We start from the raw sequence: 60,948 nt of genomic DNA on the forward strand, positions 1-60,948 counted from the left end.
CTGTCCTCACGCCATTGTGCCTTTCATAGGACTGTATCAAATGTAACTATTTCCCAGTAAGGATTAGGACTGAATTTCAAGTCATCCCAATTATCAGATTTGTGCCCATAACTACAGTTACCAAAAGCCCTGTTTTCTTTTGTGAGTGTCACCTTCTTCTGATGTTAGAGCTGGATCTGAGGTAATGACTGAAAAAAATAGCTGACAGGCACCCTTCCCTTCCCTTCCCTGCCCTGCCCTGCCCTGCCCCTCCCCTTCCCTTCCCCTTTCCTTTCCATTTCATGTTCCACATTCCACATTCCACAAAGTACAGTGACAAATCTGGATTACACAGTGTACCTTTCTAAGTACCTATATCTTTGCTAGAAGTCTGTTACATTTGCTGAATAATTTGAGAAGTGAACCATCTCTGATTCGTAAAATCCCATACCACATCTTTCATTCAACTGTGATTAATGCATAAGACCCTATGTTTTCTAAAAGGAAGGTTTTAGGCTTAACTGATGTGTGTGGCTGTGTATGCAGCCCTTGCAGTATACTCCAACTTCACACTTTTCCTTTTGAAATAAGCTTTACTCTAAGTAGTCTGTGGGTGACACACGGGCTCTTCAACATAGGCTTCCCATCACTGCATTCAAAAGAGTGTGTCTGATAAACAGTATTACATATGACATATTACAGGCTAGCCACCCACAGAGAGGGACATAACCATGCACACTTATCTAGTGTTTTTTGTATACAGTCTCTGGCTTCCTTGTAGGTAGGTAGGGCACAATGTAGAGGGTTGCGTGGAGATACTTGTTGGTGATTTCCAGCAATTAGTCAGTTTTGGAGGTTCAAGGAAATAATAATACCATACCATTATAACTTACAACTGGCCTTAGCTGCAGAGAAATGGCAAAAAATGAGAGGGAAACTTCTGATCTAACCAGTAGCTTTGTGAGAACATAATTTTAGTGGTTTCCATTTCTGTTCATGATTTATACAGCAGTCTGTTCTATCGGTTAAACCATCACAGAAGAGACATGAAATGGAAAATTCTATGGTCTTGATCATGATTATTTAGCCAGAAGTTTTTCAGTAACTGTGATATACTGTGGAAAATCACAGCATTCAAGAGCGATGACACAGGCAGTTCCTTTGCATCCTTACATGAAAGAACACTGTACTGTAAACTATTACAAAACACATAAGAAACCAGCTGTCCTGACACCTACTTGACCCAAACTCTGTGTCTTTATTCATGACTGCCTGATTCCTTTTTGAGCCAGAAAGATTTTGCAGTGTTTTTTTGTAACATTCTGTACAATTTGGGGGGAAGGGGAGAGAAATATAACAGTAGTGTAATATAACATTAGACTCTGAAATCTGTTTGTCTACCAGCAATCATAGAGTTTCTGCATGTTTTGACCACTTGTTGAAAATAGTAGACCCTCCATATTTGATTTTTGAAGTCCTTAAAAGGAGGCAGATTTTTAGCTAGTTGCAGATCTGGCTTCACTCCAAAGAGAGGAAAGAATCCTGTGGCAAAAAAGGGTAGTGTGAATTGACATGTTTCACCACCCACTTGTGCAGGACAACCACAGAAATATCCTTCCCAGCGGATCTTCTGAGATCAAGATTTCTCCCTTGTGTCTCTGACTTTCTTTCTGCAATTTGGAGATTGTAGAGAAGGTCACTCCCCTTCCTATACCCCTTATGCCTCGCCCATGTGGAAAATCACTCCTTCTATTATCTCCACTGTCCTTCGGAAACATGACTCACAGCATCTCCTATGGCTTGCTCCAGTTTTTTGTTTGGAGAGAAGGAAGATGATGAAAGAAGGAGCAGGGACTTTTCACATACAGCCCAGTTATTTATGCTAAGCCCTATCCACAATGCGGTATCTGTTGGCACCTTTTGACATGTCAGCAGAACTATTGACAGTCTAAGTGAGAGAGAGAAAAAACAAGGGCAATAAAAACAGGAAATGTCATTCATAAAATTTCATTTTTACATGGATGCTGCTTTATAGGATATTTCAATCCCTTCAAAATCAATCTGAGAACTATTCAAAATAATAAAGGAATATGGCTCAATTTCTGGCTATAAGATAAGTGACATGAAAGAAAAGTTATGAAGCTAAGTGGAACAAATACAGACAGTATTGGTACTCTGGATATATTTGAACAGAAACAAAAGGGACTGATGTATATAGTTATCTCTCAAAGATTGATTTTAAGGCAATTGAAGCGATTCATCAAGAAATAAAAAATTTACCTGAAGTGGTTTTCCTTTTTCTTAGCAGACAAAATAGAGATAATTGAAACAGAAGTTCATTAAATAAAGTTTTCTTCCAGTATTTTTCACTATCGTTCCTTGAGACAGAAAGAACGGGTGAATAACTACAGCTCAAAATTCAAATGAGCCACAAATTATGGAATAAATTCTATGCAGGCCTAGTGTGCAATGATGCTATTGTGAATGCTGATTCCATTTATAATGGACATAGTTAAACATAATGAGATCAAAAGTTCACAGATCAGAAAATTAACAGACTTAATAAAGCTATATCATTTATTGGTCAATTAAAATAGGAAAAATCACAGTGCATTTGCTGAGTAGAAGATAAAAGAGACTAGCACTTTTGCTCATTGTTAACCTCACCTCTATGAATGACATCTAATTTCACAAAATGTGTAAGAAGGGAATGCATACCAAAACCATGTAACTATATAACCAAATCCAGAGGCTGTTCCAAAACTTACCAAGTAGAAATGCCTAATTGGTCTTTAAATTGCACCTGTTAAGCTCTGTCTTATTTCATGAATGCAGATACTGATCTCATACATGGTTGGATTCCTTTGTATGGCCCTGTAGCCTTGCTAGGAGAGTGGATACTTGATCCAGATGGCTCTCTGCCCCCTTAGCGCACCATGAAGATCATCCAGCGCTGTGTGCCAAGGGAGAGCAAAGGAAACAGCCCACACCCTGAGGCTGAATATAAGGCCTTTGGGTATTGTAAGCCCCTAGAAAAACTCAAAGCCATGCAAACAAAATAGGATGGGGTCCCTTCAGCAAACCTTGCCTGAGTGGTCTCAGGAGGGTTTGCCCTTCTCAAGACGACCAAGTGGTTCCACCACAGTGATTTGGAGCAAGACACTGGAAGCATCACGCTGCAGAGTGAGTCCCCATTCCTCCTTTTAAGTCCTTCTCCCCATTCGAGTCTCCTCCTCTCTTCTCCTTCCGCCTTGCCTACAGCCCTATGTTAAGTTTATAGCGTTCTTCACAAGACCCTGGCCCCAGCTGGACTACAACCACTGCCCCTTGAGACAGGAGCACTGCCGCTTTAGAGCAGTTTCTGAGCACCTGTGATTCATGGATGCACAGCTCACCGCTTCCCATCGCCATGGCCGTGCATGCGGCAGCCTGCCTGGCCAGGCATGCACGGCTGTGGCCCCGCTGCCGGGAAAGCCCAGGCACAGGGCAGCAGCGAGTCCTGATCTAGAGCACACCCTCCAGCTGCACTGGCAGGCAGGCTCTCTAGCTGGGTAGTGAGTCTCGTTTTGGGAGAGTCCCCGAGCCAAACCTCAAGAAAAAGTATAGCAAGCATAATAATGCAGTACAATCAAAAGCAACAGGGTTCAGTGTGCCAAGTTTGTTTGACAAAATGGAATGAAGAATGGAATATCAATAGACATACATTAATAAAAGACATTTTATGGATTTTCATCCATTAAATATATAAGCCTTAATTCACTATATGTATTTTTCCCAGTGGGAGTCAGAAGTAGATTCCTTGAACAGCTTTCTATATCTTAAATATAAACAATAATAACTGAAAAGAGTTTAAAGACAGTTTAAGAGTTATTCTAAGGAGAAGGATATGAAAAGAAATAATGAGGTAAATAGGCTCTAGTTAAAGTTAAAAAGTAGGTATTTTTTAATACTTATCTTTTCAGAACTATCAGGCAGCATAGATATCATGAGGTTACTGTGGGGAAAAGAAATGAACCAACAAATCTCTCCAGATTGCCGGAAGCAAACAATGCTTAGCACTATTGTCAGTACAGTTTCTCCCTCATGGCTTGAACAATGCTTGAAAATTATGATTAGATACAATCGAAACAGCCAGTGTACACAACAAAAGGCAGGAGAGAATGCATTCTAAGAAAAAGCCTATTAATGAATTTTATAACAGTGAGGCAACAGGAGCGTATTTAAGAGGAATATGACCCATCTTTTTCTCTAGTATGCACACAAACTTTTGAGATACATTAGCTTAGTGACAGCTGTAAGTGTATGGTACGTGGAATTATTTAACTCATGTGGGGAGAAAAAAAATCTGTAAATTACTTCCACTGAAGGGACTTCCCTGAATCTTGCGCCCAGAAATGGGCTGATTATAAACTTCAAACCCACTGTTTGACATTAGCCAAGGTGACTTTTGTTCCTGTTCATCCACATGCAAGCCAGTTTAGTAGCTACTGTTATTCCTTACCAATGTCATCCAAATCCCTGAAGCAAAGACAGAGCAGAAGACATGGCTTTTTTCACATGTGTTTTTCTTACTTCTCACCATTTTTCAGTCATGCCTACACACACAAAAAAAGCTTTTTACTATGTGGTTTCAAAATTAAATGCATGATACAGACATGTGGTTTGAAAGGATAAAAAAGGAACTAGAATGTCTTCTTTCTTTTACCATATTAACCAAGAAACTATTTAGGGAAATTATGACTAAGCTAGTTAAAATGCAGACCACACATATTTTTAGTGACTGAGAAATAAATAATTGTAGTTAATGGTTTCCAAGGTATGTTTTGCTAAAAACATACAATTTCCAGTCTATAATACACTTCTATTCCATATATAACACCTACTCTTCTGCTAGTGATATGGAAAAATAGTTCCTGTTGTCAGCAGTTCTATTTATTGTCAGTTAAAATCAGGACTTAAAATACAAAATATTTCCCTTCCTTCGTGTCTTTTTTTTTTTAAATTGCACATGCAAAAGTTTAAAACTGTATTTTCCTGAAACATGGAAAATCACTGTATTAGTGATTAGTAAGATTCAATACTTTTACTTTTGAATATTCAAGTTAACAGTGCATTGTGATAGTCTTTTCCATAAGGGATTTTTGAGAACATTATCTGCCAAGAGAGACTGTACCTGAATGGCTAAGTATAAGATTTCATTCTAAATAGCAACTGTGGAAATAAAACTATAGGCAAAGACAAAATACCATGGGAGGAAATCTTGATTTCTGATGGACATTCTCTGGTTACAGCTTTATGATTTCTGCTCCAAATACCAAATGGAGAGAAGTCAGTCAAAAAAGATTACATTATATTTGTCCTTGCCCCTAAAGTTAGGGTATGTTTTCAATATACTTGATTTATTTTAGATTAATATGAACAACAAACACTTTCAGAACAAGGTACTCTGTGTTTCAGTGTAGCAGGCAGCATCTGATCTGTCTCACAGAATGGCAGCTACCTCTGCAGACTGCCAAGCCCCATAAATTTAATGGTGCAGTCTACAGAAAACAGGATCCTAATGGTTATATATCTATAGACAGAGATTCATGGTGCTAGAAAGACCCATTCAATCATCTAGTTGGACTTCCTATATATTAAGGAGGCTCTTAAATTTCACACTGTAGCCCACAAAGCAGGAGTAAATACATAGCTAGTCATCTTATCTCCTATGGCAATTTGTAATGAGCTTCAGAAACCATACCGGCAAAGCCCACGGGGTACACAGGGATTGACTGCAACAGCTTCTAGGACAGAAGAAGGTCATCAACCAGAATAGATGCTTCTCTCTAAACCTGTTTCTTCAAGCTCACTTTCTTTCACGTCTCTGCTGCTTTCACATAAAATTTTGGGTGTCGTGGGCCTGCAACTGTGAAAACTTACTAAACTTTTCAATTCAGTAACTGTCTGCTTCTGTAGCCTAATAAGCTGTAGCACTTGAGGCCAGAAGTACTGGGGGGAAAACAGAGTCAGGCACTATACGAAGAGAGAGTAGAGATGGCAGGTCTGCATTTCTGATGGTGGTTTTTTTGAGAGTCTGATGGCCTTCATTAAGCCTAAGCTTACTGGTGTCTGTAAAGGCTGCAATTAGTGTGTGCCAATCATAATAAATAGTAAGGCGAGTAGTGTCAACACAGAAGACTTCAGGGAAAACACCTGACTTGAAGGTCAAGAGCTTTTGAGTGTAAATTCTGGTGTTATCACAGAAAATATGCCAGGTTTAGAGTGTAACCAAGAAACCTAGAGTCTTTTGAAGATGGCTTCAGGATGGACCACAGATGCATATTCAAAAAATTTGCAGTCATGGTTTTACGCGTATGCCTGAGGGTTTAAGCAGATCTTTCCCAAAGATCTCAACATGCAGCAATTCATTAGAAATGCAGAGACTTGAAAACACTGAGTTATCTTACCTTTTCTACTAATCTGTATTGCAGAAATGGGACTTAGCAGAATGAGGCATTTGCTGTAAAATGTTGTAGAAATACACTTTGAAATGCTATGCCTTGATGTGTGACATCCTGGAACAGACTAAGATTTGCTAAACTCAGCCTCCAGTGCTCAGTTTTTGATTGTCAGGCATAACTGGCCCACTCTGAATTATATGATCGTCCCTACCAGAGACAAGTATCTGTGTTCTTGAACTCAGAGATGAGCTATTAATTCATAGAGGTCCTTCTATTAAATACATATGCTATATACAGTTTTCTGTCACTACAGTGCCTTTTTCTTCCTATGTTGCATTCATTTCCCTCTTTCATCAAGCTTGCTTTCCAGATAGTTGGTTAAGTTAATGTATTTGCACTTGGCTGATGCATTAATCTCTGCAGTGTATGACATTTTGCATACTGCACACTTTGTCATAAATTATTACTTACTTCATAGTATGTATCACTCTGTATTTCTAACCACTCTAAATAAAGGTAAAGCAATGCATCAGTTACTGGTGACTCACAAAATAACATTGACAGAAGGAAGCCATTCACAAATAGAGAAATAATAAAGATTTCTTTTCAATCTAATGGGCATTAGGGAAAATATTTTAAAGTTCAGCAAGTAGTTTGAATTTTAATATACAAGTTTACTAACGAACACAACTCCTAGAGCTGGCCACGAAGTCTAAGAAGGATAAGAAAATGTCACTGCGCTACAAGATAAGGAGTCACTTAATCTTCTATCTCTTATTCCTTCCTTTGTTCAATTTTCTTTTATTAACACAAGAACAACAGGTTTCTTTAGGTCTTGAAGTATTCTTATTTATTTCTCTTTGCTGAAGTTCAGTTCTCTATTGAAAAACTAACTAGCTGGGGGTTCGCACAGTGTCTCTCATTCCTTGCAATCGGTTGCTGCTATATGAAACAAAATGAGGAGCTCTTAATATATGCAGTGAGGGAGGTTAGATAGACTTCCTCAGCTCTTTAAATAGGAAGCATAGCGCACCACTCCCTGGATACAAATTACCCCAGCGTCACTGATTGCCCCTCTGGAGTTGTGGGATCTCATGGTTTGTCCTCATCGAAAAGATAAATTTTCTAGAATCACACTGTGTTCCAATGGGAAAAATAAATAAATCAACAAAAGCCATTTTTCTATCAGTCTGGCTAATTTGACACCCTTTCATCATCAAGCAAATGGAAAATTACATTCATCTTGATAGTCTTTTATCCAGGCACACAGTGGTAAAAGGCAAGAGTTGCAAGCAAAGATGTAAAGCCTTCAGGACACCAACAAAAGCCTTTTCTTCTCATCATAGTTGCAATGAGATCTGAAATATTCCTAATGTTCAAATGACTGCTCTCCTGTCTGACTTCTGGTGTGTTATGCTTACACCGCTGTCTGAAGGTTGCTGTTGCTATTTCCCATTTTGTTGAATTCCCACAAAAATGTTGTTGAATGAATAAGCTCTTGCAGAAATCTGTAGTTGTGAGCCCAGAGGTGTTCAGGTGGTTTCAAAGCAAATTATAAATGTTTGTTAAGAGCGGTGCTCAATGCTTTAATTGTGGAATTTTCCTAGTAACAGTAAAAAAACCCTACTCAACACATCAGGTAGTAAAAGAATGTCATGTGAGACCACTTGCTCGGCAATTTCAGGTGCAAGTTTGGTGATTTTCACATCCACTGTATATTTTCAAGTTTGTTTTTTTTTAACACCAAGAATGCAAGGCAGGTGTATGTAGATGGATGTGATGTGGAATGATACCAGTAAGCTTAACACTTGAGCAGTGAAAGTTTAGTCCAAAAAAAGAAGTGTGAGTCAGTCCTTCCTGAGGGCAGAAGACTTGCTGCAAAGTTAGAGAATGCTGCTTACCTGCTCTGACTTCCTTGATGTCTGTTCTGCATTTAACTGATACATTGATCTGATACACTGCCTATGTGGGGGATAAATTTGGTATGTCCTTGCTTCTCACCAGTATTGATGCAGTGGTTTTTCTTATGCTTGCTTTCCCGAAGGAATGGCTGTCCTCAGGAAAGACCTATTTGCTCCTTTTCTTAGTTCCACTTTGGAATAAAATCGAAACTTTTTTTCTGTGGATTCTCCCACATAAATTTCTTTTTATCTCAGAAGTCAATTACATCAGTTAATCATAAAGACTCTGCCAACATTATGTGATGTATGTGTGGGGCAATATATAAATGTCAAATCTTGTTGCTGCAGGCTAGAAGGGAAATTCTGCTTATGGAAAATGTTTTAAGAACTGAAAAGGCCAGAGTATTTCTAGGCTGGAGTTTACCAGCAACTTAAGTGCCCTTATCCCTGAAAGTCAGGCAACATATAAGCTGAAATCAGAGTTGTGACATTTGCAATTATTTTCAAGCAAACACATGAGCCTTCATGGATAACATTTAAAGAAAACAAAAACTTAGACAACAGACTTTTCTTTCCCTCTGTCTTTCAAATGTTTGGAACAGCAAAAATCTTCTATTGCAAAGACACCAATGAGCCATTAATAAACTAAATGAACAGATACATGCTTTTGTCAAGTCATGGGGAAAAAAATACATTAATTCCTTGTTATTGTCCATGATGTTATTTGCTAAGGAAGCCTACATTTTAAAGGGCCAGGATAGAAGACTGGACTTGAAGCTGGGCTGAATTTCTGTTACATTGATAACATCAAAGTTCCCTTCCCAGTCTTCTTACTGGAAGTCTTGTGAGTTCCCAGGAGGGATTGTTATTGGCAAATCCCTCCTCACATGAATTTCCTTTCACTTTATATTACTGAATTTCATCTAATTCATGTTGCTTCTGTTCTCAAGGGAAACCATTGCCCCCTGAGTTGTGTTCTGGCCCTTTTCTATATTGAAAGCATTGCCCAGCATTTTTACCAGTAAATTTTATTAGCAGGCACATCCTTTTCGTATCACAGATATTAATGAAAGAAGAAACAGGATCATCATGCAGTGGACAAGGAGCATGGCAGGGAGATCAAAACCACTCTATTTATAGCCCACAAACCCAATCTTTGTTTTCAGTAGCAAAACCAATGTTGAACATGGGGGCAAAAGCATGATTGCTGATGGAACTGAGGATCTCAGAAGCAGAACAACGGTTTCTGAGGAAGAAGCAAACCACCAGTGATATCAATAAAGTGAACCAGACACACTTCATCCCAGAACTGCAAGAAACCCAATAGATTGAGTCACAAGCTGAGTAGTAAGGATTTTTAATAAATTTTCAATTTGGAAAATATTATATGACTGGGAACAGAAAGATAATACCTCTATGGAAGGCGTAAAAATTAATGCACGCTACTGCTGGTCCTCAATAAAGCACTAGAACAGATATTTGAAGTAAGGAAAAGGGGGGGAAATGAGGTCTGCATTTCCTTTAATAGGAACTAATTTTCAAGACAGTAGGTTAATATGACTGGACAAAACATCTGTCACAGAATAACATGGAAAATGTTGGAATATATTTTAAGCATCTTGCAGGAGCTCTCTTCTACTACTGCAGATGCCCAGACCACCCAAAGCAAGCAGCTTCCACTGAGATGTAATAAAGCATGAAAAGGAAGTGACCCAAAGACAATGCAACCTCAAATGGTGTTTGCTACAAAATAGATCGCCCAGTGATCGCAGGGTAGTAGAGAAGAATAAAGAGAAAGATAATCAGGATAGCAGAGCCATTATCTCCACTAGCCATTTTCTAGCCTGTGTCACTTCATATGAGGACAAACTGGTTTTAGTTGCGAGGCAGGCTGGGCAATTGCGTTTCCATGGTTCTATCTGAACTACTCGTGTTTTATTCCATCCACACTTGCAGAATTGAATGGGGAATTTTGCCCTCTGCCTCTAAAAGAGCTTATATTACATCTGAAACCCACCCAATAAATCCTTTCTATGTACTTCATGAAAACAGGTTTGTTAATTCAGGATTTGTATGTGATGTTCACACTTTTTCTGTGTGCCGTTCTCATGGAAGAGAAAATACATGATGTACTATGGATTTTGTTGTTTGTTACCATCAAACCTTGACCAAGTGAAATATTATCAGGGTAGGACAGTAAAGCTGTGAACTAGCGATGAGTGTTAAATATCACAATCTCTGTAGCTTTCTAGCCCTCAATCAGTACTCTACAGCGTCTGCCTTTACTATCTATGGCTACTGTATTTCTCTTCAGTATCTTTTCCTCGCTGAAATACATCTAGCTGCTCAGTGGAAATAAATCTGCACACCAAGGAGGCCTTGCTGGGCATCCTGGGGACTTAATGTCTCAACTACAAAAATGACACTCGTACCATCCTTTAAAAGAGATTGGCAGAATATGATGCAGAAGATCATCGTGCCATTAATGCGAAGGGCCAAAAGCATAATTTTTTATCCTGAGCAATAATAGAGCAACTGATAAATGTTTGGGGTTTTAGCACTTGTTTGAGACTGGGGAACAAATATTTTACTTATGTGTGAGGTAAGAAAACAAGCAAAAGCCAGCAGGAATTTTTTTTAAGATCTGTAAGTGTTTTGGGATGGATCTTCTTAATGTCCTTTCTAAATTACAAACGTTTAGCTGAGCTATTTCTCTGCACTTCACAGATGATAATTTTTACAAAAGGGATTTATCATTTTCTTACTAGTAGTGTTTGAGTTAGTTTGCTTCTTGTCAGTTCAAGCTCAGGTTTAAAATAAAACTAGAAAGATGCAGGTAAACCAAATCACTTAGGCGTACAGGGTGGTGCATTTCTTTGCCTTGTGACTGTAGGCAGCTGGGCCAAGGGCTCTTAATGAAACTCATCTGGATTGTTAATCTCCAGCAGTGTGGCCTGTAAAGCAAAGAGTGCAGAAAATCACACAAAGTAGTACAATCCTGATGCACTGTTGACAGAGATGTTGGGCAAGTGGGGACTTGGCAGAGGCTGAATAGGGAGAAATGAAAGGAAAAAAGCACTGGCCAAAGGGGTATGGGAGCTATCATTGCATTTCTGAGGCAGGGAAGATGGCAAGTTGGAAGGAGCTTCACCAGCCACACAGAGAAGCTGCTCTTAGGGTGTATGATAGGATTGAAAGATTAGTAAGCATGTCAGGCTGCCCCGGGGAGACAGTGGTACAGGAGGCAGCATTTCTGGCTTGTGTGCAAGGTTTGAAGTGGGATCTCTACAGTTCCAGCTGAACTGCTCAAGAACAACACATTTCAAGAAAATTCATTACCATGGCCACAACTTCTTATTCATTTCTCTTGTTAAAAATTACTGACAGTAGAAATAATGATCATAACATATAGGTTATGTTACATGCGTAAAAAAGAATTGTATGGCACTTATGTTTCCTCCCTCAACACATTTTTGAAGGCCTCAGTCATGGTTGTTGGATGCAGGGAGACGTAGGAACTACCAAGATATCAAACTCCTGATTAGCAGTTGTTGACAAATTTCCATTCCAATTTTTTCCACTACCACTTAAGCTATGCCTCCTGTGAATCAATAAAGAAGACATGGAATTGTAGAGCTCTTGATATTCATCCTCGAAATGTACACCTAAAAAGGACTTTAGGCATTGAAAAAAACCCACTTAATTTCCCTGCTATTGCTGTATCAATTATTTCAACACATTTTCAGTTGTTTTAGCTGGCTTTTATTTACAGCAACCTTACCAGCAACATGACCCAAATACTTGTTTAATTCCTAATATTCGGGTTTTGCTGGCCTGCGTGGGTACGTGTTGCTCACAAAAATCAACCTATACCAACCAGTTTGAAAGTACTGATCTCCCAAGCATGAATCTAAGCAGTCGGTTGAGTGTGGCTTACTTGAAATGCTTGGTCTCATGCTTTGGGATTTGGTTTTTTTTTTCATTTTATTTTACATGTGTATCTGGTAGAATGGGGAGAAAGGAACAAAGACAGCATTGCTCGTTAGCTGAAAAAAACCTGCATTTTCCTTCTCGCACTGTAAGAAGGGATCTGGAGCCCTTACAGCTTTGCTATTCCCCTAGGCCTCTCCCACTCAGGGAGTAAAGCAGCACTGTGGAGGGTAGTTTGGGGATACCTGTTGAGTGCATTGCTCCTGTCACCGAGATCTAGAGTTGAATCCAGACTCTTAGGGCTAAGGACGATCAGAATAACCCAGCAAGTGGCTGATAACATGTCTAGGCCTCAGAGGCTGAAAAACAGAAGGAAAAAAACCTCCTTAATTTTGTGTTGGTGAAATGTAAATCAGCTGAGATGTGACAGAAGCACAGAAAAGGGTTTGTCTGCTGAGGTGCCGAGCTCGACAAAGGCAGAGGAAAAAACAGGGAAGACCGTGGCTTGGGAACCAAGCTAGTGGAGCTGCAACAGCACACCAAAAGCAGGACAAATACGAAAGACAATAGCCCCAGAGACCTGAAATACTTGTCAGTCAGCATTGTCTTTGTAGTGTAAGTCCTCTCCTACTCAGTCTGCCTCTGAAGGGCCCCTCTGTCAGGCTGAACAGAGAAGAAAGCCACAGGTGCATGAACCCTTGGCTGCTCTGCTGCAGTGATCACCTGAACGGTTCAGCCAAACCACACTGGCTCCGAGGGGTTTTGTGCCATGGCTGCTGAACCCAGAAACTTTGGGTGCCCAAAACTTCTCCTGCTAAGTTCTTCTGCAACGCCACTATTTCTTCGTAGACATTTAGAGAAGCTTATATTTAGGCTAGAGATCTTTTTGAAAGTGACTAGCTTGTCTGAACAGTAAAGCTTTCTTTTGAGAGGGAGAAACCTTCACAGTTCCTGATTTCTCTGTGTGTGTGATGGGTAGAGGTTTTTATTACCCTAAGTGCTCCTCTAAGGCAGATGTATTTAGTTTTATGGAATGAAACTAATTAGTCATATCTTTTTCCAATACCAGCTACATTATTTCTGCAAAACTTAAACTGTATCAGTGCCTAGGATGCATGCAAATAATACAAGAGGGGTAAAAAGAAAGGGAAAAAACTATTTTTCCTATACCTTACTCTATTTTAATAGAAAACACAATCAGTGCTACCATGTACAAGTATAATATTCCCCGGGTAAAGCAGCACTCTACTGCATCTACCTATTTATTGCTCAGTAAATGAATATTGGCTGGGTAAGTGCCACACAAGAGTCGTTCAGCAGTGGTGCAACATTGCCATCATGTGTTCTCCACTGAGAATTGGATTTACAGTGTCAATAGAGTTAGCCTCCTTTTCATGTTATTTTAGAGAAATAAGAAAAAATTAAGGATAACTAAGTAATTTCTCCCCAAGAAAATATTTTTTATGGTGGACTTAGGTACTGGGAAACAGTTCCCGGAGCATTTTGGAACTCTTACATGATGCTCACCAAGGCCCGCATTGATCTTCTAGTCCCGTTTCCCAAACTGAATCACATATTTGCTCTCACTGCTTTAATCTGTCTTGTCCAAGAGAAAAAAAACTTTAGTTAGTGACCTTTCTTCTCTCCCTTTGTCAGCTGTCCTTTAAACCCTACCCATCAGTCATTAGTCTCTTAAGAGAGTCAGTCAGCTAGCAGCACACTGGGGAGTCTCTTATTCGTCTGTTGTTCTCGTGGGGCACAACTTGAGTTAGGAATTAATGATCCCAGGTCTAAGTAGAAAATTCAAGAACTGAAATAGATCGGTTGTTTTTTTTTTTCTAAAAATGCTGTCTTTCTTTAGTATCTTTGCCGAAACTGTCAAGCAGCATCTTTCCTAGAGTAACCCAATGGAAATCACATTCCAGTTACAGTGGGAATGATTAGCCATATATTGCTGTTATGCTTCAGTGACATTTTCAATCATCTTTGACACACTCTTCTGTCTTTCAGAGGGGTTATGTCTTGGCTAACTGTGATTCTGATCCCAGCACTAACAGAGTTCCCAAACCATCTCTCTTTGCCATTCAACAAGATGAGAATGTATTTTTTTTCTCTTGATGAAGAAGGCTAAACATTAAAAATAGAACCTTAATGCAATCAAAATACAGTAGTCAACGCATATTATATTTTTGCTATTTTTCACTTGGGAGAACTAAAAAACTGCATAAATGTATGGCATCTGTGATGACAGGAAAGACAAATTTAAGTAACAAAACAGGAAAAAGGGTTTTTATTTGTGTAATGCCTATTGATGGGAAGGTAGAGGGCTATTCATGCCACAGATGCAAAAAGCAAATTTGTGTTTGTACCAGTAGTGTGGAAAACAAACCCTATTCTCAGCAAACACAACAAATGTAATTTTGGCTGAGAGCTTGAGGCAAAAATTGGTTTAAGAAGCAGCTAGTGCAGCAGCTACTGTAGATGCTACGACAAATTTGCTATCAATAGTTCATAGCTGCACAAGAGTTTGAGGATCATCTGTCAGGACACGACAAACAGAGAATCACTTCCACTCATTTCAGTCCGGGATCAATAGAAAATAGATCTGAAGTCTGAATATTCCCAAAGTAGGGGCTGTCTTAGGTGGGTCTGGTTCAGCCCCTGGTGTGGGTACAGGCTCTGAAGTTTAGCTCAGATTTCTCCAAATTTTTGACCAGAGGAGACATTTCAGACTCTTCACCGAAAATAGCTTTTTGTTTACTCCATTTAGCCTCTCTTCTATATAAAAGGCCCTAATAGCTTCTATGTCACATGCTCTGCAATGAACGGATAATTGCGTCAACCCAGCAAGAGCATGACTCACAAAGTGAGCAATATTCATTTTCAACAGGGCAAAAATATCGGTGTAGGCCCACTTAATTGTTCCATGATACAATTTAGCACTGCTATAGCATGTATTAAATTAATTAAAAGGCTTTCCTTCCCGTCAAAGGTATAATCAAGGCAATTTTCTTCCAAACATAATCAAGAAACTATGCAAGGAAAGCTTAGCAATATGAGCTATTTTTTCATGTGGAAAGTTAATTGATTTTCTATCATTTTTCCCCTCTGGGATTCAAATGAAGCTTTACAAAAGTTGTTGTTCTTTTATGTGTAATTGGTCCACTTGAACTTTTAGAGGTTACCTGAAACTAGGCCAGCAAAGTACTTTTTTTCTCCCCTTCTTCTGAGAGATTGTATCAACCATCATTAAAAAAATAACCTAGAGGTCACAGAAAACTCCAGAGTGCTTAAAACAATTAACATTTAAAACAGAGAAACTTTACTGTGAGGCAGGAATCAGTTTCCTCCCCTACTGAATACATCAGCAAACATCTTTCTGAATGTTAATAAGATGGGGGTGGTTTGAAGAAACGCACGTTTTGGTTTCCTCAGTGCTTTGCACCAGAAATAAAATTCCATCTGGGAAAGAAAGGTTAGGGAAGGTGAACTGAAAAGCAAAATTGAACACTCAGTTAAACCAACAAGTGGTAATCAGTCCAGGGGTTGGTATTCTCCCCTAGCCGTTCCTTTGGGGAGGACAGGGTGAGGCAGGGTTACATGGAGACATGTTTTGGAACAGAAAATAAATAAAAATTACATTCTCCTCTGGGGAGCCTCTTGGTAAGCTGCAGCTCCCCGGAAGTGTCCCAGAGAATTGGCAGCATTATATAAGAGCCCAACTACAAGAGACAGCAGTAAGAGTCCATGTGTTTGCTATGTTGATTGATAGAGCTACAGTGGGATGGGAGTATCAAGAGGAATTTATAGTGACCAAAAGACAGACTACTTTGAAGTTGATAGTGACCTCAGTTTTGTTCTGAATTATTTCAACCAACAGCACTTCCCTGATTTGGGTAATACAAATGCTTCATAAAAACACAGGCTTAACTCAGTACACATGTATTCAAATTGACAAGTGGCCAACCAAAGGGTTTCAATGGCCTCTTCAGCTCTCAGTAAGGAGAAGGTTCCCTTTTCCTGTTGAAAAATGTAGCAATGCCATACCCTGTTCTCTGTATATTACATTATCTTGTATTGATTGCTGTATAGTGTGGCAGTTAAGACCAATAAAGGCAAGGAGAAAAAAACAGTAAAAGAAGCATGTCCTGCAAATATAAATTTGGCAGTGGTTTTGGATTCTGGAAAAAAATTAACTTCACATATTCCAAAGTAAGATCAAATGTAATGTAATTTACTTAGGCAAAGAGATCAAGGCTGAGCCATGAAGTCATGAGCCACAGACCTACATGCAGACACAGGTTTTCTCAAAGCCCTAACGTGGTTCTGATCCAACAGTCCACTTCAAAATTCTCACCTGTAAATTAAGCTGCTTTTTTTAAGAGCAGAAAAAAAGCCATCTCTCCTATCTTACTGTGCAATTGTAATGCAACTAGACTGTTCAGAAAAGCAGAATATTTAAATAATACATCATTTCTCATTTTTGCAAATGCTGGCAGTGATGCTTCAGATATGGGTTGTCAGCCTGTGTACAAATCAAGAGTTTGTAGAGATGCTCTGGAACTACAACAGTCAGGCTGAACCTACATCACTAAACCGAACCATACTTTTTTCCATTATCAGAATTGGAATCCCAAGACGATAACAATCTTAACAGGTAAAATTCTTTGGACTTCAACCATTTATTCTCACGTAACTTAGTCTTAGAGGGCAAATGTTAATCAAATCCAAGTCCTGGCTGATGCAGTATTTTGTTCCTACAACATATTCTCCAATATTTTTTTCAGATTTCTTTTAATTAGCCTTAGCGAGTCAGCTCCACCAACTTCCCTTGTGGTACTTACAGAGTCTAGTATATCTGAATTTCAGCAAGTTGTTTTTCCTAAATTTAACGTTACTTGATTTTATTTCATTCTTAATTTCTTCACTTCTGTTCAGAGCACTCCAAGTTATGTTTTTTCAGTATCATCTTTGAAGGATGACTTTGATCTGTTGGTTCTGGGGCAGCGAGTGAAAAGTATCAAAAGAACATGCATTTCAAAAATTAAATTTTGGGAAGTATAGGATTATGCGCAGTACCAGATAAACACTCATTTGAACATTTGTGATCAAAGCCTAATCCTGTCAATTAGTAAACACTCTCAGTTGCAAGCACCTTGTAAAACACACCCCGTTATGAATAATATTACCCTTGGAATAGTACCCAATTGAATTTGGATAGCTTGTTTGCCAGCACATTCATACATGTGGGTTTGGGGGTGGGGTGGGGAAGGGTGTTATTCAGCCAGCTCTTTTAACAACCTAGGTTGTTGTACAAATATTGCAAAAGAAACAAAAGAAAGACATCAACCAACACATTCAGAGCACAGACAATATTTGGCTGCTCAGTCAAGCTCTCTTCCCACTAGCTCCCTTCTTCCTGCTCTCAGCAGAAAGATATCCACTGGGCCATGATTTTTCGTAAGGTTTACTTTATTAATGTTCATGAACGGCAAATAAATCTGTGGAATTCAGGAAGTGTTTCACAACTTGAAACAAAGAGCCTTAAATGGATCACAATTTTGTTGCGGGAAATGCTATTCAGCTAGTGTGAGCTGTCCATATTTTTGATGGTCTGGATTTTGAAATATGTTAGGCAGCAGAATCCTTGGTGGGCAGAGGAGCCGAAGTGTAAGCAGCTGACTTAAACAAAGGCAATTTGGAATTAAATTTTCATTCAGTAAGCAGGCTGACCATTATTTTTATTTTCCTGATTGTTTGTTTTTGAAAGCTTTGCAAATGCTAAGCTTGTGCATGAAATGCTAATGGTGCTTTAATGTTTCCTGGCCCAGACACCAGCCTTCCATCTTTTTCACTTTAAAATTTCATCCAGCAGGAAAGTAGCTCATCAGATTAATGTAGTGTCTTGTCAGGTTTAGGAAAGCTAGTTGCAAATCTGACGTAGGAAAGACAAAAACAAAAATAAGGAAAAGAGGATGAAAAAATGCATTTCAACATTTCTCTCTCAAAGAACAAATGTGCAATCTGCAGCGAATCTAAATGGCAGAGTCAACACTTCCAAGTAATTGGTAGAATTTGTCCTCTAGCTAAGTTATTCTGAGGAGCATAAGCAACATAATAAATGACACTTGCCTCTAAGAATTATGCATATCATATTGCATATTACAAGGTTTTATACATATGGACAGAAAAGCAGATGGATTCAAGAAAACTTATTAAACTTAAGGCTTACTTGCTGCAAGTACACACCTGCACTCCAGAAACAGTGCCACCAGAGTCCTCAACCACAACAGTCATGAAAGAACAAACTCTGTTGTAACATATGACAGAATTAGGCTAAAGCTTTAATTTACGGTGTTAGCGCTGCCACAAAATACACTGAAGAATCCCACACAATCTTTAATCTCATTTTAATGGCTCAAGAGGTAACTGTGTTGTAAATCCACATGAATTACAAAATGATTACACTAATTTTTCAGTTGGGCATTCAAAGGTTCTCAAGAATTGTATCAAGTCAACAGAATATTTTAGTATGGTTCACTCTCTAATAAAATATCATTTTCCACTTAATTCTACTATCTTTAGAGTCCTTTTATAGAATACCATTATCTTCCTATAGAGTGCAGTTATTCCAATTGTTATGTTCCATAGGTTCTTTTTTATATAGGCAAGTCCCTGACTGCTTTGTTTTTTGTAGTCCAGACGAAAACTAAGTGGTTGCTTGAGAAATGTTTGGTTAGACATTTTTAAAGTAGAGTACTTCCCCAAAGTTTAGGAATATTCAGATCAAAGATGGCTTTGAATATATAGAGTTTCTACAACCTGAAATTCAGTGTGAAGTTAGATTTAGGGATTTTGTTCAGATCTATCTTTGCTTATTATTTTGAAATGTTTATGCGGATAGATGTACTGAACTAGACACCACAGAGCACATAAAATTATAGATTGTTAATCAGAGGAATTTTATTATCTGTCCTTTTTGGAAGTGCTGTAAATGAGACAAATATTCCTGCATTTTCATAAGGCATTAAAATTGATTTCCATTTTAACTGTGGGGCACTGCAATTGCAAATAAAGTAGCCTGTCTATAAAAATGACAGTACCTTTTAACACTTGCTTTTCTTCTTGCAAACTTGTCATAAACAAGCACTAAAACTATCTCCAGTCTAACTCCATGGCATTTCACAGCTCATAATACCTGCAACGTCAGCTTACAGTACCTTGCCAGCAAAACACAAGGTGTCACATCCAACAGCCAGCAATCACAAATTTACCAAACTCATCATCTTTTGAGATGTTCTACAACTTAATACCATTGCAGAGAAAACTGTCTGCCTTGTTTTCCCAAGGGACGGGCAGACATTTAGCACCTGGGAGAACTGCACGTGCCCAAGACTGGCAAAGGCAGCCGCCTTTCAGCGAGAGGGTGCATCCCTCCAAGAGGAGCCCAGGACACATGTGGCACCTCACACCCACCTGTGCTAACTGACACCGCGCCACAAGAAAGCACACCGCGGTGGGAATGCCCTTCGCTATCACAAGCGCTCAGCTCTGCGGTGCAGGGAGCTCACCTCCTGAGGCCAGAGAGAACCCTTATCACAGGTTTCCTCACTTTACTGGGTGGCTTGAACACGCCAAGGCTGAACTGCGGCCTGTGAAGGAGGGTAGTAAGCCACCTGTTCAGCACGGCCCCAGTAAGTGAGCAGGGTCTAATGAATCTCTGCCCCAACACTTGTCAGTCATCACTTTTCCATCGCACATCTACAGGAGTTATCACATTCATGATGGTTGTAACACAAATCTCTGCTGAACAGAGGTGAATAGCCGCACTCAGCTAAATTATTCAGCAGGTTGGAGTGTGCATGGAGCCCCGGTACAAGACTGCTGATTCAGCCTCTTTAGTCAGCATAACTTTATTGTCTTGCAGTCTCCTTGCAGGGCTGTAAGAATTCGTACCTAGGTAGGACCAAGCTACTGCTTAGATTCCTGAGTAAAACTGAAGGTAGAGGAAAACAGGATACAAATCAGCCTGCTATCCAAGCAGACACTTTGATACCAAGTGGCTGTTAAGCCACACCATGATGTACATGAAGTTGCTGAATAACTAGGAATTCGGTCCTCTTTTTATTTCTGCATTTAGTGTTGCATCACTAACTGGGAGAGTCCACCTTTATAAGAAAGCATATGTTTTTACAAAGGATGTCAGATCTTTTTAAAACAATTCCAAGACAAAGCAAAGTCCATTTCCAATCCTTGCCAAGATGAAGAGGAAAAAAAAAACTTCAAAGAAGGTGGGGATCTTTAGTAGTTATGTATGTAATCAAGTTTCATGATTTGAACAGGCCTTGAAAATGTATATGACATTTTTGTTAAAGCAAAAAGCAATGTTCTAAGCACACACCAGTACCGAAACTCCATAATGACCTGTGTAAAATTAGTAACTGAACAGTTAAAGATATGGTTTTTTACATTTCATTTGCATTGGCTCTGCATTTAAATATTTTCCCATAATGATAACAGGTCATATACATAGATTTATATTCAGTAAAGCTAAATCAAGAACTGATTTGGCTCTGTATTCTTTCAGCTAAGACTGTAAATACCAGGGTCCTGTCTGCTCTGTATGAATATAAATGGCCTCAGTGGAGTTCTGCCAGTTTATAGCATCAGAAAATCAAGGCCAGAGGATCAAAGGGTCTTTTCCATAAGAGCAGGGATTTGTTTCCATGCCATCTTCTTCAAAAGGTTCTGAATTATCTGGTGAGTACTCTCCATACTAAAATTATTTTCTTTCAGTGGCACTGGGTGTATACAAGTGTATATAATGATACCTTTGTGCATTAACAGAAATATATTTAGAACCATAACAATGTCTGAGTCAGACAGATTTGTCTGCATCTTTTTTCATTTCTTCAATTTTTATCTTATTCTTTCACAACCATTATCTCAGCAAATAATTACTCTTCCTTTTACACCCACAAGGAGTAACTCGGAGCACTAATAATATCCAAACTTGCACCACAGCCAGCCAAGGAAACGACCCTTCAGGTTCCTGCCCCAGTGGAAGGACTACTACACTTCCCATAAAACTCAAGGAGATCCTCCCCGTAACTCAGGATCCATCAAGACTGTGGAAAGAAACAGTTGAGTATCCTTCTGGTAACACCCCAAGTAAGCAACAAGTTTAATACAGATAAGCTCACTGACTGATATGGATGCATATCTCTATTGCACTTTAGACATCAATGAAGTCATGAATACAAAGGGATTAGAGAGATGCATCACACAGCCTTCAGTTCCAATGGGTTCGCCCAACATCAGACATTTTGCAGTTCAAAATCCTTGTCAGTGTGTAGGGAGAAAATCCTGTTCCCTACTACAGCAGCCCCTAAGTTGATTCCAAGTAGCACTAGAGGTTTCCTGTTCCATGCATGAGTTTTGCCTTTAATTCTTTTGGAAAACAGGAAAAATATTTAGAAAAGAACATAAATAGAAAAGGAGAATGTCCGTCACGAACCCCTGCTGAAAGTATTAAATATTTAAGAGAACACAAACTACAAGAGGAAAAGATATTTATTATTCAGACTCCAAACCACCTCGCAAACACTGAAACAATTCCAGGTAGCTAACTCCATGTACATGTATAAAAGTTAACATGCACATAAAGTATGATGTTCTTAAAAATGACAACCTGGTAACAGAGAAGAGGAAAATATGCCTCCTCTGTGAAGGATAATCAAATGAAAGGTACAAGCCAAAAACAACCACAGGGGCAGGCCAATAAAATGTCATATTCAGAAAATGTAGCCTATGTTGCCTAATCTCCACTGTGATATTCATCTCTGTTATCAAAGAGCAAAAACCTAACTCATGAGTCGTGTAAATGTAAGTGAATTATCCCCATTTCTCTGCGTAAGATGGATGTCACTAAAGAGTTCCCATTTTGTTGGGTATTCTGCAGCAAAGTGTTTCTTTATATCAAACGGAACCATGTAATGACTATACTGAATGACACTTATGGAGCATAATAGGTACTCTGAACATTTGGTAAGAGAATCATCTGCCTACGAGAGAAGGAACTGAATGGCTGGATGTATCCCTAATGTACAGGGAAAAAATGGTAATAAAATGAATAGAAAATGCACTTAGAGATTCCAGAGCTGATTTGGCCTGAAGATTTTTATGAACTCCTGGATAAGTTTTATCATTGACTGCTGCCAATAGGATTCCAACAGGACTGATCTATAGTTTGTGTGTCTCATCTTTCTAAAAAAACACACACAAAAAAGTGCCCAATTCATCATTCCACAAACCCACAAAAGTCCACCTTTATTTATGGTTGATTCTTTGTCTGCAGAATAGCAAACTGTACACAGAGGTCTCTTAGATTGAAAGTTCCTTACTTTATCTTTGCTATACATACATAGGTTAATGAGGTTGTCTCCCTTATTTTTCTGTTGATGCTTTTAAAGGCTGACCTTGCTATCTTTGTACAGCAGTTCTCAATTTCTTCCTCACAGATTTACTCGTGCAGCTCTTCCAGAACTTACTTCTTATTCCTCCCATTTATACACATTATCTGTGTCTTCCAGAAGAAGGTGAATTAATAAATAGATCTCTTCAGGAATTTTTAGCTGAATGTTTCACTGTAAAATTACAGTTGGATCTGAAGAACTTAATTCAAAATATCTTGGCTTCAAGAAAACACTTCATGGAATTCAAATGAATTCACATTTAAAAAAAAAAAAAGATGTTTCCCAAACAACAGCAGAATCTGCTATACAGCCAATTGCAACAAAAACTGTTTTAACTACAGCACAGGCATCCTTTTGAGTGTAGATGTTAAAAATAAATTTCCCATTACCTTCTACCAGCAAGGTCCTATACAGACCAGTTTTTCTGTACAACATACTTGTAGTTTTGTATCACTCTCCTTAAACATCTTGTCTGAGACCACTTTCTTTTCTGTTTTTTGTTAATATCACTCTTAAATTCTATTCCCTAATCGAGGTAGATACCATTCCTCAAAACAAATGCTATTCAGATTTCAGTGGTGCATGATTATTGCACAAAATTACTGATCCAGAAAATTTCCTTTGGAGCATCAAAGCACCTTTCTTTGCTTTTATAAATTGCTGAAAATGGAGCAGCCAACCAGCCACAGGCATTTCATCCAGAGCCTTTAAACAACTTGTGGTTTGGTCTCTAGTCTGTCTGCTCAGGCACTCTTCCCATATTCATCATGTTAATCACCCACTTCAGAAATATTGGAGTTAGGCCAAGGAAAAAATGTTGGTCAATAAACTTTAGCTAATGCAGTTATACCAGAAAAAGACCAATAATAATACAATTCAGTGTTGTGATGTTAAACCAAGCCTCAATAGCAAAGCTTCTACAGTAAGCTGAAAAAAAATGAGTTCTAAACACCTCATAGCAAGAGTACATACTACCTTGTGTCAGAGATGCACGCTCTTCTCTCCCACCCATACTACCTGACCTTTACTCAACTCCAGAGTTTGCTGTATTTCAGTGATGTTGAGTGTAAGCCGTAAGCTGGTATTTGGAATCATCTCCTGTAAAAAAAATGTAAAATCTGACAGCCTTTCAATGCCAATTCCTTTAATGGATGAGATCACTATTTTTTCCTCTGTGCGGAAGGCTTTTTGTAGCAGTTCATGTTTTAATTGTTAGGAGTTGCACCACATCAATTTTGATCAACTCAAACAGTTTATTGGAAAAAGGAATATTTATTTCTCTGCAGAACTGAAGTAACCCAAAAGACTGAGAAAAAAAACCAACATTCCCAGACTTATTCACTCATATAACTCTGTATATTTGAGTCTTACAATGATAGGGAAAGAGTTTATAGGCTTATTTATCAGCTACAAAAAGCTCTTATTTGCATTACTGAAAGAACTAGGTAAAAGGCAACTTTAGGACTAGCTTTGTGCTAGTCAGGAACTGAGTCAGTACCAAATATAAGCCAGAGTAGCCACAGCGCTATTCTGAATTCCACCAGCTTGTCTTGGTCCTATGAAGCAATTACTCCAGCATACCTAGCCTGAGCCAATACAGGATTCACTCCCCTCAAGGATTTTTCTACAAAAGGGAATTTATGGATGTCATTTGAGACATCCTTCCAACTGCCTTGTACCACCTGGGAAACAACAAAGTAGCTGAGCACTAGGGCCTAAAAATATTAAAGGTCACTGATCTATATAAAAATCCTGTTGGGTTTAGGGACAAATACAGACCTCCTTAGCCACCCTGAATGCCTACGCAAATCAGTGTACAGACATATAAAAAGTATGGAAATACTTCCTCTCTGGCTGAAGGGCTACTATACAAGCAACTGTGGGCAACCACTGTCTTCCTCTTCTGTGTTTTCATTAGGACTAGGAGGAGATACAGGGAAAGGCAACCTCAGGCTCCAAGGCACCTTGGTAGAACAAACAAAAAAATCTTGAGGATATTTACTGGCCACATAGATAAAAACACTAAATAAGGGTACAATGAAGAGCTACATTTACCCCCTAAAAATGTTATTTCAACAGCATTGCCCAGAATGCCTTTGACTCAGTCTTCAGCTCATGCTGACTTGACATCTGTCCCCGTTTTCTTCTCTTCAGACAATGTTAGAATGGCCTTCAGCTCAGCTTCAGAGAACTTAGGGGTCAGTGCCACATTGTCATAATCAAATTCTTCATCAAGTGAGAATGGTTGGACATCACCCTCTAGTAGCTGTAATGAGGAAAAACAGATACATAAATAATATTGCTGCAAGTGATGATAAGGAACCTCAAAATATGAACTTCTAATTAGTATTTAATTAAACATTTTTTTCTGACTCTAGCACTCTCAGCTGATTAAGCTCTTTTTTAAGTAAAAGAATAAATTCAATTATTCAATTTGACCTAATTTAAGCCATTTAATGTGCCCCATTTGTACTGTACTGTATCTGAATGAATATCATTAGCTAATTTTGCTCAAGGCAAGGAATCTAAAAACCTCCCTTGCATACATCCATTACATTCCTGCCACTTGTAGTGGCAGGGCTGTGGGGATATGGACAAGTTATGTACAGCTATGTTAAATTTCAAAGACAGATTGCATATCCTTAAAATTTGGGCTAGTATCACATAAAGCTTCAGTGTACATGCATCTGATACTAATGTAACATGCCTCCCAGAATACAGTTTCAGCAAAGGAAATGCCTGGAATGAGCAAAATGACACATAATCAATTTTCGGACTCTAATAATTTCTTTTCACCATCTTAGAGATATGCAATTGGCTGGTTTGCATTTCTTGCATGATGAACATAGAGTCTTACTGCATTTGCCTATATTTGCTTTGGTGACATAGTGTATAGCATTTCTGTATTGCTTCTTGTTGAAATATCTTAGAATAAATGCTCTGCCTATAAAATAAAATAATGAAAACAAATAACTATGGCAGGCTGCATGCTGATAAGGAACTGCAGGGGGCCATGACACAAAACGGTTATGGTAAGCAGTTACATAAAATTAATTCCAGAGCTACACAGGAGACACATCCTCACTGCCCAAACTGTACAGAAATGCTCCCTATCCTTTGATTAGTTAATATAAAACATCTAGAAATTTCAACCATGTCAAATAGCACAACTCCTCAAGGGCTCTGTGTTTCAAAGATTTAAGTACTTCAGTACCAAATCAGCAAAACATTTAAACACATGCTTATTTTTTCAACCTTCTGATGAATCCTCAATGAAGCCAATGACTACTGACATATTTGAACTTAAGAATACACTTATTTATTTGTTTTGCTGAAAGGGAGGAAGAACACTCAGCATCTTATGGTCACTGCTCAGTTTAGAAAGCACAGTATCCCACACAATTTCTGGTAACATTTTGTAAGAAGCTGTATTGACACAGTTAATGCCATCTAATAAGTCAGAGAAGTGGTAGCTGGGTTCCTCTCCAGTGGCTGGGCATCTGACAGACATGGCAGCGAGTATCTTGCAAGTATCTACATCCTTTATTAATAAACTGCAATATTGCCTGATTGAGCAGGTAGTATTTTTTCTGGTTTTGTATAATTTTATTAATCATCTGTATCACTTAATGTTCTAGTGACCTGGCTTACATTGGCTTCGATAGATGCTGGAGCATATAAATCATCCTAGATGCAGACCTGTAGACCATGGGCATTTATAAATGAGGAAAACAAACTTTGTAGACAGAGTTGGTCTAGAAAACTGTATTCATTCTGCATGCAAAGATTATCTTGCTTATGTCCATAGACTATCTCAGGTAAACCAACATTAACTTTTATAAATAGCACACTCAAGAAATGTTTACATGAGACAAAGCCTGCACACAAGCTCTCTTTTCCATTAAGGCTACGGTCAACTCCTTGACCTTCTCACCATATTCATGTCCAGTTTCATCTTTTCCACAGGCAAAGCCTCCTAAAATTCCATGCCAGTAAGGGTACCAGGATCTGGGTAACAACTGGTACCAGCAAACAGGGTCCATTACTACCTGTCTTTCCTTTGCAGAAATACAAAACACCCTTCTAAAATATGATGCAAGGTGCAAATATTTTTAAGTTTGTTTGGTTGCAACAATATTTGTTACCACATCTATAGGCAACTAAGCTAAGAAGCATTTAAATTACAGTAAGCCTTCATAGGGATTCTGCAAAAACAAATCTCTTCTTGGTCTGCCAACATAGTTATGGAAAACATACACACATTCACTACGCCCTTGTGTTGACCTTCATGTTATTCCAGGAACATTTTATGCATGTGCAGAGAAATACTGGAAAAACTTTTGTTTAAGAAGCTCGACCCCAAAATGCTAACTGAAATTAGATGCCAAAGTAGAACATATCCAACTTCACTGTTAACAATTTTTCTGTTATCCACTCATTGCACATTTGAAAAGTTTATTCACATTGCATATTTATCAGTGTGCTTCATCTCTCAGACGAGTACTCAAAGCACTAGGGACTATTTTTTTGCTTCTTCTCCCAAGAAGCCATTCACTTCAACCTCCCACACAGACAAGCAATCTAAAATTTTTATACTGCAAACTGCAATTTTGATCTATTTCAAAAGGAAGACATTTTGCAATAGAACACCAAATCCTCTGAGCTGATCAAGTTATTATCTTGTTATTTTTGCCTAAGGAGCTGAGAGAAATATGTGAATTTCAGGTGTCTAATTTAACATCTAATTGAAATCTTTTTGAGAGCTCTCTGGGAATAGAATTTTGCTCTATTAGAAAACTGCTAGTTTGCTTAAGATTGCTCCTGTGATTTACTCTCTGAAGAAAAAATCATTTTCATTTACAGTTCCTGTATATCCAAATTAAAGGGGAAGAGAATGTAATGTTCATATTAATAACCGAAGTAGTTTGCTAGAGGCTGTCTTACAAAGTAATGTTGTAAATAAAATACCTTAAAGTTGAGACTTTCAAAAGTCTATTAATAATTGGCAACTCAGTTCTTTTTATTAAGCTGTGTGGAGTTACAGTTAACTGAACAGCTTGTCTCTGTCCTTCTAAAACCTTTATTTCTGTGCGATTATGGCACTCTATGATTCACTTGTTCAAATTATGTAAAGGATGCACATACAGTCACCAAGGATTTCATTGTATACTCAAGGGAAAACTTACTAGTTCAATAACAATAAGTAAAAAAGGGGGGGAGAGGGAGAAGGCATGTATGCTGTTATCTCATATAAGCTTAATATATACTGGGGTACTTGGGAGGAAAAAAAGTTTGTCTTGAGCTTGTGGCACTGGATTGGGAGTCAATAAATCTTGACCAATTTTCCACTTCTGCTTCATCATTCTGGACAAGTCACTCAATCTCTGTGTCTTTACTGGTCTCTGAGAAGATGTAACTCTTCCATCTTCTTTCACTTAGTCAATCCTGCTTGAAGTTCTTCCTTGTTTTTGTTGCATTTATGCACAGCACTTAGCAGAAACAAACCTCAGTTGCGGCCTACCAGTAAAACCTTAAACCAAAGGAACTCAATGGAACCTGTATTTTAGGTTATACATGCTGCCATTCCAGACAAAAAGATAAAATGATAGGCATGGTAAGTACTTTTTTGAATGCTCAAACTAAAGACAAACCATGGAGAACAGAAGGGTAGAATTCATCTTTCCTAATCCCAGCCATATAAAAATTAGGCTTCTAGATTAAGGTAGTCAATTAGCTAAAAAATATCCAGCTTGAGAGTCAGCCTTTGGGCGGAGATTTATTACATCTTAGGACAAATGCCTACAGCAAGTGGGATGAATTACTGTCTAGAGGTGCTTATCTCCCTCTCTTGATGACAGAAGGACTAAATTAGACTAAATTTAAAGCTGAAGTTAAGATGAGATGAATCGCACTCTGAATGCATGTTTACAGTGAGTGGATGGAAAATATGCATTCAGCTGCACTCATAAGTATGCAAGGGGGGCAATAAGAACAAATAAAGATCCTAGGAAGCAGACATTAAGACATACTGTTAATTAAAAAAACTATGATGTCTTTTATGAAAGAAAGTATTAAGTAGAAATAAAGGAGGGAAAAAATATCTGGGTAGGGAAGGTAAATGTTCTATGATAATGTACTTCAACCACAGAGTGAATGCGCTTTCAATTTGCAGTGGCCCATGGGAGGTCATGTATGCTGCACTGTCAATACTGAAATCCAGGAATATAGATATGTCTAAAACCCAGGAAGAAAGATGAAGCAACATTGGTGGACCAAACAAATGATTTGCCGTGTCATTCACTAAGCCTCTTCTCAACAGCTTTTGACAGAATAACATTTTTCAGGGAGACAAGTTGTTCTTTAACAATTAGCCAAGTTATACACTGGGTCTTAGCAGAGCTTCTTTTTCTAAACTTTCCCTAGCAATATGTTCAGAGATATACACCTTCCCCTAATGTCCTTCACAAATATGTCCATAGCAGATATTTGACATCCTACATTGCACTATTAAGCTTGTTTATTTTTCATAGGGAATGGTTTTCCATTCTCTATGAAAACTGACTAGGCAGCCACATTCTGTTGCCCTTCCCTAACAGATTTGTTTTGATGAACAGAGAACTGTCTCATTTCAAAGCAGCAATATCTCCAGTAGGGCAGACTTTGGCCTGTTTAGGAGGCAGTCCTGAAGGGCAAAGGAGTCCAGGAAGGCTGGACATTCTTCAAGAAGGAAATCTCAAAGGCGCAGGAGTGGTCTGTCCCCATGTGCCAAAAGACGAGCCAGCAAGGGAGAAGACCAGCCTGGCTGAACAGAGAGCTTTGGCTGGAGCTCAGGAAAAAAAGGAGAGTTTATGACCTTTGGAAGAAGGGGCAGGCAACTCAGGAGGACTGCAAAGGTGTTGTGAGGTTATTCAGGGAGAAAATTAGAAGGGCCAAAGCCCAACTAGACCTTAATCTGGCTATTGCCGTAAAAGACAATAAAGAAATGTTTCTATAAATACATTAACAACAAAAGGCAGGCTAACGAGAATCTCCATCCTTTATTGGATGTGGGGGGAAACATAGTGACAAAGGATGAGGAAAAGGCTGAGGTGCTTAATGCCTTCTTTGCCTCAGTCTTTAATAGTCAGACCAGTTGTTCTCGGGGTACCCAGCCCCCTGAGCTGGAAGACAGGGACAGGGAGCAGAATGAAGCCCCCATAATCCAAGGGGAAGTGGTTAGTGACCTGCTACACCACTTAAGACATGCACAAATCTATGGGGCTGGATGGGATCCACCCAAGGGTCCTGAGGGAGCTGGCAGAGGTGCTCACCAAGCCACTTCCAATCATTTATCAGCAGTCCTGGCCAACCAGGGAGGTCCCAGCTGACTGGAGGTTAGCAAATGCGATGCCCATCTACAAGAAGGGTCAGAAGGAGGATCTGGGGAACTACAGACCTGTCAGCCTGACCTCGGTGCCGGGGAAGGTCATGGAGCAGATCATCCTGAGTGCCATCATGCGGCATATACAGGACAACCCGGGGATCGGGCCCAGTCAGCATGGGTTTATGAAAGGCAGGTCCTGCTTGACCAACCTGATCTTCTATGACAAGGTGACTCGCTTAGTGGATGAGGGAAAGGCTGCGGATGTTGTCTACTTGGACTTTACTAAAGCCTTTGACACGGTTTCCCACAGCATTCTCCTGGAGAAGCTGGCTGTTCATGGCTTGGATGGGCGTACTCTTTGCTGGGTAAAAAAATGGCTGGATGGCTGGGCCCAAAGAGCTGTGGTGAATGGAGTTAAATCCAGTTGGTGACTGGTCATGAGTGGTGTTCCCCAGGGCTCAGCGTTGGGGCCAATACTTTTTATCAATGATCTGGATGAGGGGATTGAGTGTACCCTCAGTAAGTTTGCAGATGACACCAAGTTGGGTGGAAGTGTTGATCTGCTGGAGCGTAGGAAGGCCCTACAGAGGGACCTGGACAGGCTGGATCGTTGGGCCGGGGCCAGCTGTATGAGATTCAACAAGGCTAAGTGCCGGGTCCTGCACTTGGGTCATAACAACCCCATGCAATGCTACAGGCTAGGGGAGGACTGGCTGGAGAGCTGCCTGGCAGAAAAGGACCTGGGGGTCTTGGTTGACAGCCATATGAATATGAGCCGGCAGTGTGCCCACGTGGCCAAGAAGGCCGATAGCATCCTGGCTTGTATCAGAAATAGCGTGGCCAGCGGGACTGGGGAAGCGATCATCCCTCTGTACTTGGCACTGGTGAGGCCACACCTCGAATGCTGTGTTCAGTTTTGGGCCTCTCACTACAAGAAGGACATTGAGGTGCTGGAGCGTGTCCAAAGAAGTGCAACAAAGCTGGAGCAGGGTCTAGAGCACAAGTCTTATGAGGAGCAGCTGAGGGAACTGGGGTTGTTTAGTTTGGAGAAAAGGAGGCTCAGGGGAGACCTGAAAGGAGGTTGTAGCGAGGTGGGTGTTGGTCTCTTCTCCCAAGTAACAAGTGATAGGACAAGAGGAAATGGCCTCAAGTTGCTCCAGGGGAGGTTTAGATTGGATATTAGGAAATATTTCTTCACCGAAAGGGTAGTCAGGCATTGGAACAGGCTGCCCAGGGCAGTGGTTGAGTCACCATCCCTGGAGGTATTTAAAAGACATGTAGATGTAGTGCTTCGGGACATGGTTTAGTGGTGGAGTTGGCAGTGTTAGGTTTATGGTTGGACGCAATGATCTTAAGGGTCTTTTCCAACCTAAATGATTCTATGATCCTATTCCAGGCAAAATCTTTTTCTCTTTCTAAATGAGTCCTGCCACAAGCAATGCAAGACTTAATTTTCAAGGCAATGACAATTTGAAGCACTAAGGGATTTTAAAATGGACTTGTTCAGTCTTTACAGTTCTAAAAATCAGGCCATAGTTATATTATCTAAATGAAGGCACAAATATGTGTATAAGTTAGGGGAAAGACTGCCTGCATCTTGAGTAGCCTGGCACCAACCAAACGGTTGTAAAAATCCTAAGTCTTTCTTCTTGAAAAATGCAGCAACGCTTAACCAATGTAATAATGCTCAGTTTCCCTTTCATCACCCCACTTTTCCTCAAATGGAAATGAATTTTGCATGCAGTGGGATCTTCATCCATTTTTCATGAATTATAGTTTAAAGAGTCATATGCAATCTTTTATGAAGACTGCAGGCTGCTACAACCCTCCTTCTTCTTTGGTTTTATACAGAAATTATCAAACGAGAAAACTGTAAAACCTCATTCTAGGGTTTTTTTTGTGTGTGCCAATGGATATTTCTCAAAGCAAAAACCTTGAATTATGTCAATCCTTAGGGAAAAGAGTGAGCATTTTTATTCACAGAATGGTGGGTATTAAAGCTTGAAAGGTCATTTTAGAACATTTACTTTTTCCCAAAGCAGACTTGTTCCTTATAGTAAAGAGTTTATTGCAAAGAACTAAACACAATTGAGCTCAGGAAGGGAGGCACCATATGCACTGCTATAACATCAATCCTTCACTGGTCACGTGTCATTTATAAACTTGATTTAAGCCTCATGGGACACCAATAAGCATACGAAACTATCAAAAGTGGCCTATTTTAGCCGGAAGCTAACTTCAGCTTCTATTACAATGATCAGGCAGGGGAGAAGAGTGCTGAAGAATTCTCTGCGCTAGAAACATCCCCACAAGTTAATGCTCACACTGACTGTTTGGATAGGAAGCTTAATGACTTAAAATAAGCCTGTGAGCAATCTACACCTTCTGCTCCAGTTTGAAAAGAACTGAAGTTCTGGGGGAAAATGGCAATTCTAAATTAAAGCTTGTATTGATTGTGTCTGATTAAAAGGCTAAGACTCCATAATGCAAACCTCTCCACACTAGACCTAGACAATGCAGATCCTCAGCAGCATCTTGCTACTACTCAATTCCAAGAGGACAAATCCCAATTCTGATCACAATATATTCTAAAACCCTTTTTTCTTTTAAATGTCACATTAGAGGGATCATTCACTACCTCCTTGTTGCAGAAGATGGTTCCTATATTCAGCCCAATGAGAGCTGCATGATGCTGTAAGATGATGAGATCACTGGAAAATTAAGTGACCAATCATTCTACGTAAGTAATGATTTGTTAAAAGGTCAGGAGATGCAAGAGTTTACTTGAATATTCTGTGAGTCACACCAATTAAATATTAAAAAGCCCACATACAGTTTGAAGTACTGAAGTACATGTTTTGAAAATGTAGGATTATATAGTAGCAGTGTGCAAGATAAAATAGTACCCTTCTATTACAGTGTTTATCTCAATTCTTAATGTATTTAAGAATTCATTAATAATTCAAAAATTAATAATGTGATTTGTTAAATCATAGCAGTTCCACACACTCCATCTATATCCCTCTGTTTTTGTGGAAATAACATTAGAAGCCAACAGGTAAAACCCAAAAACACCCCAAACCCCCCATGTTTAAATAAATAAATCTGACCTCATACCTCTTGGGTTTTGCTGTCCAATGGCTGTGGAACTGACAAGCTTCTGAACTTCAGTTGAACAGGCTTATGAAAAAAGTGTGTACAGTAAGTCCCTGTCTGTTCCACCTCTCCTGGGAGAACTAGTGACCCTGCTGAGTAAAAAATAGTCAACTTTATCCTTCCATTCAATGTATAAATTAGCAAAGTCCTGTGTAAAATCATGTAGTGCTCAGACACAGGCAGAAGCTTGTTAGTCAAAGTGTGCTGTACTTATTGTTGCATAATACATAATAAAGGCAGATATCTTTAAAACAGATCCATACAGTCCTGAGCTAAAATCTAGATAATAAAATATACCATACTAAGGAAAAATCAAACTTGGTTGAAAATAGACAGGTAGCTCTTCTTTCTTGAGGACACTAAATTAAAAATCTGGATGTAAACTCAGAGAACACCTGGGATTAGATTCATCTCTTTCATAACACAGAAGGAAGGTCCTGAGCAGAGATGTCTGCAGTAGGATTTACAAAATACCAAACTGAATCCTGGTCTTGCCATTCATTAGCTGGGCAGTCTCATTCAATTCTCTTTTGCTAGAGTTTCACCACCTGTACATTGGGCATAAAGAATCTTCACAAAGCATGTTAACATGCTCTCCTGAAACATTAAGTAAAAATACCTGGTAGAAGTACTAATATTCCCCACTACAATGCCAGATGACTCTCTTGTCCAAGAATATTTCATGGATGTTTGTTCCTCCCTGAGCTTTCCACAAGGAGGTACTTCAGAGGACTTCCTTGTATCTGGGACGCAGGAACGTGTAACCTTTCCACACAGGCAGGATTTGGTCCACAGTTCACAAATGCACAGACTTTCTGAATCACATTTCCCTTACATACTTAAGCAAAACATTCATACTGGGAACAGTGGGTTTGCTTTCTGTGACAGCTCAGACCGATATGCCTTAGGTTTAGAAATACCTTTTAACATGAATCAGTCTCAGCTCTGCTACAGCACAGCTGTGTCCATCTTGTCTCAGTAATGTTTTTATGAAGGAACTTAAGGGGACCATATGTCTTGCAATTTAGTCAAAGTATTATGTAAATCTACCTACTATTTTTTCTGACTGATACACAAGTTTCTTTACAGCTTTATACTATATTTTTGTAGCTCGATTTCCTCTTGAAATCTCAGAATAAATTTTCAAAGGATTGCTTAAATGTTAGTTAATGGAACGAACATCAGGGTACATAGATCCAGGGTGAAAAGGAAGAAGTGGCAATTTATCTCTACCTGAACACTTTTACCACAGTAGTGGTGTTACAGACCTCTCATTCTCCTGTAAATCTGAATTTGAAAATAATGATTTCCGAGCTAGGCCTTCATAAAAAATCCATGATCAAATTCTTCATTTAGTTTTCTTCTGGGAATTGTGTACTATTTCAAAGCCAGTAGGGCTTTTGACTTGTAAAATAGAATGTTCTTCAAAAAAGAGCTGAATTCATTCCCTTGGGTATCTCATTCCTGGATTTTTGTCTTTTGGTTCATGATTCACGTATAAGTGGTTTCCAGTTTTCATCCCTATTCTCTTGGTTGCTTATATCTACCTCTAGTCATCTACGTGCTTTCAGTACTTATTCTTAGCATAGCATCTGATCTTACTCTGCGTCAGTTATATGAGAAAGCTTTCTGAAAAGAACAGTGCAGTCCACAGGTATATATGTTATGTCTTCACATACTCTGCAACTGCTTTCTTCGATCTTTCATAACTTGGGTCAAAACTATTTGTAGGACAGAAGGAAGATGTGAATGCTCATTTAATGGCATCTTCCACTATTGTTTCAAACTTGCACCCTAAATATATACCCTCACTGAAGGAAGGAAAGCCTGGACATCAGGAGGTTTGTATCACCTCCTGATATAAACACTGATTTTTTCTGTACTAAGAGCTTCCCCCCCCCCTCAGCAGCCCAATCTGTGGAGAGAAGATGAGGAGGAAGCACTGTTATGCAATGGTCTGGCAATGGCTCAGAAAGACAGCTCTTGAAAATTAGGACAACAGAAGGAAATTTATTTTTGCTTTTAGCAAGAAGTGCTTGTCATACTCAGAATGTTAATTCCACCATTTTAAGGCTCGTTAGTAATGCAAACAATGTTTCAAATTCCCTTCAATCACCCCATAAGAATGTGGTAATCAACCTTTGTTTGCCAGTAGACATGCCAGAAATGAGCTTTGTCTCTCTATCCTGGCTGCGTGACAGCATATGAAAGTCTAATCGGTAAATGCTGCTTTCTCTGATGTTTAATCAAGAAACTCCTTCAGAAAGAAAAATTAGGGAGTTTTGACAGTCCTCCTTCTCAGTGGGAGCTCCCAAAGGAACTGTAGGCTATTGTAACTTCTAGCCAGCTGTAGGCTATTGTAACTTCTAGCCAGCTGGTTCAGACTGATGCTACAGCACTAGTGGTGCTCCTAATTAAGCTGCTAATTATGTTCTCTGTGGAGGTGATTAATTAGCAACAGGAAAGCCTTGGATAATGCCAAAGGCACCATATATAGAGATAACTGAGCAGGCAGTGATATCAAAAACCTGAGAAGAGACTTTGAAATGCACCTCTCCTTATACCATGAAGAATCAAATTCCTGGATGATATGGCAGTGAACTCTGATGATTTTACTCAAGTCCAGCATACTTTAATGAAGTATTTGGAAACTGATCAATCCTCTTCTCTTTAGTCCCTTTCCCCGTCCCACATGCTAGACCCACAGAAAGTGATTACTAATGAGTTGGGGTTTTTTGCTCATTGTGTACCATTGACGTTAATTGTAAATACAGAAAAAGAAGAATCTATTGGCACAAACCTGATTTGAACTTTCAAGAGTAAAGAAGTTGAAAGTCTTGTCTAAATCTTTAGCTTTACTGTAGCCAAACGATGCCTAGCTATAGATACATTAACACAGGTTTTACTACTTTCAAACACTAAATTTCACAAAACTGCTGTTGATGGGGAGCTGTGGAGGGAGGCAGTGATAGCGAAAAAAGCTTAAAAGCTAAATTTTGCTGTGTCCTCTGATTCTCAGGCTTCAGGCTGTTAGCCCTGAAGAGCTGCCTAGTGTGAAATCATCTTGAGGCAGTGTTAAATGGATTGCAGAGACTGGAGGAATAAAAAAGACAAAGAGATTCACCAGCTGGGGGGAGCCCCATACTTGAAAAAATCCACATAATTTAACTCTGAATCCTCTTCCTCAACCTGATTTTTCTGGATGTAAATATAGGCTCAAAATATAAATGGAAAGGCAGAGATTATGGAAAGTAACAGATACTGATATAATTTGTCTAAAGAAATATTTAAATAATCAAATTAGTTATGCTTGGCCGCAGCTTTAAAGTAAGTGAGTCACTTGTGTTCTCCTCAACCTCTGTGGGGTTACAGAGAACTTGAATTTTGAAAAGACAAGTTTACAGTACCTCAGGGCTCTAAACCGGACTAGGATGAGACTCTGATATCCTTGCCTATGCAGCCTCACCCATACATTTAATTAGTCCTATTTTAATTTTCTCTTGTATTTAAAAAATAGCACACTCAAGGTCTCTAGACATTGGGGTTTTTTTGGTACTTTATACAAATATTACCTATTATTACATAACTATCCTTCAAGCCCTGCAGCAAGTGATTTGTCATCAGTCCTGGAAAGGAATTCTGTTGCCAAAACATAGGTACTACGCATTCTCCATCCATCCCCAGAGAAAGCCTGATCATCTCTATTGTTGCCTTAAGCTACTTACAGTAACAGATTAAATTCAGTGAGAAAGAGTGATTACACAGTCCACCATACACATGCTGGCTCTACACGATGCATTAAAGCTATGGTTTAGGGCAGCAATTTTACTTTGCCAATCATGGTTTACTGTGCCAAAGTCCCACAATGGAACGCACTGCCCTGGTTTCAGGCTTTCAGCCCAGTGCTGTCTAGTGAAAACAGCTACAATGAATTTGCATACTGGCCAAATCTGTGGGCTGCTTTTTTTTTTTTTTTTTGTAAGAAGCAGCTGTATTCATTCACACCCTAAAAGACATTGGACTTGGGAAAATAAGTTGGAAAAAAAAAAAGAGAAAAAAAACACTAGAATGATTTTTCCAGGACATGTCCCAAAAGGCATTGGTTTAGATGGGATGTTTTAACACCTTTTTTCTATCATGCTTTTCACACTGCCAATTTTGAGCCACTTCCCCTTAAGTGTGAATATTTATTGTATTAATATACAGTTGCTAACTCAGCTAACTGATCTGCCCTTCAAAGCTAAATGAAGTACAGAGATACAGAACTGTTGCCAATAGCAAGCAGAGATAAAAGCTTGTTGTAATTATACTAGCAAGGTATGACATTTTTCACTGGGTGTCCTAGCTTGTTTGGCCAATATGAAGTCTTAAATCCATCATTTGTTCTGAAATACGGGTGGCAGCATTTAAAAAGGCCAGCAACAGAATGTCTTTCAAATTTGTGTCACACTTTGCCTCACTTATAAACTAACGGGAATTCTTCAGAGTTAATCCTTTATTAGGTGGTCGATAGGGTTATTATTTTATATTACTTTACTATTACAAACAATAGAAGCGACACCATTTTATATTTTAATTTGCATTTTGTTGCTATGGTTTCTACAGGAGTAAGACTATACCTCTCTTATTACAAAGCCTATCAAGTGGACTTTGACATGTAAAACAACTATCAAACTGTAAGTCCTATTTTCTGCACTTAAGAGTTGTGCTGGTTTTGGCTGGGATAGAGTTAATTTTCTTCATAGTAGCTAGTATGGGGCTATGTTTTGGATTTGTGCTGAAAACAGTGTTGATAATACAGGGATGTTTTCGTTATTGCTGAGCAGTACTTGCAAAGAGTCAAGGCCTTTTCTGCTTCTCACACCACCCCACCAGCAAGGAGGCTGGGGGTGCACAAGAAGGCAGGAGGGGACACAGCTGGGACAGCTGACCCCAACTGACCAAAGGGATATCCCACATCATATGACGTCATGCTCAGCATATAAAGCTGGGGGAAGAAGAAGGAAGGGGGGGGGGCGGCACATTCAGAGTGATGCCATTTGTCCTCCCAAGTAACCGTTATGCATGATGGAGCTCTGCTTTCCTGAAGATGGCTGAACACCAGCCTGCCCATGGGATGCAGTGAATGAATTCCTTGTTTTGCTTTGCTTGAATGCGCAGCTTTTGCTTTACCTATTAAAGTGTCTTTATCTCAACTCACAGGTTTTCTCACTTTTACCCTTCTGATTCTCTCCCCCATCCCACCGGGGGGGAGTGAGTGAGCAGCTCTGTGGTGCTTAGTTGTTGGCTGGGGTTAAACCATGACAGGATTCAAGGAGAAATTTTTCATTTTGACTCAACAATGATTTCCAGTGAAGAAGCCCTGGGCAAGACCCAGGCTGTGGGTTTCCCATATATAAATTTTGACGTCGTTCACTTTCCTTACAGAGTTTAGAGGGAATAATTAGCTTCTGGCTAGGCAGTGTTTCAATGTTATAAAATACAATCTAAATGCTTAATGTTGTTAGTGAGCACTGTTGATATTGCTTAGGGGTTGATACGACTTATTTCTGCACCGAAGCAGTTTGTGCAGGAAGTTTATGCAGGGAGTGCTGTCCCATGGGAAGAGCTGAGGAGAGCAGAGATTGAAAGCCAAATGTCACGTAAAAAGCAAGTAGTTAGCACACTGATAATCTACAGTAGTGGTGGTATAATGTTATGTTTAATGTTTTTATAATCACCAATAAAATCACTAACTGAAAGGTTTTCCCAATGTGGCTTGCATAAAGTGCTATTCAGACAGTACAAGCAGATGATAATTCTTGTAATTCTCATCTTATTCAAATGCAGTCTGTTTTACTAGGGGTTTCTAAACGTATGTGATTAACATTTACTCTTGCACACACACAAATACACAGAAATGACTGAAAAGCCTGGAGAGAGGAAAGGTCTGGCATGGTCCATAAAGTGGCGAGCTATCCCCAAGCTCTGGTAGAGCTCTTCTTTCCTCACTGCCTGCTTGGTATTTTAGTGTTGGGCTTATTTCTCATCATTCAATTTGTGGCCTGTTTTGAATTAGAGATATCTAACAATACTTCCATGAACTAGATATAAACAATTCTCATTTCATTATGATTCAAGTGAAATGTGGGTTTAGGCTTCCACCAGTGAGCCCCAGGTTTTTTTAATAGCTATTACCAGAATTTAAGACATAAACACAAACCAATGTCCTACAAAGGGAAAAATGGGCATATATGAACACTGCACTCAAAAGAAATCTTTGATGTCTGTACCTGATACAGGACTGCTATCTTACTCCCTCCTTCCTGAGATGCCCAGGTTGGAGAAAGAATATTTGCTGTAAACCTGACTTATGTTGGTTTATTATTTTCTTGTGAATTACAGCCAAGCTCCAAATATTCATCAGCTGGAAGTCTCTAAGCCCTCTGACTTCATAGGAATTCTGCACATACAGAAAGGAAAGATTAATCAAATCTTTAATGGATTAGACAGACTAATCAAATGGCAATAACTAAGGAACTGAAGACCAAAGTCCTGCTCTGTTATAGTGTCCTGGTTTCAGCTAGGATAGAGTTAATTTTCTTCCTAGTAGCTGGTATAGTGCTGTGTTTTAGATTTAGGATGAGAATAATGTTGAGAACACACTCATGTTTTGGTTGTTGCTGAGTAGCGTTTACACTAGCCAAGGACTTTTCAGCTTCCCATGCTCTGCCAGGTGCACAAGGTACTGGGAGCGGACACAGCCAAGACAACTGATCCAGACTGGCCCAAGGGCTATTCCATACCATATGACATCATGCTCAGTATATAAGCTGGGGGAAGAAGAAGGAAGGGGGAGGACGGGACGTTAGGTGTGATGGCATTTGTCTTCCCAAGTAACAGTTACGTGTGATGGAGCCCTGAATTCCTGGGGATCGCTGAACATCTGCCTGTCAATGGGAAGTAGTAAATGAATTCCTTGTTTTGTTTTGCTTGCACGCGCAGCTTTTGCTTTACCTATTAAAATGTCTTTATCTCAACCCGCAAGTTTTCTCACTTTTACTCTTCCAATTCTCTCCCCCACCCCATTGAGGGGGAGTGAGCAAGCGGCTGGGTGGTGCTTAGTTGTTGGCTGGGGTTAAACCACAACAAACAGCTTCCTTCAGTGACCTCTGGCAAATCTCTTAATCTGTGTGGCTTGGTTTCTTTGTGCAGCCACAGGTATAGATGAGGAAAATATATTTAATCACTAGAAGGTCATTAATTCTGGTGGTAATACAGACCACACAAGCATCTATGATAGACAAATAGCTACGGACACTACGTTTCTATTTACTGTTTAGAGGTGGGACAGTTAAAATTATTATAGATGTATGGACAGTCCAACACAACTCAAAATGCTCATAATTGGAATTCTTAAAGAAGTTCACTGTGAATTCAAAATTAGTCTCATCTATTTTAAGCCCAGGATGAAATAATTTTAATAGACAGGGACAACACTTTCATTAAGTATTTCCACATTATAGAACTCTCTCTTAGCACCCACATTACTTTGTGGAGAAACTTTTGTAATCAAAATAATTTCAATACAAAATAGAAGTGCAGAAAGATGTAGAAACGTTGCTAACAAGAAGTGTTCTGCAATTCTGAAAAATCTTGAAAAAAATAACTGCTCACCAGGACACAGTATAATAAATATTCCTTATAATTTATTATCTCATTACCTCTTAGAATGAGGAAATTAGTACTTTAATTTGGGGAATTTGGGCAATTTGAGGAATCTTTTAGCAATAGAAGAACTGAGGAAGAACATATTTTTTAGAGGAGAAATGGTGCTTTAAACAACATCCATACTCTTGCATGCAAAGACAGACAATGATAGTGAATATGAAGGGGTGGGAAACCTACCACTGCATGTCTCTTCTTCTGTGTCTATATCTTCCAAATCTAAGTGTTTGTCCACCTGCCATAAAAACCCCAAATTTGAAAATACATTAAAATGTATTAATTCCATTTCTTATTGTACAATCTAGAGCAAATAAAAGAAGCATTACATTGTCTCCTTCATCTTCTCCATTGTCCCCTGCATTTTTCCAAGAAAGCATATGAATTTTCTTTGAAATGTGTAACCCAAAGGAAATAGTTTTAAGTATAGACAAAGAATTGCTGCCAAAATTGCTGCATACCAACTACAGTGATGGGAAAGAAGCTCAAGCTATACAGCAACTTTTTCAGGAACTTAGTGGGAAGATGGAGAAGTAAAATATTTTCACAGGAAAAAGACACATGATAAGTTATTCTGCATTTTTGCAAGCTCACTGCATATGGCACAGAGGCAATACATGCTGTATGCAAAGGACAGCTCGATCCTTCTGTTTTGATATTAATAGTGAACTGAATGGGAAATAAAAACCTAAGAATTATTAAATTTTTAGTATTTCATCTGGGACATTGCACTACTGTCTTTTCAGGCTGATGTACCTTCAAACAATTTAACTATCTGAAACATACCACAGTAAAAGACGTTTCTTATTTCAGGTAGCACTGAACAGATGCGAAGGGTGAGAATGAAAGGCTTTTCCCAGCATATGTGCAAATAGTGATACCAAGGAGGATTTACTATATGCACTGGGTAGACTTCTGTGTTTCCATTCAGTAATTAGAGATGCTCTTAGAGAATTTTTTCCAACCTGATTTGACACCATTCTCATCAACACTTACATAACCTTTACACTTTAAAAGTACATACTCACTAACATTTGAAAAAAATTTGGGATGGTGATGCTCTCATCCTTCTTTCCCACAGATAGGAAAGAAATACATCAACAAATTGCAAGTACTTTGTAAATGAATAAAGCAAAAATCAGTCATGTTCTACTTACAATCCCCACTTTGAAGAAAATCAAAGAAAACCTCACCTTCACTCTTTCAGACAGACTGAGATCATTTCCATCAGAGGCACCAGCTTTCCAGCTCTCATTCATCACTGTCTGTAGATAGATAGGCAGAAATACTTATATGCATGAAACAGAACCAAAATCACAGTCAAAGCTCCTACTGATTCACGCACACAGATCCTTTATGGTGTATTTAAAAATTTTTTAAAATTGAATGCAATGCTCCTGAGAACAGAACGCATGCAGGTAACCCTCTGAAATCCTACACAGGACCAGACTGAATCAATTGGAACAACAGTGCAAGTAATCATAACATGCCTAAAAAGCAGCATTTAGAACAGAAGTATTGTTTTCAATAGCAGTTTTTCCCTCTTTCCTTTCCTCAGGGCAGGCTTAAAGGTTACAGTGGCCAACTTACTGCATTACAGCCTCATCCTGCTACGATGCTACCAATTTTTCTGATGCATTCTACTATTACTGTATTTGTTTCTTAAACTGCTAATGTGACAAAAATGTGCAGCCATGCCTGAAACTTTTTTTCTGTAGCAACAAAGACAAGTATTAAGATGTTCCATTAAACAAAGGATAATGGAAGTTGCACATTGCTTTATGGGGCAGAAAGCCAATTCAAAGTGGCTAAAGTAAGACACCCAAAGGCAGTCTATCCCAATGAGGCAACCCTATTCTTCATGAGAAAAATGGCAAAAAGATTCTTGTTGTTATTATTATATAATCAACTGAGAAAATGTAATTGTTTTAAAAGCCTTGCTTGATTCTACCTCAAAGGCATGTTCTAGCAGGAAGGAAAATGACAGCTTGTGCTCTTTGACTGAGGCCTGGCAGGCCCATCATTTGAAGGCACTTAAGTGTGTTGCTCTGTGTATTGCACAAAATGACCTGCTACTTCTCTTTTAATAAAAAATTTAATGAAGGAAATTTTAGAGTACAGGCTAGATCACAGCTTAGTTATTTGTTATTCAGGCAGGAGGGCAGAAGTTCTTAACAAGTGGACTCAGATTTACATCTAGCTCTCTCCAGATGATGTCTGTTGTTTTCCTGTCCCTACACATTAAATCCCTAATCTCATATGTTTCAGAAGATTAAAAATGCCTCTGACCTGCCTACTGTTTACTTTAGGTAGCTAAAGCAATCTAGCTTCAGTAACACAGAATTCAGTACTTGCTAAAAACCCCAAGAAACAAAATAAATCTGTGCATGCTGGCATCCATACTCTCAAGACTTTTTTCTTTTTGCCAGCCTCTACTGTTAACTTCAGTGAAAGCATTACAAAGGTCCTTGCAGGGTGCCTTATATATTAGTCAGATTATGGCAGCTCTTCAGTAGAGCAAATGCCACTGCCAAACGTGATCCCTGCAGGTGCCTCTGTAAGCATTACACACTTAGGTAGTATTTTAAATATTTGCCTCGGATGGGATAAATACCACTAGCCTCTAACATTTGGACAGTCCATCTCCCCGTATTTTCGTCTGTTTGAATGTGGTGCTTGTCCACATGGACAAATGTTAACTCATTACCTCATTCTCATTTGGCATCTGTGGTGAAAGAGACACCCACATTTCTTTGCTTCTTCCAGGTGAGCCATCCTGTTTATTTCTGTTTGATAACTCAGAAGTAGAAAATGTTTTTCTTAGGGAGTCCACTTTACTTCCTTGAATTGTCTTCCCTTCTTCCTCTGCAAGGAGAACGACACCAGATCAGATAACATAATGCACTATCCAAGAAAAAGAAAAATGTGAACATTAGATCTAATATTGGCTTATTTTACACATTCACTTTTCCTCTCATGCTCAGAGCTTCCATGTGCATCATATACACGTACTTTGCAATCTTTATCATAAAATCAAATACGTAGTTTGAACTTTAAGTGCACAGAGTATTACCTGTTCCTCAATACTGAAGAATTCACTGTTTCAAAAGCTTATGCAATATACAGAAAACTTGATAAAATAACCCGAGAGCTGAAAATACCACGAAAAGCAAGACAGTAAGTACAGTTACACCTTAGTTTTTATTTTAAAACTCTCAGGTGACCATGGGCACCGTTGCCAGAATCTCCACCAGTCCAGGACCATGTGATGAGATGCACTGACAGGTCCTATAACCTAGCCCCTGTATCTTTAGCTAGTAAAACACCTCATTTGATCTGATTTCTTTAGGCACTGCTGCTTTCGGTGTTTAACAACTATAGTATGCTCTTGACTTAGCTTAGTACCAATTTGTCAGCAATCTGACTGGGTGGGAAAATTTTGCAAGTAAATATTTTTTTATCGGGATCAGACTAACAAACAGCAGTATGCCAGTGATATTTAATTGCCAGAAGTTTAGGTCCTGAGATTAAAGATTAAATACAGATTTTCAAGCAGAGTTTGTTCCCTTAGGGGATTCCTTTGGTCTTGAAAGACAGACTGGAAAAATGTTTTGCCAGTGCATTGACAGAAGATTGGAATAACTTCTCTCACGTTTATTTTATACATCAATAGTGGCTAACTGGGCCCTCACTGAAAACAGAGAAGTATTCAGAAACAGAATTGAGTCTTTCAATGATAACTTGTGACATCTTTCCGACCTTTAACAACTCCTTGGACAACAAGAGCAAAGTTCAGACAAGTATTAGTGCTTCTGACTGTCCTACCAGCCAGGTCCATAGGGTACGGAACAGCCAGCAGAATTAGGATACAGCTAGGTGATCATCAAATGAAATCTCAACAGTACAGATTGGATCTAGGAGCTGATTACAGATCAGGACAAGTATGTGCATGGAAGTATGGATTTCCGAACCCATGCTGAACAGTTTTTTTCTGACAACATGGCAAAAAATACATATCATGGCCAAAATAAAAATGCCAGACTTTTTATTATAAAAGTCTCATTATCAAATATGGAGTGGCTATAGGACAATCAATTCAAATGAACTTCACACCACATGTTCTTAATGAAAAATAAATGCTCGTTTAACAGTTTCTTGGGTTTAGTTTGAAAAATCTATTTTGTAACAATAAGAAAAACTGCAGTGCATTTCTAAAGCATAATTATATGTTACAGGCATTGAAGTAATTCTTGTGGAGAGTTGCAACGATGCCCTTGGGGTTACTACATTGAGCCATCCACCAAAGAGTTATTAATCCCCAGGGACAGCTTTGTGCTGCAGTTACTATGAAAAAAGGGCTAGCAGTTTGGGCATAACCTGAAGTCCACACTCATAAGAGTCCAGGTTCATAGGAAGTAAATTGCACCAGACCAGAGCAATTTAGCAAACAGATTTTAATGCTCAGACCACAGATGGATCCTCTGAATAATTCCTAAATCCCAGGTCTCTTGATATGACATCTGCCTTCTCCCTGCTTTTTTAGCAAGTACTTTCCTAAAACAATATTTGGAAACAGCAGTACATATGGGCAATCTCTTCTTCCTACACACTTTCTTTTTCAAGCCATGGAAATGAAGCAGTATTACACAGGAAACCCTCTTTCAAATTCTTGACAGGTAAAATGGTCACCCGCTATTTGAAGATATTTTTACTGTCACCCTACTTTATAGGAAGAACTAGATGACTAGCTCAAAAAGCTTCAATCTTTTGTTACTGTAGTGGTAAAACAGGATGGACTTCCTGTTTTATACTAAGAACTGACATATATACCTTTTATACTAAGAACTGACAAGTTTGATATTAAAGACTGACAAGCCACAAAAGGATACTAATGTGTTTTAGGGTATGTGTGTATTAGCAAATTATGCAGCCAAACATGCGCAGCCCTACTGAGTAACAATAGGGACTGAGGACCCAGTATCCTCCCTCTGCGCATCAGGAGCCTTTATGTATGAGAACTGAGAAAAAGCTTCTGGAAGCCATACACTTTTCTCAGCCAGATCAACAGAGAGACAAAAGGCATCATCAACTGGAATGATCAGCAACATAATTCATAGAGCCAAAAGGCTCTGAATAAACACGATATTCTTGCACAAGCCCATGCCTATCCTGAATACCACTGTGGTCGTTTTTCTAGGATATAAATCAGATCATCCTTCTCCAAAACATAGGTTCTGAATTCTCCAAATAAAATAATATCACTTTTACCATCAAAAGACCCATGACACATAGTTGGGCAGTTATAATTAGACAGTACACATAAGCTGGCAAACTTATTTTATTAGGTTATATATTTTCTGGACAGCTGAGCTATTGTCACAGTTAAAAAGCTAGATAGACTAAATGAGCTAATAAGAAATCAAGTGCATTCACTTATGTGCCATTTACCAACCCCAGACTACAGCTAGAAGCACTAGAAAAGAAAAAAGTCTAAGCAACCCAAAGCAGTTGTGAAATGCATGCTGTGGACAGAGTATCAGCTATGCAACCATGTGCATAATGAGGCTATGCCACAAAAATTGGAGGCGGGGAGGTGACTCAAACATTACGTTTAGCTAGACTCAAGCACAGTCCCTCAGGGCCAGTAAGATCCACCTTCAGATGTCCAAAGTAACTACTCATACCTAGTTTCTCATTGCATGCATCACATAACTGGCTCTCTTGAAGGAGTAACAGTCATGATCTTAAAAAATATTATTAAAAAAAACACACATAAATTGTTCTAAATTTAAAGAAACTACAATCTGCAGAGAAATATCACAGCTATATTCCTTTGACAGTGTTCTGAATTTCAACCATTTCTGTCCTTACTTTTGAAAGAGAAGGGGAAGGAGGAAGAATCACATTCAAGCCAGCAACAGGATCACTCTGCCTTCCCCCTGACTAAGTGATAATTGACTCATTATTCACAGTCACAGTTCTCAACCTGCCAAGACCCAGATGTACAACACTGGCCTTTACAACATGTGACAAAAGTCCAAAATAAAGGATACAAACACAACATAAAGTCGCAGAAGGCGGCGGCTGAAATGATGGAAAGATTCACACATTCACTCTGCAGATATTTTTTCAGTCTTACTTTTTAGAAATTCCACTGTCAGTACCTTAACAATGAAATAACAAGCCAGTTTAGGTCTCTAGAAAAGTAAATCTGGGTCTCTCAAGAGTAGTATCCATCATAATTGTGTGTCACTGAAAAGTATGTTGCAGACTTCAAAAAGATATTTCTATCAGAAAGTATATGCAGCTTGATAATTTTTTTTTCTCTCCTGCTATCTATCCTCTATATTGTTTAAAATTCTCTTTGTCTTCAAATTTGGAAGGGAATCTTTTGAAAATGTCCACTGATCACCCACATATTTCAAAGAATAATGAAGTCACTTATCACAAAGCCAGAGAAGAGAGCTACCAGGATTATCAGGAAAAACTTCCTGTCAGTGAAATCTGTTAGATGAAATAGTAGCCCCAGAAGAATGATAAAAGTCTCATGGTTTGAAACATTTCAAAGCCAGACCAGATGCAGCAATCAATAACATACTGTAGAAAACCTGGCTTGGGACAATACACTGGACAAAACAATACAAACTATCAGGTATTTCCCATTGTTTTTCAATTCAGTGAATTCATTCCAAAACCAAAAATTGGGTGAGAATGAGAAACAGGCCCCTTTAACTATAAAAAAAATAATACAGCAAAGCTACTGTTGTTAAGTTCCAATTTACTTCTTTGTCCTCAAAATCATAGAATCATAGAATCATTAAGGTCGGAAAAGACCCTTAAGATCATCGAGTCCAACCATTAACCTAGCACTGCCAAGTCCACCACTAAACCATGTCCTCAAGCACCATGTCTACCCTTCTTTTAAATACCTCCAGGGATGGAGACTCAACCATCTCCCTGGGCAGCCTGTTCCAATGCCTGACTACCCTTTCGGTGAAGAAGTTTTTCCTAATATCCAACCCAAACTGCCCCTGGCGCAGCTTGAGGCCGTTTCCTCTTGTCCTATCACTTGTTACTTGGGAGAAGAGACCAACACCCACCTCACTACAACCTCCTTTCAGGTAGTTGTAGAGAGCAATAAGGTCTCCCCTCAGCCTCCTCTTCTCCAAACTAAACAACCCCAGTTCCCTCAGCTGCTCCTCATAAGACTTGTGCTCTAGACCCTTCACCAACTTCGTTGCCCTCCTCTGGACACGCTCCAGCACCTCGATGTCCTTCTTGTAGTGAGGGGCCCAAAACTGAACACAGCATTCGAGGTGTGGCCTCACCAGTGCCCAGTACAGGGGCACTATCACCTCCCTGGTCCTGCTGGCCACACTATTTCTGATACAAGCCAGGATGCTATTGGCCCTCTTGGCCACCTGGGCACACTGCTGGCTCATGTTCAGGCGGCTGTCAACCAAGACCCCCAGGTCCTTTTCTGCCAGGCAGCTCTCCAGCCAGTCCTCCCCTAGCCTGTAGCATTGCATGGGGTTGTTATGACCCAAGTGCAGGATCCAGCACTTAGCCTTGTTGAATCTCATGCAGTTGGCCCAGGCCCAACGATCCAGCCTGTCCAGGTCCCTCTGCAGGGCCTTCCTACCCTTCAGCAGATCGACACTTCCACCCAACTTGGTTGTCATCTACAAACCTAGTGAGGGTGCACTCAATCCCTTCATCCAGATCACCAATGATGAAGATACTGAACAGGACCGGCCCCAACGCTGAGCCCTGGGGAACACCACTCATGACCAGTCACCAACTGGATTTGACTCCATTTACCACCACTCTCTGGGCTCAGCTGTCCAGCCAGTTTTTAACGCAGCACAGAGTGCACTTATCCAAGCCAGGAGCCGCCAGCTTCTCCAGGAGAATGCTGTGGGAAACCGTGTCAAAGGCCTTACTAAAGTCCAAGTAGACAACACCCACAGCCTTCCCCTCATCCACTAAGCAGGTCACCTTGTCATAGAAGGAGACCAGGTTAGTGAAGCAGGACCTCCCTTTCATAAACCCATGCTGGCTGAGCCTGATCCAGTTGTCCCGCACATGCCGCGTAATGGCACTCAAGATGATCTGCTCCATGACCTTCCCCGGCACCAAGGTCAGGCTGACAGGCCTGTAGTTTCCCGGATCCTCCTTCTGACCCTTCTTGTAGATGGGTGTCACATTAGCTAACTTCCAGTCAGCTGGGACCTCCCTGGTTGACCAGGACTGCTGGTAAATGACGGAGAGTGGCTTGGCAAGCTCCTCTGCCAGCTCCCTCAGTATCCTCGGGTGGATCCCGTCTGGCCCCATAGACTTGTGGGCATTCAGTTGGAGGAGCAGGTCGGTGACGGCCACCTCTTCGACAACTGGGACTTCACTTTGCATCCTATCTCCATCTCCCAGCTCAGGGGCCTGAAAACCCCGAGGATGATCAGTCTGACTATTAAAGACTGAGGCAAAGAAGGCATTAAGTACTTCAGCCTTCTCCTCATCCTTCATGGCAACGTTTCCCTCCGCATCCAACAAAGGAGAGAGATTCTCCCTGGCCCTCCTTTTGTCACTGATATATTTGTAAAAACATTTTTTGTTATCTTTAACAGCGGTGGCCAGTTTAAGTTCTCGCTGGGCCTTCGCCTCTCTAATCTTCTCCCTGCATAACCTCACAACATCCTTGTAGTTCTCCTGAGTCACCTGCCCCTTCTTCCAAAGGCAGTAAGCTCTCCTTTTTTTCCTGAGTTCCAACCAAAGCTCTCTGTTCAGTCAGGCCGGTCTTCTCCCCCACCTGCTCGACTTACGGCACATGGGGACGGCCTGCTCCTGCACCTTTGAGACTTCCTTCTTGAAGAACATCCAGCCTTCCTGGACTCCTTTGCCCTTCAGGACTGCCTCCCAAGGGACTCTGTTAACCAGACTCCTAAACAGGCCAAAGTCTGCCCTTCTAAAGTCAGGGTAGCGGTTTTGCTGACTCCCTCCCTTACTTCTCCAAGAATTGAAAACTCTATCATTTCATGGTCACTGAGCCCAAGGCAGCCTCTGACCACCACATCACCCACCAGGCCGCCTCTGTTCGTAAACAGCAGGTCCAGCGGGGCACCTCCCCTGGCTGGCTCGCTTACCAGCTGCGTCAGGAAGTTATCTCCCACACACTCCAGGAACCTCCTTGACTGCTTTCTCTCTGCTGTGTTGTATTTCCAGCAGAGATCTGGTAAGTTGAAGTCTCACACGAGAACAAGGGCTAGAGATTGTGAGACTTCAGCCAGCTGCTTGTAGAATACTTCGTCTGTTTCCTCATCCTGGTTGGGTGGTCTATAACAGACTCCCACCAGGATAGCTGCCTTGTTGGCCTTCCCCCTGATCTTTACCCATTAGCACCCAACCTTATCATTACCTTCATTGAGCTCTAGACAGTCAAAATACTCTCTAATGTACAAGGCTACCCCACCACCTCTCCTTCCTTGCCTGTCCCTTCTAAAGAGCTCATAGCCGTCCATTGCAGCACTCCAGTTGTGTGAGTCATCCCACCACATTTCTGTGATAGTGACCACATCATAGCTTTCCTGCCACGCAATAGCTTCTAGCTCCTCCTGTTTATTGCCCATGCTGCGTGCATTGGTGTAAATGCACTTCAGTTGGGCTATTGATCTCCTCTCCAACATCCAACACAGGCATGCCACCCCTAGGATTATCCCTAGCAAGCCTGGTTTTATCCCCTTCCCCCTTCGCATCTAGTTTAAAGCTCTCTCAATGAGGCCTGTTAACTCCTGAACCAGAATCCTTTTCCCCCTTTGCAACAGGTGAACCCCATCTATCTCCAGCAGTCCTAGCGCCATGTAAACTGCCCCATGAATGAAATGAAATGAACGAAATAAAAATGCTGGACTGAGGGCCAGCAGAAGGCCTGTGAATCCCTTAAAGCCCTTCCAACTTATGCTTTGATGGAAAACCTGGGATTCAAATCATACAGTGACTTTGTGCAGGACTCCTGAACAAAAAATAATTTTACTCACAGTAACATGATAACTGTCTTGCACAGAGGTCATAAGTACAAATTTCATGTTCATTCCCTATGTCCATTCTTTAAACACATCATCAGCAAACAGCCACATTTTAAAAAAAGAACAAACCCTGTCGCTGAAATGTTTCCATAAAATATCACTTTGAGATGTTCAAAACACCGTAACATACTGTAGGGAAGTACCTTTATTTACCTATTTGCAACTATGTAAACCGTTGTATGGTGCTGAGTTCATTTACCCTAAATGCCAAGCTGTAAGAGGAAAAAACAAATTTCAAGGCCAAAAATCGAATCTGTTGGGAAGACAATTTTTAAGCCCTTCTATTTCTTTTTGATAATTCAATCAAACTAGCTCCCAGATTTTCTGCAGTAACCCAGTCAAAACTTGCAGCCTTCCTCTGCTTGTATATTACCCAGCTGAGAACAGAACGTAGTGTTTTATTTTAAAGTTACTTAGCCTAGAAAACCCGCTCTGATTTACACTCTTGAGCTATCTTCCTGTTTCCATGTATTTAAATGCATAAATCTCTGTAAATCAATGCAGTTTGTCCAACTTTTCATGACAAAAAGCCCAAGTATCCCACACAGTAAGTACCTGGAGGATTTCAGTATTAGGGTCCTATATGCCTGTCCATAAGTCAGAGCAATCCAGGTGCAATTCAAGGACCCAAACTTCATTATGTGGTGCTGTTTTAAGAGTCTTAGGGCATCCTGCCTAGCCTCCTGCTGCCACCCAAAAAGGCAGTGGATATTCCATAGATACTATGCCATGTCTGCCAACCCTCAGCATCTGAATTGTCTGTCCTCTAGCTGTCTGAATTCCTAAAGTTCCATTCCAATCTTACTCAACCAAAACGCTCACTAATTTCAATAACAGTGATCTCACAGCAGCACTGAGCAAGCAGAACTCTCCTGTCAAAGTAACTTGATCTATAGAGCAGAGAAAATAACAACTTACTTGCCTAAATGTCCAAATTAATATTTGTAACACATCTTGAAAGTCCAATATGTCAAACATTGTGGTCTTCCATTTCTACATTTCACCTCCAATTAACGAGGGCATTTTTGCTGCTGAATCCACTTTTCCTCACTGCAGTGTTTCCCCAGTGTAACTCACTCATGCCTATGGAATTCTTTCCTCTTTACACCAGAACAGAGATTCAGCTGGTGCAGCCTTTTCCCCTAACGTCTTTGATCTTACCCTGATTAAATGACAAATAATCAGTAAAAAGTATTATTTATTTACATTTTTTTCCCTTCAAAAAAGGTCAGCTTTTACTATAATCAGTAATATGGGCTTGATTCATTTCTCAGTAATGCCAGTTTCCTAAGGAAATTTCACTACACCATGTCCTCAGCTAGGATAAATACATATTCCATGGACCGGGACAAGTAACTTCAGTGGGATGATTTCTGACTTAAAAGGGCAAACTCTTAAGTCTTGTGACTGCCATTTTTTTATACTTCCCTTACTGTAGTATGTTTAAAAACCAGACAAGAAAGGACTTTTTTTGTACGTGCTCCTTCAGGGGAATGATGAATGACTGTTACTCTCAAGTATATTTCAGCTACTCTCACACACCTGCTTTAGCTTAATGTACAGCAATACTTCTTCAAAACTAACTCAGCTCTTAATTTTCAAAAGTTTAACTGTTCTTTTACTGTATCAGTACCTCTTTCTCTTTCCTAATGGAACCTATATGTTCTGGTTTTATGTAGTATCTGTACTTTATCTGTATCTGTAGATATTCTGTGTCTCCTTTGTGCTTTAGATAGTGTCAGTGTTAGAAAAGGGGCAATATTTCCTGTTTATACCACATTCACCCCAGCTGATCATTTAAAAATACGTATTATTCTTCCACGGTTCAACAGTGCTGTTGCCGGATACCTTCTCCATTTGAATATTATAATGCAGTCAGCTAAATAACAAGGCAAATGTGCACTTGACCATTTCAGCAGCCTGACATAAGCAAAATCCTGCTTCTTCCAACAGATGATGATGAAATATAATCTTTAAAAAATTCAGAAAACTATGACAGAAATCTTAGAGCAGATCCTCAGCTGGTATTAACCAGCAGAGTCCTATTAAGAGAGCTGTGCCTCTTAATATCTACCACGGATCAAGTGGTATCTATCACTACCAAGCAATGCCAACATACTAGATCAGATTTCTAGTTCTCACAATAGTGTTGGGGGAGGGGGACAGCTTCAGGCACAAGCAGTACAATTGACAGTATTTTGCAATTATAACTTGACAGTGTATCAGGATATAAAAGCTGGAAGACTTTTTCCAGAATTTGATAAGGGTGGGCCTGCTTCCAACGGTTTCAGAAAATCTACACTGTCCTTTGCAGAATGCAAACAGTGTTACATTTCAGAAACTGTGTTTGAGGGATAGTTTAGGAAGAGCTTTAAATTAGACAGTAACTAGTGGGAGAATACTAGGTGTACAGGAACCCTACACTTCTTTCTGAGTCTTGGCTACACTGAGCCATACTTTGAACCCTAGCTAAAAGAAACAATGCATTTGAGTTTATTACTTAAGTAAGCACTGTGTTTGTTACACTTGCTTTTTTTTTTTTCTTTTTTACAGTCAAAGCAACCACAAATGTGCTTAAACTCATCCTGAGCACAAGGAAACTACATTAAATGCATATGTTGGGAGCACTGTAAAAGAGAAGGTGATATACTAGTAAATCAGGACAAAACTGATTTTTAAAAACTTCCGTGTACTTGCATTCTAGAAGAATTCAGCACTAGCAGGTAAGTAGATAAGCACTGTAAGAAACAAGTGAATTGTATATAATTAAAAACATCTGACATCTCCATACAAAGTATTCCTTTCTTAACAAGTAATATCATAAAAAGATTACAGCAGGTGGGAACAAATTAATAAAATGTCAGAGAGCCCAAGAGTTTCTAAACTGCTTGATTTTGGATATTATAATTAAGACATTAAAGCATCTTCAAAAAGGCCTGACCTTTTTTTTTTTTTTTTTTTTTTTGGAAGGCAAATATCTACTTCTTGAAATTAGGCATTTCTATGTGGTTTTATACTGGACACAGAAAAGCACACAATCCTATAAAGAGTTCAGCACTAAACTGGAAGTGAGGTCACTTGATTTCTGTGTCTGATTGTCCTGTTGAGCCACTATATGGCTCTGATCTCTGACATTATTTGCTTTGTGTCATTTCCACATCTGGAAAAGAGGGCTAACAGTGCTTCCTCACCTCAATCCAATGACATGAAACTTAGCCAACAGCTGCATTTAGCACACTTTGATGCCTTTCAAGGCAAGGTGATGAGTTAGAGCAAGCATTCATTCTGTGTTACTGCTTTTTATAGTACTACAAACTTCAACCATAGCCAATATGCTACTATAGGATGGAATCTGTATCAAAGTATCAACAGCAAAATTACTAAATATTTCCCTTTTTTACATTCTAGAAAATCAAAGTTATGCAACAGAATGAAAATACATTTTTTTCCATCTGAAACAATCTTTAGAAATTGTTTAGTAATAAAGGCATCACAGAAAAGAGCAAAGAATTGCTATTAGGGAAGCACTATTGTTCAAAGGCTGTCAAAGTTTCCAGGAGTCCGAGTGCCTCTGTCCTTATCTGGTGCTGCCAGTGAGCTACTGTGCAAATGAGCACTTGTCATTTCCCCTCTTTATGCCTAATTTTTTTCTGTCTATACAATGGAGATGAAGTACTTTGCATAGCAAATACCACTGAGATCTAAGGACAACAAATATCCATAAAACAGATCAGCTATTATTGTTTCAAAAATAATCTATTATGCTTGTATCCAAATGTCTGGGTTTTTTCTACATTTAGGGGCTCTGTATGATATTTGATTTTATACTATATTGAATGAAGGTTACATAGAGATAGCTACGGAAATTATGATCAATAGAAAATGGCAAATTTTTTCTCCCAACCAATTCTTTCCAATGATCCAGCACAACACATCAATAAAAAGCTTTGAATTGATGCTGTTTCCCTATTTCATGCCCTGTTTAAGTTCCCTGGGGATGACAGATTAATTTAATTAGTTTTATTGAACTGCCTAGTTGCTTTTATTGGCAAATCCACTCGTAGGAAGAAGGCTGCAAATTTCTCTTGGGGTTAGCATTGTCCTACTGGTCCATTTTTAAAATTAAAGTGAATTTACTGTCATTTCTTATATAGTTTTCTGCTATTAAGACTCACATTTGTAAAGTGCCTCCACTGACACTTATGTAGGAAGCTTAAAGTCGTTGTTTTTCCTAAACGTGGTTAACGAAAAAAGGAAGCAGACAGCTACCGTCAAATGGACTGTGAACTAAATACATCGCTCAGCTTTCACTGGGGAATTAAATTAATCTGATCACAACACAGAATATGGCTCTTGCATGCCACCTGGAAGCAGAGAAGTAGGCAGCCACTTTCCAACTTCCTCTGCTTGGCAGCTTGCTCACACAGAAGCATCAAAACAACAGCACTGAGGATACAAAGTATATATCCAAGGTTCAGTTTGCTTAGAGATGGGTCTGATCAAAGTCCTCAGACTTCAACACACTGCCAGGCAGTGTGAGGTATATGAAATAGAGCAAAATTAACAGCAGGAATGTACTGAATTTAATCCCAGTGGTCATATGCCCAGGACCATGGAAAAAATATGAATCTAAACTTAGGTTTGGATAAGAATTTTATTCATGGCAGCATTTTTCTATGCAGCTGACTGATCCATGATCCCATATTTTTAGAAGTGGGAGAGGAGTAATTTAAAATCTGGATGAAAAATTTGAAGCTTAGATCACTTTTTTTTCTGTATTTTTTGTAGAAGGTCAAAGGAGGTATTTTATGCTTCAGTGAATCTCCCAATCTTCCTCTGAGTTTAGAAAAATGAGCAGATGCTGCCTTCTAATTTTGGACATCATAGTTCTCTCCACCAGATTTCAAACACTCTTCCTAAGATTTGAAAGAGCCTCTTGCCCTGTGTGGCACTTCTTTAAAAAAGCGGGGATTGGGTCTATTTCCATGAGATTCTGTCCAAAGTTGTTCTAGGAAGTGAAAAGACCACTCATTGACCACATCTACAGAAATCTGTGTCATTGATTCCTTTGTATATCCAACTCTTCTGAGGCTTCTTCAACTGCACAGTCAAGAAATAACTCTTAAGGTTTTTCTTTAGACTTAAAAAACATAGTGGAGTTGTACAACCTCAAAGCAAATGCCAGTTAGCTGTTTTATTATCAGATTGTTTTAATACTCAAAGCTAAAAGAACAAACTAATGAAACTAAATATGTAATTTGGTATAAGCATAAGAGGGTTCAGTGATTCTAAGAGCAGCACTAATGAATGTATTAAAATAAATGACTAATAAAATTATTCCTCTTGCCAGTATCTTTGCTTTGGAATTGCACAAGAGGTGGTCATTTTTTTCCAGATGCTGAAAAGTTCTGCAAAGCTTTACAGCGAGCATGAAAAATTTCATCTTTCTGGATCTGTGCTCTAATTACTAAATTATATTCCCATGGGTTCACCAGCCCTTTCATCTATCTATTCGTTTTGTTAATATTACCCTTTTGACAAAAAACACACTTTGGATGCTGTATGTAGGAAGAGAGACTTACTAGAATCTTAACCTAGCTCTCAAGTGTCCATCCATTACAGAATCAATAAAAAGGCTTGAAAATGTTTCCAATTATGGAGGGAGTGCTCCCATACTTTTTAAATATTATGCATTTAAGATATATAGGTCATGTTCTGTTGGAGTATATATGTCTTAAATGCTTAGCTCAGAGTTTTAAAATTACGTTTAAGTATGTTTATCCATGTCCCATCAGATCTAAGTGAGGTAAAACCCTTACTATAGGATATACTTGTCACTTAGTCTATGAACTCTCATTCTGTCACAGCACCAAGCACACTAAAAAACAGAATAATTGGTTTTTTAGGACTACTAAAATCAGGAAGATTAAATTCCTGTATCAAAGATATAATTTTATGGTCCAACTAAGTTATAATGTATCTGTGTGCTATATAAACCATACACATATCACTAAATGAATTACACAGAATTCAGAAGGACTTTATTTTGACTCCAAATCTTGTTCTACTTGAGCAAATAACACAAGGAAGAATAGGATCTCTATTCTTACACTACAGAGTAGCCAAAGGTAATATCACACATTCAGATATAAAAAGACAACATTCTAAAAATGTGATTTTCTTGATTAGGATATTAGCAATCCTCAAAAAGCCAATGAAAGTTAGGAATGCAAAAATTCATTAATACTGTTTAAATTTCCAATATTTACAAGAATGGAACTATTCTGTCAGCAGAAGATCCTAATGTGCTCGCAGGGGGTCACCCCAAACTGACATTTATAGCCTCAACGAGTTCTTTTTAGATAAGCTAGAACAGTCAAGGATGCTTGGGTTTTTGTACCCAAGGTATATTCTTTTCAATTCCACTGTTGTGCTGGTTTTGGCTAGGATAGAGTTAATTTTCTTCATAGAATCATAGAATCGTAGAATCATAGAATCGTTAAGGTTGGAAAAGACTCTTAAGATCATCAAGTCCAACCGTTAACCTAACACTGCCAAGTCTACCACTAAACCATGTCCCTAAGCACTGCATCTACACGTCTTTGAAATACCTCCAGGGATGGGGACTCAACCACTTCCCTAGGCAGCCTGTTTCAGTGCCTGACTACTCTTTCAGTGAAGAATTTTCTCCTAATATCCAACCTAAATCATAGTAGCTAGTATGGGGCTATGTTTTGGATTTGTGCTGAAAACAGCATTGATAATACAGGGATGTTTTCATTATTGCTGAGCAGTACTTGCAAAGAGTCAAGGCCTTTTCTGCTTCTCACACCACCCCACCAGCGAGGAGGCTGGGGGTGCACAAGAAGGCAGGAGAGGACACAGCTGGGACAGCTGACCCCAACTGACCAAAGGGATATCCCACATCATATGACGTCATGCTCAGCATATAAAGCTGGGGGAAGAAGGAAGGGAGGGACGTTCGAAGTTATGGTGTTTGTCTTCCCAAGTAACTGTTACACATGATGGAGCCCTGCTTTCCTGGGGATGGCTGAACATCTGTGTGCTGATGGGAAGGAGTGAATGAACTCCTTGTTTTGCTTTGCTTGAATGTGTGGCTTTTGCTTTACCTATTAAACTGTCTTTATCTCAACTCACAAGTTTTCTCACTTTTCTGATTCTTTCCCCCATCTCACCTGGGGGGAATAAGTGAGCAGCTGTTTGGTGCTTAGTCACTGGCTGGGGTTAAACCAAGATAGTCCTCTTAGAAAATTAACTCTATCCTAGCCAATATCAGCACAACTGTGTGTACATTTAACTAATGAAGAAAAATAAAACATTATTTAGGAAATCAGATTCTTATGAGATGCTTCCAAGAATAATGTAGAAACTCCTGGTGAACATATCCTTGCAATCCCAACTAGAGAGCTAGTACAAATTCATGCACAAGTGAAAATCACCTTATATAAATATGGTACCCTGTGAAACCAGTGGGATCCAATTAGTTATGTGTATGTCTTCTGTTTCCAATGTTATCACAATCAAAAACCTATCAGATGGTGATGTTTTTCAAGGAATTTTTTTAAAGAGCTCCTATATATTTACACACACAACTGAATGGGCTTGGTTATTTGTGTATACAAATAGCTATCTCCATATATAATTAAGCAGGACTGCAAATTCTGACATTAATGCTCATTGTACAAAGATTTAGTATGTGGATCAATGCCATTATCAGGCCAAATTCAGAAAGGTAATCTGAAAATGGTCAGATTTTACTTGACAGTAACCACAAATATATCCCCACAGTAAATACCTGAACTCATACATAAAAGTGAAAATTGCTGGAACCTATTAGCAGGTAGTCTTACTATACTATGACAGTTCCTTTTAAAAAAAAATAAAAAAATAAACCAAATGACTATTTTTCAAATGCAAAATTAAGAAAATAAGAATGTGATATTTTATAAAGTATTTTACACTGTTCTGATGCTAAAATGCCTTGTGCTGTAAGTGGAATTTTTGCAGGTCATTGGTTTATAATGTAAACCAGAACCTTTGGGTATTTTTAAAGGAAAATGAAGGTGGGAGGAAAACAAGCTGAGCTGTTGTGTTTACACCAGCATAGGAAACTGCATTTCTAAGCATCTGATTCAGCTAAAGCTCTACCTTTCATACAGTTTTAGTGGCAGATGCTACAGTGACAATGAAAGTGACTGAAATACACGCTGAGGCTCTTTGCAAGTAGTATCATGATATACAGCATGCTTCTAAGATAGGAGCTATATCCACTGTATCAACCATACATAAAGAAGACCAGAACCTAATTTTCAATCCTCTTATCTCATCCCCCAGTGTCTCCTTTCTCTTTTATTTTTTATTGGGAGGAGACAGAAGGTTGTCACAAGATTATTTCTATGGCAGCTTCGACTCCCCCACCGGTTTTCTGCTCAGTGCCTGTGACTGACACTTAGTTCTGCCTGAAGGACAAGGACAGGACAGAATTCTGAGTGCCAATCAATGCAGCATGCCACACGCTATAATTGAAAAATACAGCGCTTCTGCAATAAGATGAGGACATCATTTTTAGTGGTAAAGAGAATTGTAAGTGAGTAACACATGGCTCGCACTTATTTTTATGGCACTTGACTTAACATGGCCAAAAGAAATGAACCTCAGCTACAGAATTTGGATCCAAATCTAACTGCCTGTAATTCAGCAATGCTCAGATCAAGGTTAAGCCCCATCTTTTATTTCATCTGCAGAGCATGAGACCTTTTCAGCCTGATCATCCTAATCCGATGTCCTGATGTGCCTTCACCCAAGTTATCTGTTAGCTTGGCACACACAATAGCATAGCACAGCAAGCCAGTGTTAGTAAATCTGTGAAATTATCCAAATTCACACCCCTAATCTTAGGCCATGTCATAGTATTATGTATTTTCCTTAGGCTCTTCTTCTTTTATGGAACCTTCTCTAGCAAAACAATGCAGGATGTACTTAGGAAAAGCCTATCCTTCCAAATAGCGCATGGTCCCCCACTTCCCTAAAGCGAGCAAAACATGGTTAAACACCTGTAGAGACCTACCTTAGCAGTCTGTGAACCAAGCTAAGGAAAGTTGTCCTTAGGGATCCCACTGCTGATAGGAGAAACAAAAGCATCACAAGGACTTGCCTAAGGTCACAAAGCAAGTAAATAGCAGAACGACACTAAGTACGACTGCTTCTCTTTTTACCTTCCCTTCTGGCAGCGATTTCTAACGGGTGATTTGGGAAGTTATATACCTTTCAAAAGATAAGTGAATGTATTTAGAAACTCTTCATATGACTGCTCATGGCTATTAATAAATTGATCAAGGATGCTGTTGTTTAACAGTTGTTCTCCCATGATCCACAGCTTGACAGTCGAACAAGTATATCTGCTTTAGTAGGCTGCTTCTGCAATAGAAAGAAAAGAGCCATATGTATCTGTAGGCAGAAAACAAATTAACACAAGAGTCCCTAACTCACATAGATGAGCACCAGACTGCCAAATTTTTCTTCTCTCCTTGTGAAGTTCTGATCTTGTCAGTGGGACTTTACACATTTCCCCCAAAATTCATGTGGACATAGTAATTTTAAGTGCAAAGGGAGAGACTGTGATCATCTATGCCTGAAATTTATGTCCTTGGGTAATATGGGCTACAGAAGTGCCAGCCTCTCTCAGTGGTGTTCATTCCCCCTTGTTTTAAGTTGTTTGGTCTTAAAACCCCTGCCTTCTTTGCAGAAACAGTGTCACCACTCACTAGCGTGTTGGATTTAACAACTGGGACACCTGCACATTCAAAACTTGGACTGAATCCATCATTCTGCAGGTGCACTACTCACTGTACCATCAAAGCCACTAAACCCAGGTTATGAAGGGCACGTTAAATCATG

General features: G+C 39.4%; 1 protein-coding gene across 1 annotated transcript; it reads right to left on the minus strand.

Annotated features, from left to right (window-relative positions):
• Positions 1-24,714: 24,714 nt before the first annotated feature.
• Positions 24,715-60,418, minus strand: IFTAP (intraflagellar transport associated protein; the record flags this gene model as incomplete). Its single annotated transcript, XM_082318635.1, has 6 exons — positions 24,715-24,994; positions 33,209-33,339; positions 41,135-41,189; positions 42,145-42,216; positions 43,659-43,816; positions 60,316-60,418. The coding sequence occupies 6 exons, from the start codon at positions 60,416-60,418 to the stop codon at positions 24,842-24,844; spliced, it is 672 nt and encodes a 223-aa protein (XP_082174761.1). The 3' UTR covers positions 24,715-24,841.
• Between the last annotated feature and the right edge of the window lie 530 nt (positions 60,419-60,948).

The sequence above is a fragment of the Platalea leucorodia genome, assembly GCF_965183815.1.
Source record: "Platalea leucorodia genome assembly, chromosome: 7".
Taxonomy (NCBI): domain Eukaryota; kingdom Metazoa; phylum Chordata; class Aves; order Pelecaniformes; family Threskiornithidae; genus Platalea; species Platalea leucorodia.